At 45.7% G+C, this 72089-nt stretch overlaps 1 protein-coding gene across 1 annotated transcript; it reads left to right on the top strand.

The window, feature by feature from the left end:
• The first annotated feature begins 13501 nt into the window (after positions 1-13501).
• Positions 13502-63715, top strand: WBP2 (WW domain binding protein 2). The gene is made up of 8 exons (XM_082271496.1): positions 13502-13649; positions 29779-29887; positions 40830-40965; positions 41320-41412; positions 48717-48845; positions 50845-50970; positions 62826-62899; positions 63517-63715. Exons 1-8 carry the CDS (start codon positions 13591-13593, stop codon positions 63568-63570), a joined length of 780 nt encoding a protein of 259 aa, XP_082127622.1. The 5' UTR covers positions 13502-13590; the 3' UTR covers positions 63571-63715.
• The last annotated feature ends 8374 nt before the right edge of the window (positions 63716-72089 follow it).

The following is a 72089-nucleotide window of genomic DNA, read 5'->3' as shown; positions in this document are numbered from 1 at the left end:
TCCACACCTTGGCCTTGTGGGTCTTGTCATTGTATTTCAGATGAGAGAGGTCCCACAATTTGAGATGTACCCCCACTTCTGCAATGAAGTTTGAGCAACGTCTTGGACCGTGTTGCTTGCAGAGAGAGCAAAAGACATCCACACAGCTGAAAAAAAAGAAAAGGATACCGGGAACTTCCTGTACACACAGGAATGTCCTAGTTTCTCATTAACCACCTCAATACTGGGCACTTTCAACTCCTTTATGACCAGGCCAATTTCCAGCTTTCGGTGCTGTCACACTTTGATTGGCAATTGGGCGGTCATGCGAAACTGTACCCAAATGGATTTTTTATCATTTTCATCACACAAATTGAGCTTTCCTTTGGTGGTATTTAATCACCTCTGGGTTTTTCATTCTTTTGCTAAAACAAAGCAACAATACCAAGCATTTTGAAAAAAATAGGTTTTTTCTTAGTTTCTTTTAGAAAATGTTGTAAATACAGTAAGTCATTTTTCTCCTTCACTGATGTGCGCTGATGAGGCTGCACTGATAGGATGCACGGATGGGCACCGATGAGGCGGCACTGATGGCCACTAATGAGGTGGCACTGAAGGACACTGATGGGGTGGCACTGATGAGGAGGCACTAATTTGCAGCATTGATGGGCACTGATAGATGGCACTGATAGGCGGCACTAATGAGCTGTGATAGGCGGGACTGATAGGTGGCACTGATGGGCAATAATAGGTGACACTGATGGGCGGCACTGATGGACAGCACTGATGGGCACTAAAAGGCAGCACTGATTGGCATCACTGATAGGCACAGACTGGTGACTCTGATGGGCAGAGACTGGTGTTGAGCATGGTGATGAGCATAGAGTGGCATCACTGATGAGTACTATTGGGGCTGCATTGTAATCGGGGCACTGATAATCAGTGCCCCTGATTACCTTTACACATTTCTGGCACGCCCTGTCCCAGAGACACCGCACGTACAGCGATTGCGACTATACTGGGCCGACCCAACAAGAAAGGAGGGTTCACCCTGAGTGCAGGACTTTAATCATATCATCATATGACATCGTCCGAGAACAAGAGCCACCCCGCTCCGCCATCATTTGTCTATATGACGGACGGGAGGCGGTTAATATTCAATTTCATTTTGTTGCAGTGTCCTGTGAAATTCATTATTGCTTGTAAACACTGGATGCACCTGAATGCACATCAAGTGTTTTTTTCCCTTGGACGCTCCTCTCCTGAACGCTGACTCTGGGGGTTTTATTTTTGCCTCTAAACGCCCCTGCCTCTAAATAACTGTTAATGCCTATGTGTGGATGGACATAAATTAACATAGAGGGGTGTTTAGAGACAAAAGAAAAGAAGCTAAATGCCTCTAAAAGCAGCATTTTTAAAGCGGTAGTAAACCGCAGTAGTTGAAAAAAAAAATCCCTGCAATGCAATGTCATAATGAGCTAGTATTCATTGCATACTAGCACATTATGAGAAACTTACCTTAGAACGAAGCCCTCCAGTGCAGCGATGTCACCTCTGAGAGGGCTGCACCTTCCCCTGGTCTTCCTTCCGGGTGCGCAGCCTCCGGCTACATGAGTGGCTGGGGGCGCGATGACGTCAACCCCCCCCCCCCCGCATGCACGTGGGAGCCGCTGTGTATGGCACGGGCTCTGAAGATCCGACACTGTATGCCGCACCTTTAGAGCGCATGCACTGGTGATATCACCGGCTGCATGCACTCTGAATATCTCCTAAACACTGCAAGTTTAAGAGATATTCACAGTACCTACAAGTAAGCTTTGTGATAGGAATACCTGTAGGTATAAGCAGTGTAATAGAGTTTACTACCACTTTAACATCCTGTGTGCATGAGGCCTAAAGCTATATTTTATTGACACATCTCTGTGCCTACTTTGTTTTATCTTCTGTCAGCTGGATCCTCCCTGATCCCTTCTGAGGAACTGGAAGATATCGAACCCTTGATTAAATTTATACTTCTTCAAGAATCACTATTCTGTCTTCTGAACTGTGGCCAGATTCCTTCATTAATACAGATTTTTTTGCTTGGACTCGCTATTATTATGTTTTTCATTTTATTTCCATTAGTAAAAACTATATATAAATATCAATACGCCTGGTCCCTAATCGTCATGCAGGGCGCTGGACGCATGAATTCCAATGTTTTTTTTTTTTTTTTTGGAAGCACGTGATTAGAATCTGAGGCTCTAATTTGCTTTAAGGGTGGGCGCAGTGAGCCCACCCAGTTGCGTGACAATAGCGAATTAATATTCGCTACTGTCTTCCTGAATCTCCTGCCGGCCAATCAGGAAGCAGGTCCTGAGACCCGATTAGTCAGGGAGTCTTAGGACTCCTGGCCAATCAGGACCCATTTTCTGTTCGGCCGGGAGGGAGAAGCCTGTATGTTTGGCCGGGAGGAGAAGCCTTGGCTTTTCCTTTGGCTGAATCGAGGAGCAGCAGCCCTATCCCTCCTCATCTCCCAAGGTAAAGCCGTCTTCCAGTCTGTCACCCACGGTAGAGGGGGTGGTGGTGCAAGTGAGGGGGGGAGGATTGTTCCCCTCTCCCCCCCAAAATACTGAGCACCAGCCGCCACTGGACAAAATGTAGATTCAGACACAGTCTGCTAGACAGTATAACTACTACTATGCCAAGGTAACTTAGAATAGAATTCTGTACTAGACTGGGATTAACTCAGCAAAGTCAGTAATAAACAGTGCATTAAAGCATTAACTGCAATGTGGATAATAATACCATAACTAATCTAGCGTGCACTCTAGGAGAATGGCTAGGATATGGTGCAATGCCCCCTGAGAGGTACCTCTTAGCATAATCAGTAGGTGAAGGTCTCTGTGTAGCAGCTGTAAAAGGACAGTCTTTAGTCCTAACTCTTCAGCTGTCTAGTGTTGGGGCCCAGTTTTACCGTTGGTGCACATGAGAATAATCTCAGTGAAACCCGAAGGAAGCAATAAGGCTGCTAGATAGCTGTACTGCCAGTTCCTAAAAGGCTCAGTCTCTCTAGCAGCAGATAGTAAATCCCCACAGCAGTAGCTCACCAGTCTCAGCAATATTTTAGTTTACCATCTGGTCACTTCTGTGTTGCCTGGGGAGACTCCAGTCCTTAGCACAACAGAGACTTCCCAGTGGCTCAGTCTCTTTGTACTCTAGTGTGGGCGGAGATATCTCAGCAACAGGTCCTCACTCCCTGTCTCCCTGTCCTAGACTGCATGGGAAAACTCTGCTCTCTACTCTAATGCAGGGTTTTTTAGGCAATGTGGTCTGCAATCCCCATTCACAAATGCAGCCAAGAGTATCCACAAAACTACAACTCCCTGTGTTCCGTGTGGCCGCATCATCAGCCACAGTGCTGCCTCCCTGCCGCTGATTAGCTCAGGTCACTGCTGCCAAAATGGAGGGGGAGCAAGAGCGAGTAAGGGATTCTCACACACAGACATCCCAACCTGCAAAAACTCATTTCAGGGAGATGGCAAATTCATTTCAGGGAGGTGGCACTCTGCGCCCCCCCTCTCCCCACCCCCCACCAATTTAACACAACTAGAGGATGATCAAATGAAATCAAACCAGTATACAGAGGTTTACTTCTTCTGAGAGATATTAAAGGAACACTCTAACCACCATGACCTATTCAGTAGGAGTCAGAAACACTGCACATGCTGGGATGTTTACAATTACATGTATGAACAAGGACATGACATTTTATTATGACAGAACAAAACTAGTTATTAAAAAACATATTGCAACAATTTACACACGCTAATGCACAGACCGATCGCGTGAAAGGTGCCTAACGCTGCTTTCACACAGGTGCACTGCGGTTTACCTGCACCTCAACTGACCTCAATCTTTACTTCTTTGTCAGGATTCCTGCAAATATCGCTGGCTGCTGCTATCCCCGAGGTGGGCATAGCTGGTGGCTGCTGCTGGCTGTACCCCAGGGCTTGTACTGTACTGCTGGTGGGTACTGCTGGCAGGTACTGCTGGCGGGTACTGCTGGCTGGTACTGCTGGCGGGTACTGATGGTGGATACTGTTGGCTGGTACTGATGATGGTACTACTAGTACTGCTGGCTGGTACTGCTGGCGGGTACTGTTGGCTGGTACTGCTGATGGGTACTGCTGGCTGGTACTGCTGGTGGATAATGCTGGCTCCTCTGAGACACAAACTGAGTGTGACAGAAGTGGCGCTGGAGGAAGCATGCGGCTGCAGTAGAGAGCAGAGCCGATGCCTCTGTCACAAGCGGAGGCAGAGTGCCTTTCATATCACTCTGCCTGTGACAGGACCTGGAACTATACAGGAAGCATTGGCTCTGTTCTTCACAGTAATTCTCAGGTATAGGGCCTTGGGCTGCTGGGGCTGACAGCCGGGATATCGCGTGGCACTTGCAGGTATCAGGGAGCCGCAGCCCAAATGCGGGAGACTCCCGCACCTCATGGGAGACTTGGGATATCTGCACAGGGAGCCCGCAGCTGTGTCTCCCCCTGTCAGAGCACAGCTCCTCCAGCCACACACCCGGCAGGGGAGGCCAGGAAGGAATAAGGAGAGCAGGCACAAAAGTGCTCAGCCTACTCTCCCTGGTAGTTGCACAGATGGTGGCAGGGGGTTGACAGAGAGTGGCACACAGCCAGGATGGCACCCTACCATACCTCCCAACCGTCCCTGATTCACCGGGAGTGTCCCGGAAAATGGTCCATGTCCCCCGATCCCGGCAAATCAGGGTTAAGTCCCGGATTGCTCACAGGGGTGCGGGCAGCTTGGTTCCCGCACGCCGCGAGCAACACATGGCAGCCAGTCTCTCTCTCCGGCTGCCTGTGACAGAGCAGAGAGTGGAGTGCACTGAACCCGCCCCTCCTCCTGCCTGTGTTTTCATGTACACAGAGGAGGAGGCGGGGAGCAGCATACCACTCTGCAAGACGCGGCTGATCTGAGGTCTGTGATTGTAACTACTAACTTGCAGAGGAGGGTGGATGGAGCTGGGGGGGCATTTGGGGTAGATGGAGTTGGGGGGGGCATTTGGGGTAGATGGAGTTGGGGGGGCATTTGGGGTAGTTGGAGCTGGGGTGGGCATTTGGGGTAGTTGGAGCTGGGGGGGCATTTGGGGTGGATGGAGCTGGGATGGGCATTTGGGGTAGATAGAGCTGGGGTGGATGGAGCTGGGATGGGTGTTTGGGATGGATGGAGCTGGGGTTGGCATTTGGGGTGGATGGAACTGGGGGGGGGGCATTTGGGGTGGATGAAGCTGGGGTGGATGCAGCTGGGATTGGCATTTGGGATGGATGGAGCTGGGGTGGGTGTGGGGGATGGATGGAGCTGGGGGGGCATTTGGGGTGGATGGAGCTGGGGGGGCATTAGGGGTGGATGGAGCTGGGGTAGGCATTTGGGGTGGACGGAGCTGGGATGGGTGTTTGGGATGGATGGAGCTGGGGTGGGCATTTTGGGTGGATGAAGCTGGGATGGGGGTTTGGGATGGATGGAGCTGGGGTGGGTGTGGGGGGTGGATAGAGCTTGGGTGAGCATTTGGGGTGGATGAAGCTGGAGTGGATGGAGCTGGGGTGGGCATCTGGGGTGGCTGGAGCTGGGGGGGGGATTTGGGGTTGATGGAGCTGGAAGGGGTTTTTGGGATTGGAGGTTGGGATGGATGAAGCTGGGATGGGTGTGGGGGGGTGGATGGAGCTGGGATGGGTGTTTGGGATGGATGGAGCTGGGATCGGTGTTTGGGATGGATGGAGCTGGGATCGGTGTGGGGGATAGATGGTGCTGATATGGGATCAGGGGGAAGGATGGAGCTGGGATGGGTGTGGAGGAAGGAGCCAGGATGGGATTAGGGGGATGGATGGAGCCGGGATGGGTGTAGGGGATGGATGGAGCTGGTATGGGATCAGGGGGAAGGATGGAGACGGGATGGGATCAGGGGAAAGGATGGAGCTGGGATGAGATCAGGGCGATGGACAGAGCTGTGATGGGATTGGGGGGGGGGGGATAGAGCCGGGATGGGATCAGGGGATGAATGGAGCCTGAATGGGATCGGGGAGACGGAAGGAGCCGGGATGAGATCGGGGAACAAATAGAGTTGGGATGGGATCGGGGGATGGATGGAGCTGGGATTGGATCTGGGTGGTGGATGGAGCCAGAATGGAATTGTGGTGGTGGATGGAGCCCGGATGGGATTGGGGGTAATGGATAGAGCCGTCCCCTGCATTCTGTACATTACATACTCCTGTCCCCTGCATTCTGTACACTATGCAGGCCGCAGATATTTTAGTGTCCCTCATTTCAAAGTTCAAATGTTGGGAGGTATGCCCTACTACACTTGTGTCCCTGTTAGGTAGATTCATCATCCCTATTTGTACTGTTTACCATGATCACCGAAAATGAGAGTAAAAGAAAATCCCAAAATTTGGGTTGTCACTAGAACAGGAATAAAGTAGAAATCTACCAATGGGGACACTGATTTTAGTGACAACCAGGGATTCCCTCACTTTGGGGGGATTTCCTCTTACTTTCTGTTTTGGATATGGGACAGGAAGTGATGCATATGGACAAAAATGAAAATAATGCAAGTTATTACCCTCTCTTACTCTATCCAAAATAATAATAATAATAAAAAAAAGTTGCATTTAGTTCTTTAACTCCTTGGCTACTAAGGTACAGTATGATTATAAAAGACATGGTAAACAAGGGGTTAAAATCAATTGTATGTCTTCTACAGCAACCATGGGCTTGGTATTGATAGGCAAAAAGTATCCAAACTTTCTAAACAAGGGGCCAGTTTTACTGTCCTTCAGGATTCAGGGGGGGTGAACTGTGGCTATGGGGATTAGAAAAGGTCCCAACATCAGCAGCAAAAAACAGTGCCCCATCCTTGGTGTCAGTGGGAAGATTTGTGCCCCGTCGATGGTTCCAGTGGGAGGAATTATGCCCCATTGTTGGTGTCATTGGGAGGATTCATGCCCCATCATTGGTGTCATTGTGAGGATTAATGCCCCATCATTGATGTCATTGGGCCCAATCGTTGGTGTCATTAGGAAGAATTGTGCCCCAACGTTGGTGTCATTGGGCCCAATTGTTGGTGTCCTTGTCAGGAATTGTGCCCCATCATGGGTGTCACTGGGAGGAATTGTGCCCCATTGTTGGTGTCAGTGGGAGGAATCGTGCCTCATCTTCGGTGTCATTGGGCCCAATTGTTGGTGTTATTGGGAGGATTTTTGCCCTATTGTTGGTATCATTGGAAAGAATTGTGCCCCTTCCCTTGTGTAAGTGGGGGAAAATGATGCCCATTGTTGGTATCAGTGGCTAAAATAGTGCCCCGAGGGCTGAAAAAAAGCAAGCAAAGGGCCGCATCTGGCCCCCAGGCCGCAGTTTGGAGATCACTGATCTAGAACATCAGACAGAGAGCAATAATTCTAGAGCCACAATTCACAGTTAAAGAAGAACTATAGGTAAAATGTTTTTTTTCCTTTTTGGATAGAAAAAGGGAGGGTTATAACCCGTCAGATTTTTTTTAGCCATCTGCGTCCCATTGCTGGGATTTCCCTTCACTTCCTGTCCCATAGCTAAACAGGAAGTGAAAGAAAATCCCTGCAAACTAAGAGAATTCCTTGGGGACCCCCTGGTCACCAGAACTAGTGTCCCCATTGGAAGATTTCCCCTCTTACTTTTCTGGGGACAACTCAAAATTTGGTAAACAGGACAAATAGAGAGGGGAAATCTCCCCTAAGTGCCGGTTCACACTGCCGCGACCACTAAAGTCGCCTCATAAGGGGCGACTTCTAGCGCGACTTCAGCGCGACTTGTGAATTATTTTACGCGACTTATATGATAGACGACTTTGTACGACTTTGTATTTGGCCAATCAGAATATGATGTGTTGTGACCTAATTTCCCTTTCCTGTTTTTTTTTTGCTGGCATTTATCGGGCATTTTTTGGGCGTCTTTGGAGGCAGGCATGTCTTTAGTGTCTGGGGGGTCTAAAAAGTGTAACTGTGAAGTTTCATCTCTGTAGCATGTCCAGAACCAGAAAAAAAAGAACATTTTTCTTATAATTTTTATGAGCACATGAATATGGCTTCTCTCCACCTGGCCGTTTTTCTTGCAGGCATTTATGGGGCATTTTTGGAGGCAGGCATGACTTTTTTTGGATTTAGTGACTGGGGGGGGGTCTAAAAAGTGTCCCTGTGAAGTTTCAGCTCTGTAGCATGTCCAGAACCCAAAAAAATATATAAATTTTCTTATAATTATTAATACAGCAGTGTGGCGGCTTCTCTACACCTTGCATTTTTTTTTTTTGCTGGCATTTATCGGGCATTTTTTGGGCGTCTTTGGAGGCAGTGTACCTGTGAAGTTTCAGCTCTGTAGAATGTCCAGAACCAGAAAAAATAGAGCATTTTTCTTATACTTTTTATGAGCACATGAATATGGCTTCTCTCCACCTGGAGAGGCATTGATCGGGCATTTTTGGAGGCAGGCATGACTTTTTTTGGATTTAGTGTCTGGGGGGTCTAAAAAGTGTACCTGTGAAGTTTCAGCTCTGTAGCATGTCCAGAACCCCAAAAAATATATAATTTTTCTTATAATTATTAATACAGCAGTGTGGCGGCTTCTCTACACCTTGCATTTTTTTTTTGCTGGCATTTATCGGGCATTTTTTGGGCGTCTTTGGAATCATGCCTGCCTCCAAAAATGCCCGATAAATGCCTGCAAGAAAAACGGCCAGGTGTAGAGAAGCCATATTCATGTGCTACTAAAAATTATAAGAAAAATGCTCTTTTTTTCTTGTTCAGGACCATTTTTATGGAAAGTCGGATCACAATCGCCTCAAAGTAGTACAGGACCCTTTTCTGAAGTCGGAGCGACTTCAGTAGTGCCAATTAAGACGGCACTGATTGATTAACATTGCTTTTGTTATGTCAAGCGAATTGGGGCGACTTGAGGGCACACAAGTCGCCTCACAAGTCGCGCTAGTGTGAATGGGCTCTAACAATGCAACAATAAAAACACAGACAACAATAAAAACAATAATAAAAATACAACAATAAAACAAATAAAAATAAAATAATAACAATACAACAATAAAAAGCACAAACAACAATAAAAACTGACACGTATTCGAATCCCTCTCCACTCCATCCAAAACTAAAAAAAAAGTTTTGCCTTTAGGCTGGGTTCACACTATTTCGAATTGGATGTGGGTTTCACCGCATCCAATTAGCATGTCAGGAGATTGTGACCGGCTCTCTATGGAGCTGGTTCACATATCGCCGGAGAGGCTCCAGAGTGAATTACACAGCAGTCCTAGGCGTCTTTTGGTCCACTTCAGGTCCGAATTCAGCCAAAAATTCGGAATGAAATCCGAGCTGAAACGGTGAACAGGGACGCACCGGACCCCTGCTGTGAGCCGCTCCATGTGGCAGTGTGAACCCAGCGTTAGGCTGGCCATACATGTTCAATATCCTTGTACAATTTTCCTTTAGATTTACCAAAAACCATATAATATGAGGTCAAATAAACTAAACTTTCATTTGTATCCAATTAGGCAGGCCCTTGCACTGCATAGTTTAAAGCGGAGTTCCGGGCACAGAAATGATTTTTTGATGAACATACCCCCGGGACAGTCAGGGCTAGCACATTCCACAATGGCTAGCCTCTGATCTGTCCCAGTTCGCACTTACCTTTTAGAAGAAATACTTACTTAGAAAATTTCTTCCACAGCGTTTCCATCTCTGTTGTGGGCAGCTGAAGCCGGCGCGGTCCTCTTCTCTGTCTTCTTCCGCGTCTTCGTGTCCCAGAATGCACTGCACCGGCCCCTCTCGTCACTTCCGGTGAGGCGCCGCATTCCTAAACAGCTTCTGGGCTTGCCCAGAAGCTGTTTAGCAGGGGAATGCGGCGTCGCCCGGAAATGACGAGCGGGCCGGTGCCGTCGCATTGATTCCTGGGAGCTATGACGTTTAGCTCCCAGGAATCATCGCGAGGCAGGAAGTGACGGGGTGAGCCTCGGCGCTGGAGGAGGAAGCAGTCATAGGTGAGTATTTACGATCTTCAATAAAAAGGTGAGTAAACAAAAAAAAAAAAAAAATAACTATCCAATTCCTTTTCAGGTGAGCTCTAACTAGCGGAGGGGCACAAAAAAAAAAAACGTTTTTGTGCCCGGAACTCCGCTTTAAGGTTAATCTAACGGAAAATTGTACAAGAAAATCAAACATGTATGGCCAGCCTTAGTTATACTTTTCACAGTAAACTTGAGGATTTACAAAGGCTTTTTAAAGAGCTGCCTAAGGCTGGCCATACATGTTCAATTCTCTTGTACAATTTTCTGTTAGATTTACCAAAAAACACATATGAGGTCAAAACTAAACAACACTTTCAATTGTATCCTATAAGGCAGGCCTTTGTGCAACATATGTAACAGAGAGAGAGATGCGGCACATCCAGAGTAGTAAAGAAGTCTTTGGTTTACTGGTATTCCATACTCACAGGCTTAAAACATGACACACAGGAGAACCACAATGTTCAGCAGACGCGTTTCACACAAAGTGCTTATTCATTGCAACATAGTTGAAGGTAAATTTCAATAAAATTGTACAGAAAATTGTATTATGTATGGCCAGCCTTAAAGCGGAGTTCCGGGCACAAAAACATTTTTTCAATGAACATACCCCCGGGACAGTCAGGGCTAGTACATTCCACAATGGCTAGCCTCTGATCTGTCCCGGTTCGCACTTACCTGCAAGAAGAAATACTTACTTATAAAATTTCTTCCACAGCGTTGCCATCTCTGTTGTGGGCAGCTGAAGCCACCGCGATCCTCTTCTGCGTCCTCTTCCGTGTCTTCTTCTCCCAGAATTCGCTTTCACCGGCCCCTCTCGTCACTTCCGGTGCGGCGCCGCATTCCTCCACAGCTTCTGGGCATGCCCAGAAGCTGTTTAGCAGGGAATGCGGCGTCGCACCGGAAGTGACGAGCGGGGCCGGTGCCGTCGCATTGATTCCTGGGAGCGATGACGTTCAGCTCCCAGGAATCATTGCAAACCGGAAGTGACGGCGCGGGCCGCGGCCGCAGAGGGAGGAAGTGGAAAATAGGTGAGTATTTCTTTCTACAATTACAAGGTAAGAAAAAAAAAATAATCCTAACTATCCAATTCCTTTTCAGGTGAAGAAGAGCAAGTGGATGGCCACAAAATCGATTAGGTCGATTTTGTGCCCGGAACTCCGCTTTAATGACCAGGCCATTTTATGCGATTCGGCACTGCGTTACTTTAACAGACAATTGCACGGTCGTGCGACGATGTATCTAATTTATGTCCTTTTTTCACACAAATAGAGCTTTCTTTTAGTGGTATTTGATCACCTGTGCGATTTTTAGTTTTTGCGCTATAAACAAAAATAGAGCGACAATTCTGAAAAAAAAAAAAAACAAACAATATGTTTCACATTCTGCTATATGGCATCCCAAAAAAAATTTAAAAATCAAATTTTTTAAATATTTTAGGCCAATTTGTTGTCTGCTACATATTTTTGGTAAAAGAAAATGGCAATAAGCGTATTTTGATTGGTTTGCACAAAAGTTATCGTGTCTACAAACTACGGGAAAGATTTATGTCATTTTTATTGTTTTTTTTACTAGTAATGGCGGCAATCTGTGATTTTTAGCGGGACTGCGACATTGCAGCGGACAGATCGGACCCCTAACTGACATTTTTGACACTTTTGGGGGGACCAGTGACATTACTACAGTAATCAGTGCTAAAAAATATGCACTGTTACTGTAATAATGACACTGGCAGGGAAGGGGTTAACACTGTGGGTGATCAAGGGGTTAAATTTGTACCTAGAGACGTGTTTCTAACTGTATGGGGGGTGGGGCTTATGGAATGACCGTAGAGATCTGTGATCCTATATAGAAGGATCACAGGCACTCTATAATCGTTCCAGAGAGAAGAGCGGTCAGCTGTGTTTACAACAGCTGACTGTCCTTCTCTCTGAGTAGGGAACGATCGCAGGTGTCAGATGGCAATCGGGGCCACCTGCCCTGTGCATCGGAGTCCCCGCTGCCAAGTGGGGGCAGGAGCGTGCTGCCGGCGACGCATGCTCGTCCCCTAGCTGCAGGCGCGCAACCGACGTAGGTCTACGTTGGTTCGCGCAGGAGGGCCAGCCTGCCGCAGTAAATCGGCGGCGGGTGGTCTGGAAGCGGTTAATCTAACAGAAAATTGTACAAGAAAATTGAACATGTATGGCCAAGCCTTATGCCCAGTACACACGATCCGAAAATTAGGGCCCTTTCACACGGGCGTTCCGTGTGTCCGTATATCATCCTATTTTTTTGCGGATGATTTACGGACGTAATGAATGTCTATGGCAGGGGTCTTCAAACTATGGCCCTCCAGTTGTTCAGGAACTACAATTCCCATCAGGCCTAGTCAAGTCTGTGAATATCAGAGTTTTACAATGCCTCATGGGATATGTAGTTCTGCAACAGCTGGGGGGGCCTTAGTTTGAGGATCCCTGGTCTATGGCATTGCGGATGTCAGCGGATGACCATCCACTGACATCTGATTTTCGTCCTTTCAGTTCTGTTCTGTTTTTTGGAACGGAACAGAACCCTATTTTTCTTCCGTTTAAAAAACGGAACGGATGCAAAATCGGATGTCGGCGGTGTCATCCGCAATGCCCATAGACATACATTATGTCCATATATCATCCGCAAACGGATGGGATGATATGCGGACATACAGAGCGGGTGACACAAGTGTCATCCGCTCCGTGAAAAAAAAAAGTGGCGGAGCGGATCGCAATGCGGTCCGCTCCGTGTGAAAGAGCCCTTACAAGAATTTTGGGTGCTGTTTTTTCTAGTTTCACATATGCACACAATTTACGGGATTGACATTTTTGATATCTATTTATTTGTCACAGTCCCATCTTTTATATTTTATTAAAAAAAAAAAAGGTATTATGTTGTGTTTGTTTTCACTATAAATAATTCTAGTGTATTTTCTGAAAATAGACATTTGCTAAAAAGTACTGCAAATATTATAAAATTATGACAGCCACCATTTTATTCTCTATGGTCTCTGCTTTCAAATAATGTATAATGATTGGGGGTTTTAGGGTCATTTCCTGTAAAAAAAAAAAAAAAAAAAGCTGATATTAAAATGAAAACATTGCCTAGGTGGACAAGTAGTTAATGGATAAGCTGTGTCAGATGGCATCCTGCACAGAAACGTCCCAGCACTGACTTCCTATACAGAGTGTGATGTAGTGAAGGGACCCGCAGAGAAGTGATGGAAAACCTCCTGTGCCGATGACATTGCACTCTTTGGCATTGCCACTTATCGCCGGTCATCCCCGGTATCCGGTCACACGGAGGGCCCCGCCTCTATCAATCATTGATGGAATGACCGGGCATTGCCTGCACCTCTGGCTGTACGCTTGCTGCTGCAGCCAGCTACCAATCAGCACACAGCAGTGATGACAGGGGGGCGTGGCTGTCCGGTTGCTGTGAGACAGTATCAGTGGCTAGGCTCGCAGTTTCTGCGTGCGGAGGGAGGCGTGTCCCACAGCATCCGCAACATGGCGCTGAACAAGAACCACACGGACGGCGGGGGTGTCGTAGTTAATAATTGTGAGAGGTGAGCAGACATCCTGTGCGGACCCCGAGCTACACTTCATTTATCCCGACACCCGGACCGCTCAGACTCACTGCCCCGGCCTCTGACAGCAAATTATGTCATCGGGGCGGGGCTTGGCTAGATCGACGGGCGGGCGAACCAATCAGGAAGGCAGAAATGTATTTATTGTTTTATACTCGTGGGCTCACTAGTTCAGTTATGTAGTACAGCGTGTGTCACAGTTCCTTAGTATTCATGTAGTGCAGTATGTGTGAGGATCTAGTGCAGTATGTATGTAGCTCAGCATCCAAGCAATGCAATATGTACGTAGCTGTCATTCCTGCAGTGCAAAGTGCATCTCCGAAAATTGTAATATCATCAAAAAGTTCATTTATTTCAGTAATTCAATTAAAAAAGTGAAACTCCTATATTGTAAAGATGCGTTACACACAGAGTGATGTATTTCAAGCATTTCTTTTAATTTTGACGATTATGGATTACTGCTAGTGAAAACCCAAAATTCACTATCTCAGAAAAATAGAATATAACATAAGACCAATAAAAAAAAAAAAAAAGGATTTTTAACCACTTTACCACCGGAGGATTTTGCTGTCTTACGTCTGGGCCACTTTTTGCGATTCGGCGCTGTGCGACTTTAACTGACAATTGCGCAGTCATGCGACGCCGTACCCAAACAAAATTTACGTCCTTTTTTCCCCACAAACAGAGCTTTCTTTTGGTGGTATTTGATCACCTGTTCGATTTTTACTTTTTGCGCTGTAAACAAAAAAAGCGTAAATTTTGAAAAAATAACAATATTTTTCACATTTTTTATATGAAATTCCCCCCCAAAAAAATGTAAAAATCAAAATTTTTTTTAAATTTTTGGCCAATTTGTTTTCTGCTACCTATGTTTGGTAAAAAAAATCACAATAAGTGTATTTTGATTGGTTTGCGCAAAAGTTATTGCGTTTACTAACTAAGGGAAAGATTTCTGTCATTTTTGATGGTTTTTTTTTTTTAACGAGTAATGGCGGCGATCTGGTATTTTTTTTTTTTGTTGCGTGACTGCGACATTGCGGTGGACAGATCGGACCCTTGACTGACATTTTTGACACTTTTGGGAGTACCAGTGACATTACTACAGTAATCTGTGCTATACATATGCACTGTTACTGTAAAAATGACACTGGCAGGGAAGGGGTTAATTTTATTGGAGAGGGAGGGGTTAATGTATGCCTGGTGCTTACTAACGTGTGTGGGGGGGAGGTGACTGAGTGACACAGTGACAGATTGCAGGGTTCAGCATAGCTGAACATGCGATCTGTCCCTGTTTGTCACTTAGGAGATCCGCCCGCTTTGTTTACACAAGCGGGCGGATCTCCAGACTCGATTCCCCGACGATCGGGGAAGAGCGGCAGTAATCACCGCCGCTCCTCCCCTGGCCCGACTCCCGCTGTGACTGAAAACAGCGGGAGCGAGCCTCCGGCGGCGCGCGAGCGCCACCCGCAAGGGGAGGAGTCCAGCGACGTAGGTCTACGTCGCTGGACGGAATCGAGCCACTTTGCCGCAGTACAGTCAACGTGACCGGTCGGCAAGTGGTTAATACATAAATGTTGGCTTACTGAAAAGTATAAAAAATTGGTTTTGGGGCTGCACTATGTGCAATGAAATACTAGTATACCCGTATGCATACCATTCTCCAAAAAAACACAAAAAATGTATATAAATTATAGTGCAACATATGCCAAAAAATTACTAAAATGTGAATTATTGTGCAACATTTGCAAGAAATTATGTGAAAAACTTTTTTAAAGTGCCAGTGCTAAAATAATAGTGCCCAAATGGAGTGAGCTTCCAATTACATTCAGATCAAAATCACTCTATGTAATCACACATAAACCATAAATTGATGCAAAAGTGATCTGTTCTTAGTGAACAGTCCATGGATAATGTGCCGTGTCCTTTTAATTAGTCCACCGTTCCAGCTATCCCTGCTGGTCCTTATGGTAGAATCAATAAAGGGAATGCTACTTGATTATGTTACAACCAGGGGGTTGTGCAACAGCATGCAATGTGCCCGGTGTCTCCACTCATGCCCCCTTCCTGATAGTACACTCACCAGATGTCTCTCCCCTTGTAACAGGGGTGTCCAGCTTTAGCAGGTACACCTGGCTGTATGCATTATACACTGCCAACTAGGGATGCACCGAATAATCGGCGGCCGAACATTATTCGGCCGAAAATAGAAAAAATAGCACTTTCGGTGTTCGGCCGAATAAGTCAAAAGGCCGAATAATTTTGTGCCGAATAATAGGGCTGAACGATAGTCGATATGATATTGACTATCGTTCTGTGGCCGTAGGCGATATTCATATCGCAGAGGTCACGATATTTACAGGGGGAAGGGACTCGGAGGAGGACAGGAGGACTCACAGACTTCCGTGTTAGGCAGGGGAAGCCGGGACACTTCAGCGGTGAGCATACATACATTACTCACTCGTGCACTGCAGCCCGCCCCACACATTCAGTGAGTCTTACTCTCCTCCCTAGTTTTCTCTATCGCTCATTGACAGACGTAGTCTTCTTGATTCTCAAGAGCTGGGTTATGTTGTCTCCGCAGGAGTAGGACTAGGCAGAATGACAAAACGTTCTGGCTCCACCCTAGGGGGCAGTCCCTGAGGGTATATCCTCCCTCTCTCTGCTACAGGGAATCAGTTTTTTTCTGTCTAGTCAGGAGTAAGGACCTAAGTTCCTTGCTGGGATCTTTTGGTCCTGGCAAGACTTTTTTTCTTTAAGAAAAAGACATTTTTTAGGTAGTTTTCTCCAGTGTTTTTTTCCTGTGAGATCTTCAAGCAAAAATGCCGGACTGGGCGACACTTGTGGTCACCCCAGCCGGCCTACGAGCGCGTGCAGACCAGGCATTGCGCTTGGTCGGCCGCGACATATTCAAGTAAGTATGCGGGGCCGGGCGACGGGCTGGATGTGAGATCCAGTGGTCACCCCGGTTTCTGCCTAAAAGCGCGTGCAGACCAGTGCGCTGAGTCGGCCGCGACGGAGTCCCAGTAAAGGGACTGACTTTGCGAGTTAAAAGCTCGCTTGGACGCCAGGACCAGAGAGTCGAGGCGTCCACAAACCCCCACCTCGGTGGAGAGGGTATTATGAAGAGAGGGTGCCTGTCGGTTCGGTATGGTGAGTAAAACGTTCCCTTTTTTCCTCATTTATGAGGCAGTATATATTATGGGCCCCTCCATATATGGTCAGTATATATCTGACACTTACAAGTCCCCCTTGTAATACAGCATGTGTTTGTGGGAAGTGGACTTGGTTCAAGAGCTAACACTCTACCCAGCAGACTGTAACATTACAGCAAACATAGGAGGTATAATCCTACCTTATGTGCAGTGTATCTCTGTAGATCCATATGTCACCTCTCAGCAGAGTGCAGGTGGATGTGCTGGGAAGACGATATCGGCGGTCCGCCGCCATTTTGCCGTAGACCGAATGCATGTATGTCCTCAGGTCACGCCGGCCGCCATGTTTTTGGAGTCTTATGTCTCTTCTATGGGGGCGGCCATGTTTTGTGAGCCCAGCTTCCTCGTGGAGGGCTGGGAACGCCGGAAGGCGTACACAGGGGGCGGAGCCACGCCTTCTGCCCGGGAAAAAGCAAACAGCTCCTTCCAGTCTGTGTAAGACAGACGCTGGCTGCAGTTTGTTGGAAACTGCACTGCATCGGTTGGTGAGCCTTGGGGGTCCCTCTCTCTCTCTCTGGGATCGAGAAGCAGGTACTCTGAGGGGCGCTATTGCGGTAGGGGGAGACACACAAAAAAAAAAAAAAAAAAGGTTTTTTTGTTTATTGCTGGCAAAAGTGTCCTGTATTAACATGGACCCTGCCACTCATGTATCTCCTCCGGATCCCCTCGAGGGGTCTGCGGGATCCTCCAGCACCCCATTGACAATTGAATCTTTGTCAGCCATTATGGAAACTTTTGTGTCCCGGGTGGAAGTGGCTTGTCAGGGACAGGGCGCAAGAAAGCGACCCCCGCCTAACCCCTTATTATCTGAAACCTCGGATTCAGACTCTGAGCCTATTTCTGCAGCTGCAGGTACTTCATCTGGTATTGGTGTCTCGGGTCCTGTCTCTTCAGACAGTGAGGAGGATGTTTCGGCATCTGCCATAGCCCGAGAGGAAGCGTTGGTAAACGCACTCATTGTATCTGTTCAAGAGACTTTAAGGTTACAGGGTATTCCATCAGAAATAGCTGAAACTGAGATCCCTTTTGGGACTAAAAAGCGCATCAAAGTGGCAAAGGTTTTTCCATTGCCCAAATGTTTTGGCAATCCAATCGATGAAGAATGGCGTCTGCCAAAACGCACTTTTAATATTTCCAAACGCATTGACAGGCGTTATCCGTTTGAGGAAACCCTTATTAAGAAATGGACAGAACCACCTGTGGTGGATTCACCAATTGCTAGATTGAATAAAGCCACGGTTATTCCTTTAGAAGACGCTCCGTCTTTTAAAGATCCAGTGGATCGCAAGATAGAAGCTATGTCTCGCACCATGTTTTCCTTGATTGGATCAGCTTTCAGGCCAATAATTGCTATTGGTCTGGTTTCGCAGGCTGTAACTGAATGGACCAAGTGGTTACGCCGGGACTTAGAAGAAGTCCCTCAGGCGGTATCAGATTTGTTGGAACAAATGATACAGGGGTTACAGTTTGTATGTGATGCGGCATTAGACGCCACTCCATTAATGGCGCGAGCATCAGTCTCAGCAGTGGTTCTCAGGCGTACACTGTGGCTAAAAGGTTGGATAGCCGACCAAGGTTCCAAAAAAGCATTGGCTAATATCCCCTTTTCAGGAGAACGTCTATTTGGAGCCAACTTAGATGAGATCATTAAGGATCTCACCGGTGGAAAAAGCACCTTTTTACCGCAAAATTTTAAAGGTAGAGGAACTCGTCAAAGACGAGGGCCTTCTTTTTCTGCTCACAAGAGGTTTTTTCGTCCAGCGGGTGAAAAAACTAAGTCCTCCAAGGTTCCTACAGGAGGCGTCAGGGGTCGTTGGTCGGGCAAGCAAAAAGCCCGCCCCCTCCAGACCTGAAGATAAACCATCCAAAGCCTGAAGGTGCGCCCCCACCCATAACTGGGGTGGGGGGACGTCTTCGCCGGTTCCCGGATCCATGGCTTTCCAGAATCCCGGACAAATGGGTTTGCGAAGTCATAAAGTCAGGGTACAAGATCGAGTTTCGATCTCTCCCACCGGCGCGATTCTTCCCTTCCAATATCCGACTATCTCCGGATCGTCTAGAAGATCTGCGGAGAGCAGTCACAGATCTACTACAACAAGGAGTGGTAGTCCACGTTCCTGGGACAGAACGGTTTCAAGGGTTTTATTCAAACCTGTTTACAATACCCAGGAAAGAGGGCAAAGTGCGTCCAATTCTGGACTTAAGAGCACTCAATTCTTTCGTCAACATAAGAAGATTCAGAATGGAGTCCATTCGCACGGTAGCAGCCTTCCTGCATCCAGGGGATGTCCTAGCGTCCATAGACATCAAGGACGCCTATCTTCACATTCCCATTTTCGCAGGACATCAGCGTTTTCTACGCTTTTCCGTAGAGGAGAACCACTATCAGTTTGTGGCGTTACCTTTCGGTCTCGCCACGGCTCCGCGGGTCTTCACAAAAGTGTTGGCCCCAATGTTGGCACTTCTGCGCCAAAGAGGTATATCGATTCTAGGTTACCTAGACGATCTTCTGCTTCATGCAGAGTCTCCTCAGACCTTGCTACAAAACATAGAAATTACTATGATTTCTTTACAGGAATTCGGGTGGCTGGTGAACCAGCAAAAGTCTTTTCTGGTTCCCACCCAGAGGCTCGAATATCTGGGTCTAATTCTAGACACAGTCAGGACAAGAGTGTTTCTTCCGGTAGGGAAACTTCGAAAGATTCAATCAGCAGTCCAGTTGTTACTGTCCAACAGCTGGTCTTCCCTTCGGACTTGCATGAGGGTTCTGGGGTTGATGGTGGCTTCATTCGAAGCAGTCCCATTTGCCCAGTCCCATACCCGAATTCTTCAGCAAGAGATTCTCCTCAGATGGAATCGGAATCCGGAATCCCTGGACAATCAGATACGATTGAGCAAACAGACCAGAGAGTCTCTGGTTTGGTGGCTTCGGTCTCCTATGCTCAGCCAGGGAAAGTCATTTCTGCCAATATATTGGACGATAGTGACCACGGATGCCAGTCTATCCGGATGGGGAGGAATTCTCGGTCAATTATCTGCCCAGGGACTTTGGTCCCCGGAAGAATCCAGATTACCGATAAATGTATTGGAACTGAGAGCGATCAGACTTTGTCTGATTCACTGGACCGAGCAGCTCCAGGGCAGCCCGGTTCGGATCCAGTCGGACAATGCCACGGCTGTGGCTTATGTCAATCACCAGGGGGGCACCAAGAGTGTCCGAGCGGCCAAAGAAGTGGCTTGCATTCTTCGCTGGGCGGAACGATTTGTTCCAGCAATCTCTGCGGTGTTCATTCCGGGGGTGGAGAATTGGCAGGCAGATTATCTCAGCCGTCAGACCCTGGATCAGGGGGAATGGTCCCTCCATCCAGACGTTTTCCACCAGTTGTGCCTACGGTGGGGCACCCCGGATGTGGATCTGTTGGCATCACGATTCAACAGGAAAGTTCAGAGATTCGTGGCTCGCTCCCGCGATCCTCTAGCAGAAACCGCAGACGCACTGATCGCCCCGTGGGGGCAATACCAGCTAATATATGCCTTCCCTCCTCTCGCGTTACTGCCAAGACTTCTTCGCAGGGTAGAGGAGGAAGGAATCCCAGTAATCCTGGTAGCTCCGGACTGGCCTCGTCGAGCTTGGTACGCCGACATGGTCAGACTGGTGGCGGACGTCCCGTGGAGACTTCCTCTCAGAGAGGATCTACTGTCTCAGGGACCGATCTTCCATCCTGCTTTACGATCGCTGGCTTTAACGGCCTGGCTATTGAGACCCAGGTGCTGAAGGACAAAGGTTTGTCAGCTTCAGTTATTCCTACTCTAGTTGAAGCAAGGAAAGCGACTTCCAGAAAGATTTATCATCGCACATGGAAGTCCTACATTGCATGGTGTGAACCTTTGGGGTTCCGTCCTCGGTCTTATTCGATTAGTCGAATATTGGCTTTTCTGCAACAAGGGGTTGAGCAGAAACTGGCCTTGAGTACTATCAAGGGTCAGGTCTCAGCATTAGCCATCTTCTTTCAGAAGCCTTTGGCTACTCATTCCTTGGTGCGGAATTTCATCCAGGGGGTGCGACATCTGGCTCCGCCAGTGCACGCGCCGTTACCCCCCTGGGATCTTAATTTAGTGTTGTCGGTTCTTCAGAAACCTCCCTGTGAAGATATTAGGGAGATTCCTCTACCCACGTTGTCCCAGAAGGTGGCCTTCTTGGTGGCTATTACTTCTGCATGCAGGGTGTCAGAACTGGCCGCATTATCTTGTCGTTCACCATATCTGGTGGTTCATAGAGATAAGGTGGTTCTTCGTCCGAATCCATCCTTCCTACCAAAAGTGGTTTCAGAATTTCATCTGAATGAAGAAATTGTATTACCTTCCCTGTGTCCTAAGCCCAGTCATCCTCGGGAATTTGCTTTGCACTCCTTGGATGTGGTCCGGGCGATCAGGGTATACTTGAAAACGACAGACTCGTTTCGCAAGACGGATTCACTTTTTGTGATCCCAGATGGACCCAAAAAGGGGTTGCCTGCATCTGCCGCGACCATTTCCAGATGGATCAGACAGACAGTAGTGCAGGCTTATTCTATTAAGGGTCGGGAGCCCCCGTTCCCTGTTAAGGCGCACTCCACTCGGGCACTTAGTGCGTCATGGGCCTTTCGCCATCAGGCGTCAGTGGTCCAGGTGTGCAAGGCGGCTACCTGGTCGTCGGTGCATACCTTCTCTAAACATTATAAAGTTGATGTAATGGCATCGTCTGATGCCTCATTTGGCCGCAAGGTTTTGCAGGCCGCAATTTGAGGAGACCAGTGGTCTACCTCGAGGGTTTTTTCCGTTGGAAAATTTTTCTTTAGTCTCATTCTTTGTTTATAATGAGCCTTTAAAACTTCTAGTTTGGCACCGGTTGGGCCTACTAGATTGGATTTGATTTTGTCAATCCCACCCCTCATTTGTGGCACTGCTTCTGGATGTCCCAGCTCTTGAGAATCAAGAAGACTACGTCTGTCAATGAGCGATAGAGAAAAATGGATTTTTGTAAGAACTTACCGTAAAATCCTTTTCTCTTAAGCTCATTGACAGACGTAGTACCCGCCCCTCTATCATTGAGTTGGGTTGGGTTAATTTCTCTGTACTGCTTTAAACAGAACTGATTCCCTGTAGCAGAGAGAGGGAGGATATACCCTCAGGGACTGCCCCCTAGGGTGGAGCCAGAACGTTTTGTCATTCTGCCTAGTCCTACTCCTGCGGAGACAACATAACCCAGCTCTTGAGAATCAAGAAGACTACGTCTGTCAATGAGCTTAAGAGAAAAGGATTTTACGGTAAGTTCTTACAAAAATCCATTTTTTTCAATGGCACATTCAGGAAGCCAATCACGCCGTGATTAGCTGCACAGCGAACCAATCACGCGTGCCTGCACACCTGATTGGTTCCGCTGTGCCGCTACTCACGGCGTGATTGGCTTCCTGAATGTGCCATTGAAAAAACTAGGGAGGAGAGTAAGACTCACTGAATGTGTGGGGCGGGCTGCAGTGCACGAGTGAGTAATGTATGTATGCGGCTGTGCTCCTTTCCAGGCTCCTACTAGTCCACCTCCAGCCTCCTACTACCACCACTATGACTGACTCTGTCACTGTATAATCTGATCGAGTCCACACTGACACTGACTGACTGTCACTGAGTAATTGATGTTACCACATTAACCCTGATCTGCCCAGTGCCCTGTATCTGCAATTAAAATTTACAAGGCTGCCTGCATGCTTCCTGATTTCCATTCCCAGCATCCTTCCCAATCCCTACAGTGTCACTAACATTAACCCTATGGTACAAGGCTGCAGTGTGCACTGAATCCCATTCCCTACAGTAACATTTAGGGAGAGAGAGAGACATGAGAGGACAAGAGAGAGAGAGACATGAGAGGACAAGAGAGAGAGAGAGAGAGTGAGAGGGCAAGAGAGAGAGAGAGAGATACGAGAGGACAAGAGAGAGGACAAAAAATTGGCAAAATAAATGGAAAAAATGCAAAACACTGCGTTCGGTATTCGGCCTTCGGCCTTCGGCCAAACATTTTATTATTATTCGGCTTCGGCTTCGGCCAAGAATTTCATTTCGGTGCATCCCTACTGCCAACTCTCTGGCAAGACACTCCCCGCAATCCTCACACCCTCCATTTAGTCTATACTGGTGTCATAGTGGATTATCACTCAGAGTTGCTGGTCAGATTGTCTCTTCCAGAGGTGCCCACTCTTCTGATGGACTTTGTAGATGATCTACTCGGGTCCCGGGGCTCGGTGGTGGCAGTTGATGGCAGTGGCTGGTGATTGGCAGGCCAGGACGAGCAGGGCCCCCACAGCTCCTCACTGCCAATCACCGAGCCCCGGGACCCGAGGAGATCATCTACCAAGTCCATCAGAAGAGTAGTCCCCCCTGGAAGAGACACGCCGACCAGCAACTCCGAGTGAGCCACTATGATACCAGTAGAGAGACCAACTGGTGGTGGTGAAGAGACTGGTGAAGATTGCTGGGCATTGCAAGGAGTGGCCGTCAGAGAGTTGGTAGTAGATAATGCACACAGCCAGGTGTAGCTGCTAAAGCTGGACATCTGGTGAGTGTGGGGGACATCTGGAGAGTGTACTATCAGGAAGGAGACACCGGGCACATTGCATGCTGTTGCACAACCTCCTGGTTGTAGCATTCCCTTTATTGATGCTACCATAAGGACCAGCAAGGATAGCTGGAACCGTGGACTAATTAAAAGGACACTGCACATTATCCATGGACTGTTCACTAAGCACAGATGACTTTTGCATCAATTTATGGTTTATGTGTGATTACATAGAGTGTTTATGATTGGAATGTAATTGGAAGCTCACTCCATTTGGGAACAATTATTTCAGCACTGGCACTTTAGTAATTTTTTTGCACATAATTTCTTGCAAATGTTGCACAATAATTTACATTTTGCACTTTAGTAATTTTTGCACAAATTTTTTTGGCATATGTTGCACTATAATTTATATAAATTTTTTGGTGGTTTTTGGAGAATGATAGGCATACAGGTATACTAGTATTTCATTGCACATAGAGCAGTGCCAAAACCCATTTTTTATACATATGTTTTACAACAGGCACTACCTCGGTAGCAGTCTAATGGGGGCAGCAGCTCAAAGCACTTTTAGAACATTATCACAATTTTTGTTGATTATCCATAGCGCGGACTCCACTTTTATATATTTATTTTTACTGAAAAGTATGTACAGTATAGTATGCACTCAATACTTGGTTCGGGGCTCCCTTTGCATGAATTTCTAGATCAATGTGGCGTGGCATGGAGGCGATCAGCCTTTGGCACTGCTGAGGTGTTATGGAAGCCCAGGTTTCTTTGATAACGGCTTTCAGCTTGTCTACATTGTTGGGTCTGGTGTCTCTCATCTTCCTCTTGACAATACCCCACAGATTCTCTATGGGGTTTAGGTCAGGCGAGTTTGCTGGCCAATCAAGCACAGTGATACCATTATCAATAAACCAGGTATTGGTACTTTTGGCAGTGTGGGCAGGTGGCAAGTCCTGCTGGAAAATGAAATCAGCATCTCCATAAAGCTGGTCAGCAGAGGGAATCATGAAATGCTCTAGAATTTCCTGGTAGAGGGCTGCGTTGACTTTGGACTTGATAAAACACAGTGGACCAACACCAGCAGATGACTCCCCAAACCATCACTGACTGTGGGAACCTCACACTGGACCTCATGCAACTTAAATTCTGTGCCTCTCCACTCTTCCTCCCAACTCTGGGACCTTTATTTCCATATGAAATGCAAAATTTAGAGGACTTTGGACCACTGAGAAACAGTCCAGTCCTTTCTCTCCTTTGCCCAGGTCTGACATCTCTGGTTCAGGATTGGCTTGTGACAAGGAATGCGACAGTTGTAGCCCATGTCTTGGATATGTCTGTGTGCGGTGGCTCTTGAAGCACTGACATCAGCCGTTCCTCTCGAAACCTGCTCTCTAGCTCCCTCTTCGCCTCCAGGACTTTTCCAGAGCCTCTCCAATCCTACGGAACTCCTTACACCAATCTGTTGGATTATCTTCTACTCTTAACTTTTAGACGATCCCTGAAAACCGTCCTCTTCAGAGAAGCCTATCCTACCCACACCTAACAACTATACTTCAATTTTCTCCATCAGCTCATCCCCCACAGTTATTGCCTTTTGTTTCATTTGTCCCTCCCTTCTAGATTGTAAGCTCTAACGAGCAGGGTCGTCCAATTCCTCCTGTATTGAATTGTATTGTAACTGTATTGTCTTCCCTCATATTGTAAAGCACTGCGCAAACTGTTGGCGCTATATTAATCCATATAATTATATTATTATAATAATAATAGTCCATCCTGTGATTTTTTCCCCCACCCCCCCCCCCCCCAAATTTTTGAATGACCTTTGCTTCATAATTCTGTCAAGGTTGCAGATATCCCAGTTGCTTGTGCACCTTTTTCTACCATACTTTTTACTTCCACTCAACATTAATATGCTTGGATACAGCACTCTGTGAACAGCAAGCTTTGTTAGCAATTACCTTTTGTGACTTAAGCCCCGTACACACGTACCGATTGTCAGCCGTAAATATTCGGCTGACGACCGATCGGACGATTGTAGGCTTATTAGTATGATGCTTCCGACAGCTGACAGCGCACTTTCGGCCGAACAGAATCTGTTGTGCAGGCATTAAAATTTTTGTATGCCAACACCAGAACGGCCGATTGTTCGCCAGTCAGTACAGAATTCGGCCGACAAACAGCCGATTAGCAAGACTGGGCATGCTCAGAAAAGAAAAAACACACGGAAAGTTAACCATCACATGACATCACTTCTGCAGTCGGCTGTTGTTGGCCGACAAAATTCGTGTGCAGTCTTTTGCAGTTTTCAACCGACATGACAGCCCTGGACAAAAGACGGCCGATCGTTCGGCCGACGATCGGTACGTGTGTACGGGGCTTTACCCTCTGTGTGGAGGGTGTCAATGACTGTCTCTGGACAACTGTCAAGTTACAATGTTCCCAATGATTGTGTTACCTACTGATCCAGCCTGAGAGACCATTTAAAGGCTCAGCAAACCTTTACAGGTGTTTTGAGTTTATTAGCTGATTGGAGTGTGACGCCATGAGTCTACAATATTGAACTTTTTCAAAATATTCTAATTTTCTGAGATACAGAATTTAGGGTTTTCACTAGCTGTAAGCCTTATTCATCAAAATTAAAAGAAAAATGCTTGAAATATATCGCTCTGTGTGTAATGCATCTTTATAAAATAAATGAGTTTCACTTTTTGAATTGAATTACTGAAGTAAATGAACTTTTTGATGATATTCCAATTTTTGGAGATGCACCTGTATGTAGTTCAGCATTTATGTAGTGCATTGTACACTCTCCAGCCACTTTATTAGGTACACTTGTTCAGTTGCTTGGTAACACAAATTGCTAATCAGTCAATCACGTGGAAGCAACTCAATGCATTTAGGCATCTAGATGTGGTGGAGATGACTTGCTGAAGTTCAAACTGAGCATCAAAATTGGGAAGAAAGGGGATTTAAGTGACTTTGAACGTGGCATGGTTGTTGGTGCCAGACGCTGGTCTGAGTAGTTCAAAAACTTCTGATCATCTGGGATTTTCACGCACAACCATTTCTAGTGTTTACAGAGAATGGTACGAAAAAGAGAAAATATCCAGTGAGTGGCAGTTGTGTGGGCAAAAATCCCTTGTTGATGTCAGAGGTCAGAAGAGAATGGGCACACTGGTTTGAGATGATAGAAAGGCAACAGTAACTCTAATAACCACCCATTACAACCAAGGTATGCAGAATACCATCTCTGAATGCACAACACATCGAACCTTGAAGCAGATGGGCTATAGCAGCAGAAGACCACATCGAGTGCCACTCCTGTCAGCTAAGAAAAGGAAACTGAGGCTACAATTCACACATGCTTACCAAAATTGGACAATAGAAGATTGGAAAAACGTTGCCTGGTCTGATGAGTCTCGATTTCAGCTGCAGCATTTAGATGGTAGGGTCAGAATTTGGCGTAAACAACATGAAAGCGTGGATCCGTCCTGCCTTGTATCAACGGTTCAGGCTGGTGGTCGTGATGTAATGGAGTGGGAGATACTTTCTTGGCACACTTTGGGCCCCTTAGTACCAATTGAGCATCGTTTAAACGCCATGGCCTACCTGAGTATTGTTGCTGACCATGTCCACCCCTTTATGACCACAGTGTACCCATCTTCTGATGGCTCCTTCCAGCAGGATAATGCACCATGTCACAAAGACTCAAATCATCTCAAACTGGTTTATTGAACATGATAATGAGGTCACTGTACTCCAATGGCTTCTACAGTCACCAGATCTCAATACAATAGAGCAACTTTGGGATGGGGTGGAACAGGAGATTTACATCATGGATGTGCAGCCGACTAATCTGCAGCAACTGCGTGATGCAATCATGTCAATACGGACCAAAATCTCTGCAGAAAATTTCCAACACCTTGTTGAATCTATGCCAGGAAGAATGAAGGCAGGTACTTAATAAAGTGGCCATTGAGTGTATATGTAGCTCAGCATTCGTGTAATGCAGTATATGTATATCTAGTTTAAATAGGAAGTCCCAAGTTCTAGAGATTGGTCTTTCTTTCTTTCTTTCTTTCTTTCTTTCTTTCTTTCTTTCTTTCTTTCTTTCTTTCTTTCTTTCTTTCTTTCTTTCTTTCTTTCCTCTTTGTTCTTTGTTCTTTCTTTCTTTCCTCTTTGTTCTTTGTTCTTTCTTTCTTTCCTCTTTGTTCTTTGTTCGTTCTTTCTTTCTTTCCTCTTTGTTCTTTGTTCGTTCTTTCTTTCTTTCCTCTTTGTTCTTTGTTCGTTCTTTCTTTCTTTCCTCTTTGTTCTTTGTTCTTTCTTCTTTGTTTGTTCTTTCTTTCTTTCCTCTTTCTTCTTCCTTTCTTTCCTCTTTCTTCTTCCTTTCTTTCTTTCCTCTTTGTTCTTTGTTCTTCTTTCTTTTTTCTTATTTGTTCTTCTTCCCTGGGCCTGCACATTGGGCACTCTTATTTCTACATGTACATATGCTTTTTAATGAAAATTTAAATATCGAGGTTGTCATCCCTGACCTTCTATATATGCTGTATGCCTGGCTGCCTCTTGCTTTAGTAAGTTCTCAATCACTGATATATTTGTACTAAATCATGGTACATATTAATGGCAAACCACAGAGCCCTACAATCACTAGAAAATTGTCATACACACTAAGAAGCTGGAAGACAGTGTGTGAGGTCAGGCACTTTACAGGAAACAGATGTCAGACTTCATGTGACTTTTGCCTCAAGCTGAAAAGTCAGGTTCATGCAAAACCTACGTCTATGATCTATGGAGGTGTCAGCAATGCTTGCTGGGACCTGTAGCTCTACAGATAGAGGATATAAAGCGCCTTGTAGAACTTGGGGAGATGCCAGCAGGGACAGCTTTGTGTAGCCAGGTGATATGGCGGGGGACATGACACGGCCTGTACATAGGTGATGTGATGGGGTGCACTAGGATTTTGAGAGATGAGATGCCATGAGGGGTTGTACAGATCCCAGGAAATGTCAGGTACATAGACCTATGCTCGTGCTTCTGCCTGAAAGGTCCATAACTACTCTGTTGAAAGATATCCATTGATTTAAGATTAAAGGTCGGGTGACTCACCACCTTCATGCGTGAGCGCAAGACCTGCAAATCCCTGCTTTAAAAAAAAAAATCCTGTAATTGAACTCTGCCTAAACATTGGAGAGCTATGTTGGCAGAAGAATCTTTAGAACCCAACACCCTTTGGCTTCTTTCACGCAGACAGCAGGCTCTGAAAATTGATCCGTGGTGGATCACTTTTCAGATAGCAGTATACAAGAGTTCAGGAGGCAATACTGAATGCCTTTTTTTTTTTTTTTTTAATCCCATTTAAATGCCATGCCACAACAAGTTTGTCGCACAGTTGTGCTGTGGTCCCATTGACTTTCTAGTAGCTCGCCAAACGTGACATGCCAAATTAAAACTAGCATGTCGCAAAGTGATGCAAACTGCCCCATATGCAGTAAGATAAACAGTCATGGGGTCATGGGTGTCACTGCTGTGACGCAGAATTGCTTTTTGTTTTTCCTGCAGCCCCCTGCCTGTGTGAATGTCTTCCTGGTTTATTGGATACATGGTCCCCCTGCTACATGCTCTGGTTTGATCTTTCAGTGCCTATGTTATTACTGTGTCTTGTAGTGTTTTAGGCTTGATTCACATCTACGCATGTTGCTTTTGAGCATTTTTGCTGTGCTTTTCACATTTTCGGACACACACTTTAGACACGTTTTTATTGCTTGTTGTGTTTTTGATTTTTTTTTTTTTATTTGGCCAATTTGTTGCCGGGCAGATTAAATAATGCGGCAGAACACATCAAAAACGCGCTAAAACTGCACTGCATGCTTTTCTGCTACTTTTCCATTGAAGTCTATTGAAACAAACAATAAAAAAAAAAAGCAGCGTTTTGCATTTAACAAAAAGTCCCCGACCCTTTTCAAAAACGCAGAGGCACAAAAATGCATAGATGTGAATGTGTTCTATAGGAACCCATGTTAAAAATGATGTCCAGCATTTCTGCAGAAAGCAGGAAAAAATGCATTCGTGTGAACCAAGCCTTAGGGAGCAGCAGATGAACCACAGAGTGCAGAGGGAGGCAAGATAGAGAGAGCGGCACGGGCAGCAGGTTGGGTAAGGAATAATAATTGCAGGCAGGACTTTTAAGTTTAATGCCATATGACTATAAGAATTAAGTTATGTTTTATGAAAAGCGTTATTTTGAATACAAATCTTGTATTTTTATAAAATCACACTTCACTATTCTCTTTTTTTTTAGTGTTCTAATGTCCTATGACCATGTGGAGCTTACATTTAGCGACATGGCGGGCACTTCAGATGCTTTTCGAGGGACTAAGAAAGGCACGATAATGCTGACGCCATACAGGGTAAGATCCTATGATTCCTCTTTGTCACCTGTGATAGAAAATAGAGAAAATACAACATAGACCTATAGATAGTAATGATAGATTTGCTTTTTTTTTTTTTTTCAAATTCAGTAATGAGATCCAGGTATTGTATATAGGTGTAGTGTTTAGCTGGTGTTCACTTTTAGTTTTACTTAAAGTGATATTAAAGGCCAAGTGTTTTCTTTATTAAAATAAAAAGATATTATACTTACCTGCTCTGTGCAACAATATTGCACAGAGCTGTCCTTTACCTCTTCTTTGGTGGTCCTCCACCGGTGCTGTCCACTTCTTCTTCCGAGTGTCCCTATAACGAGCCATGTGTTATGGGGGCACCCATGCGGGCTCTCTCCCCAGGCTGGGCTCACACAGTGCAGCTCGGCCAAACCCCCCACCCCTTCCTTGCAGGATTTGACTGACAGCAGCAGGAACCTTTGGCTCCCACTGCTCTCAGTGTAACCCAGGAAGAGAGGGCAGCGCTGCTGCAACCAGGGACAGCGCTGGAGTGGTGAGAGTTGTCAGGTAAGTGTTTGGGGGGGGGGGTTCAAAAAAGTAGTGAGACGTTTTTTACCTTAATGCAGGGAATGCATTAAGGTTAAAAACATTTCGACTTTATAACCACTTTTAACAATAGTACATATTCTATATCATGCGTATAAATCTGGTGGGTGATTGCCCCCTTTTTCTCTTCTTCATCTTACACCTGCTTTTTATGCTTTGGCTAAGGCTGGCTTTACACTAGTAGATTTTCAAATAAACGTTTTTAAAAACATTTGTGCAGAAATTCTTTGTGCCTTCAATGACTGGACAAATGTCATTCAAAAGTACGTTAATTTGCTTATAACGTTTGATTTTGTACAAATGTAATTTCTTTTTTTTTTTTTAATTATTTTTTATTAAGAAATTAAGTCAAACAAAATAAAACACGTGACATTTCAATGTAACAAATACATGGCAGTACAACAAGTACATGGCAATCATCAAAGGCAGTTACACGCAATAAGAAATGGTTAAACTTCAATCATTAATCTTCAATCTTTGGACCAAAAGTCCCAATACTTAGTGAATTTTTGTAGCTGCGAATTATTAATGGCTAGAGATTTTTCAAACTGATAGTTAGTACGTAGCAGTGAGATCACTTCAGTTATGTTAGGCACATCTGTGGACTTCCACCTCCTCAAAATTAGGGTTCTCGTGGCTAATAGGACATGTGAGGTCCATGGTCTGTACATTTGAGGGAGGGTATCAATACCTAGGTTCAGGATGGCTAACGCTGGATTGGGTGTGATTATACATCCCGTATGTTTCGCTATGTAGCTGAACACTTGGTTCCACAGGCTGGTAAGAGACGGGCAGGACCACATCACATGAAATATTGTACCTACACAGGAGCATTCTCTCCAGCAGAGTTGAGAGTATTTGTTGGAGAAGCCCGCTAACCGGTATGGTGTGTAGTACCATCTATGGGTGATTTTAAGGGTCATCTCCCAATGATTAGCACAGTGAGTGTATCTATTTGCTTCTGACATTGCACGACTCTCCCTGAGATCTCTGTCCCACTTAAACATGGTCATTGTTTTGAAGAAATTATCAGTATCTAGAATGGCATGGTAAAAGGTGGACAGTTTTGGTATAGTCATGGGGGCCGCCGTAAGCAGCTCCCATATTTTCCCCTCCACTAATGTGCTGTACAGGGTGTTGTCGCATGAAGTGGTGTATACGGTAAATTTGGAAGAACCTGGAACGCGGTATTTGGTATAGAGTCTGAATCTGGTCAGGGGACATGAGGGAGGATTGTCTGTATAGGTGCTGTATAGTAGTAATATTCCCCTGGGCAGTGACGCTTACAGGGAGGTCAGGCAGGTATATGTGTAGAATTGAAGATGTAATAGCTTCGGCAGGGAGAAGGGCACGGTCCTTATCAGGCCCGATGACCTTGCGCCAGGCCTTTATGGAGGCCTGCATGGTGGGAGAGAAAGAGGAGAGGTTCCACGGGAGCCACGCATCTCCCAGAAGTAAATCCCTAAGGGTCGCGGTGGGGGCTATGTTCGTTTCCAGGTCTACCCAAAGGGGGGCGTCTACTGTGTGGAACCAGTTGCGGGTTTGAGCTAGCACAGTGGCCCAATAGTATCCTTGAATATCAGGAACTGCAGCTCCCCCATAACATCGTTTGGTGGTCAGGATGGAAGAACAACGAGCCCTTTTTCCCTCCCATATATACTTTTTCATATGAGTTGTGAATTTGGCTAAGCATGTTGCCGGGTAATGTATAGGGAGGGCCCTAAACAGATACAAAAGTTGGGGGAGCAAAAACATCTTGTATGCAGTCACTCTTTCATGCCATGATAAGTACAAAGGTTGCATACGTGTGGTTTCCGTGTCCAATTTGTGGAGAAGTCTATTTACATTAACTGTCAGGAGTTTTGTAGGGTCGGCTGGGAGGTCAATACCCAAGTAGTGGATTTTGTCCGTGGACCAGGGGATGGGAACCAAGGATTCGAGCAGTGTTTGTGCCTGACGCGCAACTCCAAGGTTTAGGACTGTGGACTTGGACGCGTTGAGCTTGTAGTAGGATATACGGTGAAATTGTTGTAAAATTGTGTACGCAGCAGGGAGGGATTTAGATGGTTCTGTCAGCATGAGGATAATGTCATCCGCGAATAATGTGATTTTGTGGTGGTATGTGGGATAGAGAAAGCCAATGATTTGAGGATGTGAGCGGATAGTTTCGGCGAGGGGTTCTATTAGTAAATTAAAAATCGTGGGGGAGAGGGGACACCCTTGCCTCGTACCATTAGTGAGGGGGAAGCTTTTGGACAGTATCCCAGACGTGTACACGTGGGCTGAGGGAGAGGGGTATAGGGCTAGGATGGCGGAAAGGATAGGGCCAGAAAAACCAAATTTTTGTAACGTGTGTTGCATGTAGCCCCAGTGTACCCTATCAAACGCCTTTTCGGCATCTAGTGTTAGGAGGACTGCTGGTGTCTTACGTTGGTGTGCTAGGTGGAGAATGTTCACCATTCGTCTCGTGGCATCAGACGTCTGGCGACCAGGAGTAAAGCCCATTTGGTCCTTGGCTATTAATGTGGGGAGAAACTGTTGAATGCGTTTGGATAGGATTCTCGCGTAAATTTTGGCGTCCGAGTTCAGCAGTGAAATGGGGCGAAAATTCGCTGGGGTGGTTGGGTCCTTGCCGGGCTTCGGGAGGGTGACTACATGTGCACTCAAAATGTCAGGGGGGAGATTGGCATCAGTCATAGCTTTGTTATAGACTTCTGTCAGCGTGGGGCCTATGTGTGGTAGAAATAGTTGGTAATATTCATTGGGGAGGCCATCAGGACCTGGTGACTTGCCTTTCCGTAGGGTTTTTATGCTAGATTGGACCTCCTCAAGCGAAATGGGTGCATTGAGAGTGGCCAGTTGGGATGAGGAAAGTGACGGTAGGTTAATGTCGCTTAGAAATTTCTCTATATCTGCCACCGAGGGTTGGTGTTCCGAGTGGTCATCTTTTAGGTTGTACAGGGAGCCGTAGAAAGACGCAAAGGCATCTGCAATAGCTTGCGGGTGTGTAATTTTGGCCTTAGTGACGGGGTCTATCAAAAACGGGATTCTAGACTTGGCTTGCTTTTGTTTAACCACTTGCCGACCGCCGCACGACTATCTACGTCGGCGGTCAGCCCCTCACAGGCAAACTAACGTAGGGCTACGTTGCTTGCTTGTGAGGGTCTAGGGAGCGAGCGCGCGCCCCCGGAGGCGCGCTCCCGCTCCCGCGTGGTCACGGACCCCCCCGCGCGTGTGACCAGCGGACCCGATGTCCGCCGACCACTCGGCGATCGGCGGGGGAGAGGGAGAATGTCAGGCAGCTTGTGTAAACAAGCTGCCTGTCATTCTCCTCGCTGCAAAGACACTGATCACATGGATCTACTATGTAGATCCGTTTATCAGTGTCCTTACAGCTGAAGCCACAGCCAATCACAGTAGAAAGCACGCCCCTAGGGACACACACAGCCCCTCCCTCCCAATTAAAGTTATCCCCTTCACTACCAGTGTATTTTTACAGTAACAGTGCATATATATAGCACAGATTACTGTAGAAATGTCACTGGTAACCCCAAAAGTGTCAAAAATGTCAGTCAAGGGTCCGATCTGTCCGCCGCAATGTCGCAGTACCGCAAAAAAAATCGCAGATCGCCGCCATTACGCGTTAAAAAAAAAAACAACAAAAATGACAAAAATCTTTCCCTTTGTTAGTAAACGCGATAACTTTTGCGCAAACCAATCAAAATACGCTTTTTGCGATTTTTTTTACCAAACATAGGTAGCATAAAACAAATTGGCCGAAAATGTTAAAAAATTTTGATTTTTACATTTTTTTTGGGGGGAATTTCATATAAAAAAATTTGAAAAATATTGTTATTTTTGCAAAATTGACGCTCTTTTTTTGTTTATAGCGCGTGATCAAAAAATCGCACAGGTGATCAAATACCACCAAAAGAAAGCTCTGTTTGTGGGAAAAAAAGGACGCCAAATTCGTTTAGGTACAGCGTCGCACGACCGCGCAATTGTCCGTTAAAGTCACGCAGTGCCGAATCGCAAAATACCCCCTGGTCGGAATGGGGGTAAAATCTTCCGGGGCTTAAGTGGTTAACTCTATCCGCCAGAAATTTACCAGCCTTATTTGCCTGTGAATAGGATTTTTGCTTTAAGTAGTTGAGGTGTTTATCCGAAGCCTCCAGTAGGAGGATGCGAAGTTCTAGCCTAAGTTGAGTTAAGCGATCTGACATAGCAACTGTGGGGCCCCTCTTATTACTCTCCTCCATTACATGTATCTCATTCAACAAGGAAGACATTTTCTGGTTTCGCAGTCTCTTCCTCCTGGCCTGCTGCTGAATGCACACCCCCCTTACGAAGGCCTTGTGTGCACCCCACAGCATCCAGGAGATGCCGACGATTTGTTAATCAGGAAAAACTCCTGTAAGCTGCCCGAGATCCGGGTAGAACAGCCCGAGTCCTGCAGCATTCCAGTATCGCATCTCCAAACACGAGACGACGCTACCCGAGTGTTCTCCTCGACGATCAGTTCAACTGCTGCGTGATCTGACCAAGTAATGTCCTGGATCGTCGAGGAGGACACTTTTGATAGGAGATCTCCATCAACCACAAATAAATCTATTCGGGAGTAGGACCTGTGTCTAGGTGAGAAGTAGGAGTAATCCCTCTCGGTGGCATGTTGACACTGCCATACATCGTACAGTTTTTCGGAATGTAACAGCCCCCCCATCGATTGTTGCCAGCCCCGGGGGGACGAAGAGGTATCCAACCCGGGGTCTGCAACAACATTAAAATCTCCACACAAAAGCAATCGTCCCTGTCGGACTTTGTATACCTGCTTGAGTAGACGTCTCAGAAATCGCAACTGATGTGAGTTCGGAGCGTACAAATTAACTATGGTAAATGGAGAGCCGTTCAGTTCACAAACCACTATTATAAATCGTCCTTGTGGGTCCTGGACAGAGTGGTGAATCTTGACCGACAGCGACGATCGGAAAGCCAGAAGAATTCCCCTCTTTTTTTCATCTGCAGAAGCAAGAAAGATCTGGGAGAAGTCCTTGTGATTGCAAGGCGGGTGAGCCCGTTTTTGAAGTGGGTCTCCTGGACCGCTAAAACGTCCACATTGTGATCCAAGGCCTCTTTCCATAATGTACACCTCTTAGTGGGATGGTTTAAGCCATTGGCATTGACAGATAAGAGTTTAATGGTCATGGGGCATCCGGATGATCAAGCGAGGTCGAGCACAGTCTGTTACTGTAGATGAGAGGAAAGTCTTTGTTCCTCAGGTGTCCACGAAGATGTAGCCTAGGTTTGTGGGACATTCGTAGGAGATCATTAAACGCAGCGATGATGCCATGTAGAACAAAAGTTAACTGATGAAAAACAAAAGGACAAAAAACAAACAGGGTGTAAGGGTAAGAAAAGGACCGTCTCAGCAGTCCGTGATCGGTCATACCTATACAAAGTGAGAGGGCCAAGGGCTCGTGCTCCTATGGACTGGGGCATTCGTCGGAGTTATGTAGATGACATGTTAGAGCTCGGAAAGATGTCATCATGCTTGGGGGGTCTCTTACGGGAGACCAGTTGCCAGTCCGCTTCCAGCGACCTGAGGGGAGGTGATGCAGGGGGATCAAAGGGTTGCTGAGGCAAAATGTTCCATCTCCGCAGTGCCTGAATTCCTTCATCCAGGGTTTTTATCAGGACAGTGGAGCCGCCATGAGTGACAGATAGAGTTGCTGGGTACTTCCACTTGTGTGGCACATTGTGATTGCGTAAGGCTTTGGTTATGGTGGCCAAATTACGCCTGGCTTGCAGAGTATGCCTGGAGAGGTCTGGGAGTAGTTGTAAGTTGGCATATCTCTCCGGTAGGGGCATGTTTTGCCTTGTTGCCATCATAAGTTGCTCTTTCACATGGTAAAAGTGTACCCTGAGGAGCACATCCCTGGGTACATCTCCTGACAGGAATGATGGTTTTGGCAGTCTGTGTATCCTGTCTATAATGAGGTCAGATGCGGATGCGTTAGGGAGCAATGCTTGGAAGAGTGCAGTGACATGCTGAAGGAGCTGGTTAGGCAGGATCGTCTCAGGGATTCCTCTAATTTTTATATTGTTCCGCCGGTAGCGGTCTTCCAAATCTGCCACTTTACTTTTGAGCCAGTGGATTTCATCCTTTTGGGCATTAAGTGTTGTAATGACAGAATTAAGAGTGGTGGCGTGCGTGTCACCCGTGCGTTCCAGGGAATCAACCCAAGTGCCCAGGGAGCCCATGTCAGTCCTGAGTTGTTGCATACAAGACAGCATGTCAGCCTGCATAGTGTTGCGCAGGGTATACATCATATCTCTCATGGTGCCTTCGGAGAAAGGGGTCAGGGCCATGAGAGGGAGAAGCATGTGTGTGCTGCACAGGGAGGGGAAGGCGACCCAGATGACTGGCCGCTATCCGGATTGGCGATCCGCCTGTGGATCGGTGGGTGAGTGGAGAGCGGCTGCAGTTTGTGCAGCACAGCGGCTCCCTGTCCTCCTCGTGGTCCCGGGGTGCGGCCATTTTGCTGTAGCCCGGAGCTCTGCGAGATGAGGAAACCGGACAGTTTGTTGGACTGCTCCGGTCCCTTCTTCCTGCGGGTCATGTCGGCGGGTGTTTGCGGATGCTGCTGGAGCAATTTGCGGGTGTTTGCTGGGTCCGAGCTCTTCGTAGCAGCGTTTGTCCCGGATGGCTCGGCGGAGCAGGATCAGCAAGCTGCCAACTTCCACGCCGCGGCCACGCCCTCTACAAATGTAATTTCTCAACTGAGAATCAAATAAGTTTGTTCATTTGAGAATTTTTCCACCCCACTCGTTCAAATTTCCTCATCATTGTAGTTGAAAACAATTGTTGGACAAGCTAATGATTAGAGAATCTAACAAATGCCCTTAAAACAAAAATGGCAAATTAAAGTCTACTAGTGTATATCCAGCTTTACTTTCATTCTAATTATCTTCACACCTTATTGTCTTCTCTTCAAAGATGTAGACCCTTCACCTCCTGAAATGCTCTTTTGATACCCCTCTAAATGCACTCTCAGTCCCGGAACTATTAGCCTAATATACAAATATATTATATAAATAAATATTAAAAATAATTATTACATGCTTTAGGCTGGGTTCACACTCGCCTGGCCGCAGCTCACAGCAGGGTGTACGGTGCGTCCCTCTTCACTGATTCAGGTGCGAATCGGGTCCAAATTTCTGCCTAAATTCGCACATGATTCGGAGCCAAAGACGCTCAGGACCCTTTCCAAATGCAGACCTTGGCCACCCTAGAGGTGTGTGAACTGGCTCCATTTAGAGCTGGACACACTCTTCTGTCATGCGATTTGGATGTGGGCAAACCTGTGTCCAGTTCACATAGGTTTGAACCCAGCCACATTCCAGGTATGGCTGGAAATACGTAGGATAGCACTGCTACTATGATGATTGCCTCTGGCTTCCAGTTCCCATGCCAAGCAGCTGCCCTGCTGTAGGAGGTCACTCACTTAGCATGGGTGCCATTGAGAAAATGCAAAGTGTTCCTTGAATTGCACCCATGCCCAGTGAGTGACCTCCTGTGTTTACTAAGCAGCCCAGCATGGGACCAGAAAGCCAGGGGCAATCGCTTTACTAGCGGTGCCATCTACAGTGATTTCACTTCCATGGGGATCCCATAGTTATGGCATGCATACTTAGGTTGGTCCAGGCTTGACCCATGTAACAGTGCTAAAGTCGCCATACCCGGAACTCCACTTTATTACTCTTGGAAGGTATCAGATCCCATTCTTACACTAAATCAACATGTTCTATGTTTTTTACCTATAATATTTGTTTTTATCTTATCTTTGGAAAATCAATGAAGTCCTTTTAAAGAAAATCTGGTAGGTGGTAAAAATAGCTTTCCACAATCCATGCTGTGATTTTATATACACCAATTAACTAAAATTATAACCACCCACTATAACCCTGTCAAGCCATCCACTAGACCTCTAGAAGGTATCCTGTGGTTTCTTGCCCCAAGCTGTCAGCAGCAGATCATTCAAGTCAAGTTGCAAGGTGGGGCCTCCATGGATTGGGCTTGTTTTTCCAGTACATATCACAAATGTTTAATTGGATTCAGATCTGGAGAATTTAAAGGCCATATCAAAACCTTGAACTCATGTTTTTCAAACCATTCTTGAATTAATCAGCCCAAACAAACTTCTTCCATTGCTCTTTGGTCCAGTTCTGATGTTCACATGCCCATTTTAGGCGCTGTTGGCTGTAGACACGGGTCAGCACCGGTCTGTGGCTATGCAGCTCTGTAAGCAACAAACTGAAATGCACTGGGGTTGATTTACTGGAAAACTGGAGAGTGCAATATCTGGTGCAGCTCTGCAATGAAACCAATCAGCTTCCAGGTTTTTTGCCAAAGCTTAATTGAACAAGTTAGAAGCTGATTGGCTACCGTGCACAGCTGCACCAGAATTTGAACACTCCAGTTTTAGTAAATCAACCTCAGGGTGTGCTGTGGAACCTTTCTGTTTGAACCAGCAATAACTTTTTCAGAAATTTGAAAAAAGGAGGGGAGGAGTACGTAGGGAGTCTCCCCCACTACAGCAAACCGGTAAGGCAACCTCCTATTGCCACTGAATGTCAATTCAACCCAACAGGGATGAATACTCAGCAGGGAAAGTAAAGTCGTGCCAGTGGAACCGCTTTTTGAGGCATTTTCTCGAAGGCCCCTCCCTGTGACCTCCAGATCTTCCATTTAGTTAATTTCAGTAACCTTTTTCAACCAAACAGAGATAGAAGGTGGTTGTGTCTGTTTCCAGAAAAGCAGGATGCAGCTTATTACTGCAGTAAGCAGTAATGGCAAAATTGAACGTCTGTTAGTCTTCCCCGAGATCTGGTGATGGGGCAGAAGAAAGAACGCCACGTAGGACATGATCAGCGAATTTCTGGGCAATGAAACATACAGTATTTCACAAAAGTGAGCACACCCCTCTCATTTTTGTAAATATTTTATTATATCTTTTCATGTGACAACACTGAAGGTAATGACACTTTGCTACATTGTAAAGTAGTGAGTGTACAGCTTGGATAACAGTGTAAATTTGCTGTCCCCTTAAAATATCTCAACACAAAGCTATTATTGTATAAACTGCTGGCAACAAAAGTGAGTACACCCCTAAGTGAAAATGTACAAATTGGGCCCAAAGTGTCAATATTTTGTGTGGCCACCATTATTTCCAAGCATTGCCTAATCCTCTTGGGCATGGAGTTCACCAGGGCTTTACAGGTTGCCACTGGAGTCCTCTTCCACTCCTCCATGATGACATCACAGAGTTGGTGGATGTTAGAGACCTTGCGCTCCTCCACCTTCCATTTTACGATGCCCCACCGATGTTTGATAGGGTTTAGGTTTGGAGACATGCTTGGCCAGTCCATCACCTTTACCCTCAGCTTCTTTAGCAAGGCAGTGGTCATCTTGGAGGTGTGTTTGGGGTCGTTATCATGTTGGAATACTGCCCTGCGGTCCAGTCTCTGAAGGGAGGGGATCATGCTCATACTTCAGGATGTCATACATGTTGGCATTCATGGTTCCCTCAATGAACTGTAGCTCCCTAGTTGCGGCAGCACTCATGCAGCCCCAAACCATGATACTCCCACCACCATGATTGACTGTAGGCAAGACACACTTGTCTTTGTACTCCTCACCTGGTTGACACATGCTTGACACCATCTGAACCAAATACGTTTATCTTGGTCTCATCAGACCACAGGACATGGTTCCAGTAATCCATGTCCTTAGTCTGCTTGTCTTCAGCAAACTGTCTGTGGGCTTTCTTGTGCATCATCTTTAGAAGAGACTTCCTTCTGGGATGACAGCCATGCAGACCAATTTGATAGACATTTTTACTTAGGGGTTTACTTACTTTTGTTTCTAGGGGTTTAGACACTAATAGCTGTGTTTTTGAGTTATTTTGAGGGGACAGCAAATGTACACTGTTATACAAGCTGTACACTCACTACTTTACATTGTAGCAAAGTGTCATTTCTTCAGTGTTGTCACATGAAAAGATATAATAAAATATTTACAAAAATGTGAGGGGTGCACTCACTTTTGGGAGATACTGTACCTCTGACCAAAAGGAGTACAACCTATGGACTTTTATAATGTGAATCTAGATAGTTAACCTGATGTTACCCTATGCTAGGGAATTGAGTCTGCTGGGAGAAGTCACATTTTCTAGTTCAAAGGTGTATTGCAAGTGAATAAAAAATAATGTATGAAAGGAAAAACACTGCAAGTAAGCATTTACAATACTTGATTGTCTGTGCTTTTCACTGCAAGTTGGTTGACAGGGTCTCTTTAAATCCACAGGTGATATTTGTATCCAAAGGAAGGGATCCAATGCAGTCATTTATGATGCCTTTCTACATGATGAAGGATTGTGAAATCAAGCAACCAGTTTTTGGGGCTAACTTCATCAAAGGCACTGTGAAAGCAGAACCTAGTGGTAAGAACCACATTCACAGTCCTTATACTTAAACCAGGGGTCTCCAAACTTTCCAAAAATGAGGGGCCAGTTTACTGTCCTTCAGACTTTAGGGGAGCCAGATTGTGGCCCGTGAGAGTAAATTATGCCCCATCATTTGTGTCAGTGGGTGAATTCGAATTGGCTTTAGCTTGAGGAATAGTGGTCCACCAGTGGTTTCAGTTGGGGAATGAAGTCCCATCATAGTTGTCAGCTGGAGGACTGGTGTGCCAAGAGCCAGATAAAGGCAAAAAAAAGGGCTGCAGTTTGGAGACCACTGACTTATAGAAAATTGTTCAAATGGTCACATTGTGTATTCTGGTTCTTCATCTGCAGGTGGCTGGGAAGGCACTGCCACATTTAAACTCAGTTTTCCAGCTGGGGGAGCCATAGAGTTTGGACAGTACATGTTACAGGTGGCCTCTCAAGGTAAGTAGCATTTAATTACTCCAATACATGATTATTTACCCATGTTTTTGTTTAAAAAGGTTGCAAACCTACTAGTTGATCTGCTAGAAATCCAGTGAGCCTCTTCTGCATTGAATTTCTCTTATCAGTCACAGTACTTTCTGTTGACTACAGAACAAGTCTCCCTGTATTATGGAGAAGAAGAGAGAAGAGGTGTTCTACAGTTCCACACACCTATTGTCCTTAGGGGGAATGGTTGTTCCTTCATACAGTACAGACAGATGGTAACAGCTGTCCGCCGAGGACAGGGAGTGTGTTAGGGCTCTTTCACACGGGTGGTCCGATCAGATCCGCCTGTCAGTTTTTTAGGCGGATCTGATCAGGTGCCCCATTCAGCCCTATGGAGCAGCGGATGTCATCGCTGCCATCCGCATCCGATCCTGTCCGTGAAATCCGGACGGATGGAAACCCTATTTTCCATCCGTCCTGGGGATCGGATCGGATGAGAGCGGACAGGCGGTCCGCTCTCATCCGATTCCCCATAAAGAGCAGCGGGGGCTGTGACACTTCCCTCTCCGCACTGCAAGCAGAGACGGAGCTGTCATCCGCCGGCTCAGCGGGGATCGCGGATCGATCCCCGCTGAGCAGCACGGATCCGCCTACAGAGGCGGACCGTGTGAAAGAGCCCTAACTGGCATTTCTACCACGTAAAAATAGAAGAAAAAAGCCTAAAAAGTGGATTTAGAAAAGAATCGCCCGCTTTAAAATTAAAATAATCACATTTTGTTGCTTTGCAGCCTGAAATGACACATTTTTTGTTTTATCCAGCTGTATTTACTAGTGCGACTTATAACATCCAAGTGAAAAATTTAACATCAACATGTCAGAAAAAAATAAAAAAATATTCAAAAACACAATAATTGAATTGGAAAAAAGATCACCTCCTCCTAAAAATTACTTGTAAACAGAATCAGGTTTAGCTAATCACCTTCTCAATGGAACACAGAGCCATTTCACTTTCTGCTGTGATCAGCTGTGGTCATTTTTTTTTTAGTTAAGCATGGAGAGCTTTCCTGAAGCATTTCAATCCCCGGTAGTGCAACTGAAGCAAAGAATCAACTATGGGTGGCAAGGCACTGTCCCCAGAAACCCTTGGATAACGTTGAAGGCAGATAGGCACAATTCAGTAGATGGCTACAAAAATATTTTAAATGCTTTATCAATGTCTAGAAGCACAGTGAAGTTGATTATTAAGAAGTGGAAGGTATTTGGTACAACACAGACCCTCCCTGGATCAGGACGTCGCTCCAAACTGGTTGAAAGAGCCAGGAGGAAACTGATCAGAGAGGCGACTAAGAGGCCTACAGCAACTCTGAAGCAGTTGCAGGAATTTATGACAAAGAGTGGTCATTGTGTGTATGTGACAATAATATCACAAATTCTCCACAAATGTGTCTTGTATGGGAGGGTTGCAAGAAAAAAGCCACTTCTTAAGAAAGGCCACATGGAGATTCTGAGGCCACATAAAAAAAGGGGTTATGGTCCGATGAGACAAAAATTGAATTACTTGGCCTCAACAATAAACTATATGTCTAAAAGAAATCCAATTCAGCTCGCCATCCAAATAACATCATTCCTACAGTAAAGCATGGAGGTTGTAATATCCTGTTATTGGGGTGTTTCTCTGCAGCTGGGAAAGGAGCAGAGCACTTGTCAGGATAGAAGGAAAAATGGATGGGGTGAAATACCATAAAATTCTTTGCTGCCCTCTTGCAGAAAGTTGTCAATGGGAAGAAGGTTTACCTTCCAACATGACAATGACCCAAAGCACAAAGCAAAAATTACTACACAGTGGCTGAAGGAGAAAAATGTGAATGTCCTTGCATGGCCTATTCAACGCCCAGACTTGTCTTAAACCCTATTGAAAATCTGTGGAATGACTTGAAGACTGCAGTCCACACATGGTCACCATCAAATTTAACTGAATTTGAGCAGTTCTGCAAGGAAGAGTGGGCAAATATTGCAAAGTCTAAATGTGCAAAGTTTGGAGAGACATATCCCAACAGATCAAAGGCTGGAGTTAAAGCACAAGGTGGTTCAACAAAATACTGACACAGGGGTGTGATCCTTTTTCCAACTCAGTGATTTTGTTTTTGATTTTTTTTTTTTTTTTTGTTATGGTATGTTGGTGTTCTATTTTTCAATTGGATGTTATAAGTTGCACTGAGTAAATAGAGTTGCATAAAATAAAAACTGTGTCTCTTCATTTCAGGCTGCAAGCTAAATTTGATTATTTTTAAAGTGGAGTTCCACCCATTTTTGGAACTTTAGATCTTTGTAATCCCCTTTAAAATGGCTTTTACCAATGGAAACTTTTTTTTTTTTTTTTGCTAGTAAATACCTTAATTTTGGCTTTATTCCTCCTCTCCTCACTTCCTGGTCCGATCGGCGATGACGTCATTCGGCGATCCGCAGTGTCTGCTGGGATGTATTCTACTTGCAGTAGCTGTATCTGTACTGAGCCGTGCCTGCCCCGCCTCCGCCCCGCCTCCTCTCATTGAATTGCATTGTATGAATGTATTAAGGCTGTTCTCTGCCCAGCCTCCGCCCCGCCTCCTCTCATTGAGTTGTATTGAGAGGAGGCGGGGCGGAGGCTGGGCAGAGAACAGCCTTAATACATTCATACAATGCAATTCAATGAGAGGAGGCGGGGCGGAGGCTGGGCAGAGAACGGCCTTAATACATTCATACAATGCAATTCAATGAGAGGAGGCGGGGCGGAGGCGGGGCAGGCACGGCTCAGTACAGATACAGCTACTGCAAGTAGAATACATCCCAGCAGACACTGCGGATCGCCGAATGACGTCATCGCCGATCGGACCAGGAAGTGAGGAGAGGAGGAATAAAGCCAAAATTAAGGTATTTACTAGCAAAAAAAAAAAAAAAAAGTTTCCATTGGTAAAAGCCATTTTAAAGGGGATTACAAAGATCTATGTATTCCAACCTATTAAAAATGGGTGGAACTCCGCTTTAAGGAGGGTTGTTCTTTTCTATACCCACTGTATAAGGACTGGTAAGATGTGATATTTATTCTTGAGTTTAGATCCAGTTTTCAATTAGATACATGCAGGATCCACTGTTTTGCCTTTCCCTTGCTGAATTGCTTAAAATAGTTATAAAAAATTGTTTAGGAGAAAAAAAAAATATTTTACCATCTTTCCTCAGGAATATGTTTTGCAGGGGGTGATGTCAACATCCTCCAACAAGGTCCTGAGGAATGCTGAGCACTCCAAATCTTGCAAGCAGCCACTGGGAGATTCCTATCAGCGAGATTTGAAATAATATACATTCTGTAGATATTGCTGGAAGGTGGATGACAACATCACTCTTGCCTAGGCAATTCATTCCCTCTAACCTGTGATATTTTTTTTTGTTTAATTTTTTAAGATAGTTCAGCAAGGTGGGGGTCATATGTAAACCATAGATATTCATTGATTCATATCATTGGGCCATTATTGGTGAGATTCCCCTTCTCTTCCTTTTGGGTTGTGATATTTTCCCAGTGAGGACACATCAAAGTGACATTTGATTTTAGGATTAGTATTGTAAGTGTTCATATAAGTTTTGACTTTGTTTCTTTTAAAATGTTACTAAACCCACAACAGTAAAATCTGTCTGTATATACAGAATTGCATGTTTGTTAGCCCCCGTTCACACTGGGGTGACCTGTGAGGCGACCTGGTCGCCTCACAGGTCGCCGTAGGTCGCCTGCCATACAGAAGCTATGGACCCGTTCTAATAGGAGCGACACAAGACGCTCCGACTTAGAAAAAGGGTCCGGAGCTTCTTTGGGACGACCCGGAGCGACCTGCATAGACTTCAATGTTATGAAGTCCGTGCCGGCCGCTCCGAGGTCGTGGTGCGAGCAGCGCGCCGCGACCTGTGTGGTCGCCTGGGGAAGTTGGATCGCCCCAGTGTGAACGGGGCCTTATACTCCCCGTGTAACTTAAGTGATTATTCCTCTGCATTGTGTAAAAAGGCTGTGTGATCCTGTATGCACAGATCCTCCCCCTCCTGCAAGTCTACTCTGGGCAAGTCCAGATAAGACACAGTAAGTGTAGTTCTGCTGCACATGCTCAGTTTGGCATCTATTGCTGGAGAGAACACTTGTGTATACAGATCCTAAATGACAGCCCAGTTCCCCCCCCCCCCCCCTCCTCCATGCCCAGTAACTAGAAAAGAACACTGTGGGTGGTGGGATGTCACATCTTGATTGATGGCTGATCCTCCTTCCATAAAAGCATGAGGACACAGGCTATACAGGATTTCAAGAGGCAGTGGAATCTCCGACATGAACTCCTACATGAACTCTGGTCGACCCTGCAGAGTATAACGTGACCATGGTATACATATCAGCTAACAAGGTATATAGCTGCACTATTTTCATGTAAAAAAAAAATGCAGCATGTTCTGCTTTTTTTTTTCTGGAACTGGTAAGCTCTGGAACTGACTCCACTGATGTGAACTATGCCATTTAAAACCATATAACCTACTTTCGGTGTGTTTTTGATGCAGGAAAAAAAATGACTGGGCTGCATGTGGTGTGAACTGGCCCTAATACCGATCTCATCAGCTGCTTATCCTCAGCTCTCCTTTTTCTTCCCTGGATATACCCCTTCTCCCCTATACCTTCACTATCCCAATTCATTTGACTACCCCCTTCTACTCCCATTCCTTCAATACTGCTTCTAGAATTTTTTTAAAAAAATTGAATGTTAGTAAAAAGGGAAGCCTTATATGAGCATAATATCAGGAAACATACAGATGAATGCTGAAGTGACTAACTGTGCATTTTTGAACAGATGCTTTTTTGCACTAGTGCAGCTAAAATTATTCTAGTTTCTAGTATTCTAGTTTCCATACAGTTGTCTCTTTCTCTTTGTAGCACTCTTCAGTGCAAGATAATGAAATAGTGGCTTCTAAGGTCTTAAAGTTGCAGTTTAGGTATAAATTTCATTGCATAGTTACAACTTACAGATCTCTTACCTGACAAAGTTACCATTACTATAGTGATGGTAGCAGTATTCCAGGTCCAGTGCAAAGTGGCTGCAAGTCTTCATAGTAACAACAGGGGGGTACTTACATGGCACTGCCACCATTCAGAGAATGCCTTGTTTTTTTATTAAATTCAAAGGTTGATTTACTAAAACTGGAGAGCACAAAATATGGTGCAGTTGTGCATGGTAGCCAATCAGCTTCTAACTTCAGCTTGTTCAATTAGGCTTTGACAAAAATAAACAAAAAACTGAAAGCTAAACATTTAGAAATGTAGAACCTTTAGAGTCCATTCACACTGCCGCGACTTGTGAGGCGACTTGTGTGCCCTCAAGTCGCCCCAAGTCGCTTGACATAACAAAAGCAATGTTAATCAATGAGTGCCGTCTTAATTGGCACTACTGAAGTTGCTCCGACTTCTGAAAAGGATCCTGTACTACTTTGAGGCGACTTGTATCCGACTTGTCCCATAGACTTCAATGGGAGTCGCCTCCTTATCTTATTTGAAGTGACTTGTGTTCCGACTTTCCATTAAAATGGTCCTGAACCAGAAAAAAAGATAATTTTTCTTAGAATTTTTAGTAGCACAGGCATATGGCTCCTCTCCACCTGGGCGTTTTTGTTGCAGGCATTTATCAGGCATTTTTGGAGGCAGGCGTGACTTTTTTTGGATTTAGTGTCTGGGAGGTCTAAAAAGTGTATCTGTGAAGTTTCAGCTCTGTAGCATGTCCAGAACCAGAAAAAAAAATAATTTTTCATATAATTTTTAGTAGCACAGGCATATGGCTCCTCTCCACCTGGGCGTTTTTGTTGCAGGCATTTATCAGGCATTTTTGGAGGCAGGCATTACTTTTTTTGGATTTAGTGTCTGGGGGGTCTAAAACATGTACCTGTGAAGTTTCAGCTCTGTAACATGTCCAGAACCAGAAAAAAAAAGTTCATTTTTCTTATAATTTTTAGTAGCACAGGCATATGGCTCCTCTCCACCTGTGCGTTTTTGTTGCAGGCATTTATCGGGAATTTTTGGAGGCAGGCATGACATTTTTTGAATTTAGTGTCTGGGGGGTCTAAAAAGTGTACCTGTGAAGTTTTAGCTCTGTAGCATGTCCAGAACCAGAAAAAAAGATCATTTTTCTTAGAATTTTAAGTAGCACAGGCATATGGCTCCGCTCCACCTGGGCGTTTTTGTTGCAGGCATTTATCGGGCATTTTTTGGGTGTCTTTGGAGGCAGGCATGCATTTTTTTTTTTCAATAATTTCAATTTCAATAATTGGCTCTATCAAAAACGACAATTTTTAAGAACTTTTTTTTGTGTGATTGAGCATGACCCAGAACCATCATATTCTGATTGGCCAAATACAAAGTCGTGCAAAGTCGTCTATCATACAAGTCGTGCTGAATACGTGCAAAGTCGCGCTAACAAGTCGCCCCTTATGAGGCGACTTAGAGGTCGCGGCAGTGTGAACCGGCTCTTAAATTATAAGGGGTCACAAGCACACTACAATTACCAGGGATATCACAGGGTTGTGATCACTATCTTAATAAAACCTCTTCTCCAAACCACAGCTTGTATAAGGGACATCGAAAATGTTTCCCTCGAGTGCAGGTAAGATAAAGAAGAACAAACCCAGTCTAGTTGTATGCGTATTATTTACTTACCATATTAAAATAAAAACTAATAGCAAAAAACGCTGACAGGTTCGGCATGCAAACAGACTGTATCAAGATTTGGAACAAGCTTTCCCGGACAAGTGTGGTGATGTTAAAACCGGTTGGGAGTATCCACACATCTTACGCGTTACGTCACCGGTCCTGTTGTACGTGAGTGAAACACATATTGGTGTCAGCTGCTTTGTGTTGGGAAGGAAGAAGCTGTGGAAACACTTTTTCTATTTCTGGTAAAGAACTATGAATTGATTGAAAAAAATACAAGGCTTTCTCAGAATGGTAGCAATGCATAGCAAGTGACCCCCTGTGGTTAATAGCTGGAACTGCAACCACTTGGCACTGGACCCCAATGATTGCTGCTATCACTGGATGTCTGAAACTAGGCAACTATGCAAAAAAAAAAATTAAAACTTACATAAGTTTTAGCTTAAAGGGGCAAAAAAATCTGTGACAAATGATGTGATGGTTCAGAAGCAAACAAAAAAAAATCTATGAAGCACATAATTTGCTCACAAATTTAACAGGGTCATGATCTACATTACTCACGAAAATAAATTACTGAGAATGTTGAAACTTCTAATCAATATTCTGTGTTGTGCAGCTTCAAGAGGAGGACCTCCAGGAGGTGGATTTCCTTATATGCCTAATGGAAGCTATGCCTACCCACCTCCAGCAGCCAATGGCATCTATCCTGCCGCTGCTGGGTACCCTTTTCCACCACCACCTACAGGTAAGTATTTAGTGTACCTGTATGACTTGCTACATTGCTTGACATTGTATGACTTGCTCACACGTCCTAGACACTTATACCATTACACTATTGTCAAATAAATAAAAAAAAAAGACCAGGCCCTTATATGCTAAATTTCAACCTCAGCATATACTGTATAAGCATGTAATGGGCCATACACACTATACAATTGTCTTTAGATTTTTTTCCTTTAGATTTACCAAAACCATATAACATGAGGTCAAATCTAAAAACTTTCAATTTGTATGCAATCAAGCAGGCCTTTGCACTACATAGTTGAAGGTAAAGCCCCGTACACACGTACCGATTGTCGGCCGTAAATATTCGGCCGCCGACCGATCGGCCGATTGTAGGCTTGTTGGTATGATGCTTCCGACAGCCGACAGCGCATTTTCGGCCGAACAGAATCGGGTGTGCAGGCATTAAAATTTTTGTTGGCCAACACCAGAACGGCCGATTGTTCGCCAGTCAGTACAGATTTCGGCCAACAGACAGCAGATTAGCAAGACTGGGCATGCTCAGAAAAGAAAAAAGACAAGGAAAGTTAACCATCACATGACATCACTTCTGCAGTCGGCTGTTGTTGTCTGACAAAATTCGTGTGCAGTCTTTTGCAGTTTTCAACAGACACGACAGCCCTGGACAAAAGACGGCCGATCGTTCGGCCGACGATCAGTACGTGTGTACGGGGCTTAAATCTAAAGTAAATCTAACAACAAAAGTTGTATAGTGTGTATCCAGCTTAAGTCTAGGTGATTACACCCAAATCAGTTTAGGAAATTATTCCCCCAACCCTCCAACAAAAAAAAATATGTTTAAACTTTAAAAAATATTTAAACTCAAGTCCAAACTTTTTTTTTTTTTTTTTCTAATTTTCAGCAGAGCCATGAATAGTAAGCACCTATTTCTGTCTGTGCCCCTTCTAGAAAAAGAAGAACAAATGAGAGGAAAAGGAAATCTTTATGCCCCAGTGTCTAGATATATTAGGGAAGGGTTAAACCCCCGGGCAGGTTTTTTTGCTGTCTGTGTCCCTGCTTTGGATATTCACCCTCTCTTTTGCATATTGACCATTTTCAACAGTACAGAATGTGATTCTCAATCCAAAACTTCACAGTTGTCACTACAGCAGGAGTAGAAGTCTTCCAATATGGACACAGGTTTCAGCTGGAGCTCCCTACAAAATGATTTCCTTCACTTTTTAGAGATTTACAACTTTCTGTTATGTCTCCAGATGGGTAGTGGAAGGAAGCCTCTCCAAAGGGGCATTTTAGTGGAAGGAAGCCTCTCCAAAGGGGCATTTTAGGGCTATACTTGACACCCAAACAGAAAGGTACAGGCAGCTAATTTTCCCTGTTCTTTGGGGGTCCTGGTATCCGTCAACTATCTAGCTGTAAGCTCCACCACTGGCCAAGGTGTGCAAGCTCTATATATGTGGAGGTGTCACTGACAAGCACTTTTCACTGAAGTTTGTATTGTGTATTTAATTATATTCTGTACTGTAAACCCTCTAACTCAGGGGTCTTCAAACTATGGCCCTCCAGTTGTTCAGGAACTACAATTCCCATTAGGCCTAGTCATGCCTGTCCATGTCAGAGTTTTACAATGCCTCATGGGATGTGTAGTTCCGCAACAGCTGGAGGGCCGTAGTTTGAGGATCCCTGCTCTAACTAATGTATATAAGGTTTGTGCTCTCCTTATACATTGTGCTGTTAGATCTTCCAGTTTATTGCACCAAAAAAAAAAACTGACAGGTTCTGTAACTGTTCTTTGCTCCTTGCTCCTATCCAAAACGAAATATATGTTGGCTGGAATTGGGCTTTTATTATCCAGTCATCTTTTATGGTTGAGACTGGGCTAACCTATATAAGGCAATGTGATTCATTTATACTATGTTCACAAATGTACAATTAAAATGATAAAATATTAATCTTAAATGCTCTGTGTTCTGACTTCTCTGCTTGTTGGTGTTCTCTTTTAGAATTCTACCCAGGACCTCCAATGCAAGACGGTTCGATGTCATACCCACCTCCTCCTCCTTACCCAGGCCCCATGCAACCCCCCTCAGCCTCAGCTTCTGCTCCTGACCTGGCTTCTACTACAGCAGGTATGTTGTCACAGCCAATGAAGACATACAGAAAATGAGAGTGTTATATTCGGTTCCTTTTCTCCTAGGTCACATGTGTGTTCCCAAGCACTGATGGTGGTAGGCGATTGAAAACATAAGCTTGGAATTGTGGTTCTGACCTGGTCTTCCATCCATCAGTGACATTAGCTCTAGTTTCCGTTGCTAAACACACAGAGAAACCTGGCGCTAAGAGATGACAAAAATAGACACCTAAAAAATACTTGAAATAGTAAAAAAGGTGTTTGATGAAGGATGACCATAAATCTCGTCAGGGGTGCAGCTGACCCATACTCAGTCCCAATGAGATAACAACAAAAATGGGATAGAAAGTGCTCCCCTAGACTCAGGACAAACCTTGCTTGAAGATACGAGGTGCAAAAGTCTCCTTTTATTGAAAACATCATAGGAACAAATCCAATTTATAGCATGAAAAATGCTGGCCACCATGTGGAATGGTGTAAATGAAAGTAAGCAGTACCTTGGTGGGAGCCAATGCCGGTGATGGTATGTTGTAAATGAGATAACACCCCCAACAGGGGTTGTTGGACCTGAATAAGGGGGTTCCCCCAAAACATGTCCTATTTGGCGTTCTTCTCCTCCTTTACAGCTGGCTGCCTCACCTACACATCTTTGCGGCTTACTGTGGACACTGCTATCACCCTCACCAGTCTCCGCCTGCCCGGTGACGTCATCTCCCGGCCTAGCGGCGGGACGACGAGAGCAGGAGACGCCGGTGCTCTCTGGAGATACTGTCGGCTGCCTCACAGAAGTGCCTGCAATTTCGCCTCCCAAGTGTAGGTCGACACTTGCGGGTTCCCTTCATTTATGTGGCATCCTTCTGGTGGATTCTTCCTCCATCTCTGCCAGACATAGTTTCCATCTCCTTTACAACATACCATCAGCGGCATTGGCTCCCACTAAGGTACTGCTTACTTTCATTTACACCATTCCACATGGTGGCCAGCATTTTTCATGCTATAAATTGGATTTGTTCCTATGATGTTTTCAATAAAAGGAGACTTTTGCACCTCATATCTTCAAGCAAGGTTTGTCCTGAGTCTGGAGGAGCGCTTTCTATCCCATTTTTGTTTTTGTAGTTTCCTTTGCTGCCTGCCTGTTGGCAACATTCCTCCTTTGTTACTGGGGTTCTTCTGCTATATACAGAGAAAGTGGTGGGAGGGTGTGGTAGGGTGGTCTGTGCAAAGAGCAGACTGGTTTGAAGTGAACCTATGGCCAGCCAATGAACATATAAATACAGTATTAACATATTCTGAGCTTTCACTGAGCTGTGTAGCTGCAAAAATTGTAAAGCAATTAATTCTCAAAATTCACAGAAGAAGCACTAAAGTCCTTAATGTCCTTTAGTTCTCCCTGTTTTCCCTCCGAGCAGTGACTCAGACTGTAGTCTTCAATGTAAGCAAAGAGAAGCAGCTATGGGAGGGCAGCAGGGTCAACTGAACTGCTGAGAAAACAACCTGAATGACTTCAGTGGTTTTGCTGTAAAATTTGAGAATTAATTGTTCCACAGTGCCCCCAGCTACAAAGATCAGTGAGGGCTTGTTGTGAAGTTCAGAAAACTGCTTGTTAACCACTTTTGGACCAGAAGGATTTGTCCCCTAATGACCAGGCCATTTTTTGCGATTTGGCACTGCGTTACTTTAACGGACAATTGCGCGGTCGTGCCACGCTGTACCTAAATAAATTAATGTGCTTTTTTCCCCACAAATAGAGCTTTCTTTTGGTGGTATTTGATCACCTGTATGATTTTTATTTTTTGTGCTGTAAACAAAAAGTGTGACATTTCTGAAAAACAAAAAAAAACAATATTTTTCACATTCTGCTATATAACATCCCCCCCCCCCCCCCAAAAATTTAAAAATCTAATTTTTTTCATCCTTTAAAGACAATTTGTATTCTGCTACATATTTTTGGTAAAAAAAAATCGCAATAAGCGTATTTTGATTGGTTTGCGCAAAAGCTATTGTGTCTACTAACTACGGGAAAGATATTTATGTCATATTTTTATTTGCTTATTTATTTTTACTAGCAATGGCAGACTGATTTTTAGCTGGACAGCGACATTGTGGCGGACAGATCGGACCCCTAACTGATATTTTTGACACTTTTGGGAGGACCAGTGACATTATTACAGTAATCAGTGCTAAAAATATGCACTGTTACTGTAATATTGACATTGGCATGGAAGGGGTTAACTGTGAGCCTAGAGGAGTGTTTACTAACTGTATGGGGGGATGGACTTGTGACATGAGCATAGAGACCTGTGATCCTATGTAGAAGGATCACAGGCCCTCTGTGATCATTTCAGAGAGAAGAACGGTCTGCTGTGTTTACAATAGCAGACCGTCCTTCTCTCTCAGCAGGGAGCGATTGCGGGTGCCCGGCAGCAATTGTGGCCACCGACCCTGTGAATTGGCATCCCCCAGCACCCTGCAAGCGACCGACATAGAGCTACGTCAGTTTGCGCAGGAGAGCCATCCTGCCGCAGTAAAACTGTGGTGGGTGGGCAGGCAGGAAGCAGTTAAGAACATTAATTAAAGAGCAACTTCGAGCAAATTTAGAAATGGTCCCTTGCACTGCAGGGGTTAACTGTTTATTTTTTTGGGGGTAGAGGAGAAACAGTTTTACTTATCTGATCCTCCACTCCACCGGCAGGCGATGCTCCTCCATAATCCGGCGGTGGCATCCTCCTGTTCATGGACCCTGCTCTGGTTTGATGACATCAGCAAAGTTGCGGGGACCAGTTGCAGGGGACCAGTCTAGCTGCAGGGAGGATCGGTTAGGTAAATCCTTTTTTTTAATTTATATTATTTTTTTTGCCCCCGGACCAGGGTTTCCCAATTCATTTTTCCCGTTGAACCCTTTGACATGGTATAGAAAAAATTTGTAACCCCAACAAAAAATTGTGTGCTGTAGAGTGGTGCAGGGCGGCACGGCGCAAACCTTTTAATGAGCAGAGTGTAATGTTCTGTTTTGCTGGCAAATTCTTTTTATGTCGGGTTTTATATTTGGTTTATATCTGGTAAGCACTGCCCCCTTCACATCCAAACAGCGTGATCAGTGGCGATACATTAACCCCCTCATGCTGCACAATACAAATACCATTGGCAATTAACCACTTGCTGACCCGTCACAGTACATATACTGCGACGGGGTGGCAGCTACAGGTGTACGTCACTGCCTGTTTCTGGTGTATGCCCCTGTTCTATCATAATAGCGCTACCTATCAAATGATGCAACCGGAAGTGACGTTCGGCCGAGAACAACTTGCTGTGCATGCGCCAGGCATTCCAACATGGCCACTATGTGTTCCAATAGGTTTCCTAATGTGACAGAACATGAAGCAACGGCGGACATCTTCTTACACCCACGCAAGTCTTGAATTTTACATTGCACGATTGCAGAATCTGATAGGTAGCGCTATTCTGATAGAACAGGGGCATACACCAGAAACAGGCAGTGACGTACACCTGTAGCTTCCACCCTGTCGCAGTATATGTACTGTGACGGGTCGGCAAGTGGTTAATTTCTAATGGTATTTGTATTATGCTGCATGAGGGCGCTAATGTATTGCCACTGATCACTGATGCATTAGTGACCGACCAGTGGCAGTTAATTAACCCCTTTGAGCTGCATTAGGGCAACCAGTGTCTGTGTTAATTAAACCCTTTTTGCTGCATTAGTGGCACCAGTGTCTGTGTTAATTAACATGAGTTGCACTAACACTGACACTGGTTGCACTAATGCAGCAAAAAGGGTTTAATTAACACAGACACTGATTGCACTAATGCAGCTCTGCCACTGGTCGGTCACTAATGCATCAGTGACCAGTAGCAATACATTAACCCCCTCATGCTGCATAATACAAATACCATTGGTATTTAACCTCCCCTCAGCCTCAGCTTGGTTCTTCCTTGGCACGGCGGCTCCTCCAGGTCACAGCTTCGGCAGGCAAACTCTCTGCTCCTTTCCTCTTGGTCCTTTCAAATCCTGCAGCCGAACTCAGTGACGTCACTACGTGACTACGAAGCCCCTGTCAGGTGGGTATCTCCGCTGACAGGGAAAAGGTTCCGCCCCTCCCCCCGTACCGGCCCTGCTCTGCTTTTTCCGACCTTCCGTAAACAGCAGGTAGCGTCAGCCATCTTTGATGTGGCAATTTTGTGGGGTCCATGGAACACCAATTGGGAAACGCTGCCCTAGACAAAAACTAGCAATTAAACATTGCAGTGGACTTTAAATGTTCACATCCTGGCCACAGGTTCACTTTAAGTTAGCCAGTGACTTTTGCGTATGTCCCCAAGAGCAGTGGCTGAGGTAGAAATCTTCCCATCCTTGCATGACTTGCATTGACTTCAAGCCACAAGACCTGCGATCCTTCTCGGCTTTACCAGAAGGACCGGCACTAACGCTAGGCAAACTAGGCTTCCCTACTCTGCACCGGATGAAGGGAGCTTTGGGGGCTTGTCAGTGCCTTGTTCTCTACCACACTGTGTGACAGTAGTGATGCCGCTGTCAATCCATTCAGGCGCCATGCAGTACTGTGGAGGAGGAGGCACTGGGAGCTTGTCCGTTCCTCGCTCTCTATCCCGCTGTTTGACAGGAGTGGCGCCGCCGTCACTTCTTTGATTTGAGTAGCTGGAGAACGTGGCACAGAGCCAGAACATCAGCAGCTGCTGGAGGGAGCCGCTGTGGAAAACATCAGTGTCTTATGCCTGGGATAGAAAAAGTAAAGGTGGGCGGAACCCAATATCACACGTCATCATGGATATCAGACACCACCCACACCTGTTCCAATGGGGAGGCGGAAGATTTGAGAAAGGGAGCTATTCCACTTTCTCTAGATAGATGGAGAACCTGAGGGCTCAACAAATGGGGGACACACATTCAGGCAGCAGTAACAAGGTAAGAAGCTTGAGATCTTTTTCTCTATACCACTTCCAAAACTGCTGAGATTGCTGTTTAGAAATACCCAGTGTGGATTACCCTGTTGGGACACAGTGTAGTGACATTAATGTGATTATAAATGCATTTTTTTTTTTAAACAATTGGGTTTTTATTTACTTGCTCTGTGCAATGGACTTGCACAGAGCAGCCCAAATGTCTAAATGCCAAGTAGCAGAGGTGGGCTTTCAGATGTTGTGACCAATTTGACTGGATGTCACACCAGACACATGTTCAGAATCTCCTGGTCACTATCCTGCATCAGGAGCTGCCTGTGACATCCTATTCACTGTGCTGAGAGCGCACGTGGAGCGCACTCTCAGCACAGAAAAGCCATTTGTCCTTCCAGTGACACCTTCAATGGAGGGGCATTTTTTCCTTTAGTGACACCAAGAATGCAGGGACATTATTTTTTTCCAGTGACCCAACGAATGCAGGTGCATTTCTTTTTTTTTAATTAAACATTTTTATTAGAATAAAAACATACAAAAAGTACAGTTTACAAGCATACGTACAGATGCATAGTTCAGAACAATCAGTAACCAGGTAATACACACAGAAGATAACAGGAGATCAAAACACGGCACAAAGAAAGAACGTAGGAAAGCAGTTACATCTAGGTTTGCAAGGAATATAATCATGTCACATATACACAGGTGGGGGTGAAGAAAACACGACCTGCGTAAGTCAGGCTGAGGCAAGAATCACTCAGGAGGGGGACGTAAGGTCATCATCACTGCACACATGTGTCAGATACATTGAGCCAGTGGTCCCAAACTTTGTTGTATTTCATAGGACATCCCCTATTGATATAAATTTATTTTTTATAGCGTAGGGTGTCATTTACGTCAGCCTTCCAGTCGGGAAATCTGGGGTGGGGGGGGGGGGGTCTGCCTCATCCAGAATTTAGATCTCAATTTACGATTTTGTGTGTTTATCGATATTGGCATCCGGAAAGATGCCCAGTAGGCATGATTTGGGGTCCAGGGTCAGAAATCTACCACTTGCTTCCAATAGCTCTGCACGTAGGGGCAGGACCACAGAAGTTGGTAGAATGTGCTTGGTGCCAACTGGCACATTAGGCAGGTAGAGGACCGGCTCTGATTGAATTTAGCTAGGCGCACAGGCGGGAGGTACGTGCGATGGAGAATATACATTTGAGTCAATCTATCCGACAATTTGGGCGAGACCGCTTTACATGTGTCCAGTGCCTTACCCCAGTCACCATCCTCCAGGCTCCCCAGGTCCCCCTCCCATTGCGTTTTAACTTCATAGGCTAGTTTAGTCGAGGAAGGGGTATGCAGCGTGTCATAAAATATAGATATTAATTTCTGGGGATCTTCGCTTTTGACCATCTCCATGATAGGATTGCGAGAGAGATGAGGCACAGAGTCTGGGAATTGAGCGTGTAGAGCATGATGGACCTTTAGGAACCGGAAGAGCATATGATTGGGAGGGTAAACCCCACTTTCAGGGCATCAAATGTTTTCAGTGAGTCTGCAGATATCAGGTGTGAAAGGCAATAAACTCCCCCATGACACCAAACCTCTGAGTCAGGCACTGTCAGAAATTCTGGAAGCGTTTTGTTATACCAAAGGGGTGTGTAGTTGTTATGTGCAGGTATGTCTAATTTGACAGAGGCCAGTCTCCAAATCTGTCTGTAGTGATGTAAGAGGGAACCACGTCCACCCATCCCGGAGCCATCATCCATTCCCGCAGCTATAGCACAGATGGGGTCAGTTGAGCCCATCTGGGACACAGAAGTAGGAGGAAGCGTTGCTTGTCAGTCTTATCTATATGAAATAATTGGTATACTTGGGATGCTAAATAATACAGACTGAAATCCGGCAGAGCTGTGCCAGCCAAGTCAGTGGGATTTTTAAGCAGACGCCATGCCAATTTATGTCTATCCTTACCCCATACAAACGGCTTGAGAATTACGTCTATAATTTTAAAGTATTTTAGTGGTATATACACTGGATACACAATACATATAGAATTTTGGGGAGGAGTATCATTTTGACAAGGTTAATATGACCTAGCACGCCGAGTGGGAGACAGGCCCATATTTGCGTTTTGGATTTTTAATCAGCGAAAAGAGAGGTTCTATGTTGAGAGAGACATAATCTGTGGGTCCCCTAGTCACCTGCACCCCAAGGTATTTGATACTGCTGACCCTCTGGAGTGGCAACTGGGTCTGTAATTCAGTTTGGGGGGCAAGATCAAGCGGGAGAATCTGTGATTTCCCCAAGTTGATCCTGAGCCCAGAAAATGAGCCAAAGTGTTCAATTTTACGCAGTGCCTCAGCCAGAGAGGAACGTGAGTCTGCTAAATATAGCAGGGAGTCGTCCGCATACATACTCAACTTTTCTTCTAGATCGCCCACACGCAGGCCCAGTATCAACGGGTTGTCCCTAATAGAAATTGCAAGGGGCTCTGTGGCCAGTGCATATAGAAGGGGGGGGCAGGGGGCAGCCCTGTCTAGTGCCTCTAGTAAGTTCAAAAGTGTCTGAGAGCCAACCATTAGCCACAACACAACCCTGGCAAGAGGAGCCTGGTAAAGCAAACGGACCCACCTAAGAAAGTTGGAGCCAAAGCCATATTGTGCCAAACACTTCCACTAGTAGCTCCACTCCACCAAATCGAACGCCTTGGCAGTGTCAAGCGTCCCCAGTGTTGTCATGATGGGCTTGTATGTTCATGAATAACTTCCTTAGATTAAATGACATGTTCCTGCCCGGCATAAATCCGGCTTGGTCCGCATGCACCAGGTTAAGGACAACTTGATTAAAGCGCATCGCCAATATTTTCGCCTGTATTTTGATGTCCACCTGGAGCAGGGAGATAGGCCGGTATGATTCAAGGAAGCTCAGGTCCTAATAAAAACATGGTAAAAGAAGTAATGCTCAGAATATTGATCCCGATAAATGCCACTTATTGACTCATCCATGTGTAAAGTTTACTTTTAGTTAATAATCAAGCTAATGCTCTGTATTCCTCCCTCCTAGCTTACTGAACAAATTGTGTTATGTGCTTTATATTTTGTGTGTAAAAATGTGTTATTTGTGTACAATAGTTCCCTATTCCCTAGATCTTTTCAGGAAAACATAGATTTCCTCAGTACTCCTGTCTGCTCTGATTAGCAGGGTTAGGTGGGCTAGGCTTAAAGCAGAACTACTCAAAACAGTTGACAAAAAATGATGTTCTTCAGCAAGGAATACACATTCCACATTTAATAATTATGCTACCAAAATTAGTGTGTGCTGTAAATTGCCTCCAGCATTGCTCCTATTTCTTCTTGCTGCAGGCTGCCCAGAACAGCAGTTAAAGCAGAACTAAACCCTCCTATCCTTTTCAGCCAAGCCACCAGCTATTTTTCCTCATTCAACCCTGCTAGTATTAATGAGGTTACTGGACTTTTATCTAACACCCATCTAACCATCTGCCCCCTGAAACCTGCTCTCTCGCAAATGCAACGCTCACTCTCTGACTCTATTCTTCGCTCTCTAACTCACATCTTCAACCTTTCCCTCTCTTCTGGCATCTTCCCCAACTCTCTAAAACATGCGTTAGTCACTCCCGTCCATAAAAAGCCTTCACTGGACCCCACCAATCTTCACAATCTACGCCCCATCTCCTTACTCAACTTCTCCAAACTCCTTGAACGATTGGTCTACAACCAACTGAGCGACCATCTAAGAACAAACTTCTTGATTCCCTCTAGTCTGGATTTGGCCCTCAACATTCCACTGAAACTGCTCTCCTTAAACCCACAAACGACCTACTAATAGCAAACACCAATGGCCAGTTGGCCACTATTCTGTACTACTCCTCCTGGATCTCTTTGCTGCCTTTGACATAGAGGACCACCCCCTCCTCCTCAAAAAAAATCTACACCCTTGGTCTCCGTGACTGTACTCTTCACTGTTTCTCATCCTACCTTTTGCAACGCACCTTCGGTGCTACTTAAAACTCTACTACCTCCTCTCCTCTTCTTTTCTCCGTCGGGTCCCCCAAGGTTCTGTTCTTGGACCGCTCCTTTTCTCAATCTACACCTCCTCCCTGGGTCAGCTGATAGTTTCCCATTGCTTTCAATATCATCTCAACGCTGATGAAACCCAAAAAGCTCACTCCCATCAGTCTCCCCACGCATCACCAACTTACTAACAGACGTATCAGCCTGGATGTCACATCACTTCCTCAAATTCAACCTATCCAAAACTGAGCTCATGATATTTCCTCCCCACGTTCCTCTTCCTCTGATTTCTCTGTCAAAATCAACGGCTCAACAATCAACCTGTCCCCCCATGCCAAGGTCCTACGTGTAATACTGGACACTGAACTATCCTTTCAGCCACACATCCAGTCCCTGTCCAAAGCTTGCTGCCTCAACCTCCACAACATCTCAAAGATACGCCCCTTCCTAACCAACAACACCACAAAGCTTCTAATCCATTCCCTGGTCATCTCTCGTCTCAATTACTGCAACTCCCTTCTCATTGGCCTACCTTTAAATAGGCTATCCCCCTTCAATCCATCATGAACACTGCGGCCAGGCTCATTCACCTTACAATCCGCTCTGTGTCTGCTACCCCTCTTTGCCAATCCTTCCATTGGCTGCCACTCAACCTACAAATTAAATTCAAATTACTAACCATAACTTACAAAGCCATCCATAACTTGGCACCCAGCTACATCACTAACCTGGCCTCAAAATACCAACCAAATTGCTCTCTTCGTTCCTCCCAGGACCTCCTACTCTCTAGCTCCCTTGTCACTTCTTCCCTTGCCCGCCTCCAGGACTACTCCCATCCTCTGGAATGCTCTACCCCATCTGTCCAACTATCACCTACTTTGTCCACTTTCAGACGATCCCTGAAAACACATCTCTTCAGAGAAGACTATCTGGCAACCACCTAACAACTGTATTTTTATTTTCTCCATCTGCCTATCCCCCACATTTATTACCTCTTGTATCTCTTGACCCTCCCTCTTAGATTGTAAGCTCTAACGAGCAGGGCCCTCTGATTCCTACTGTATTAAAGTGTATTGTATTTTACTGTCTACCCCTTGTAAAGCGCTGCGTAAACTGTCGGTGCTATAATTATCCTATATAATAATAATAATTATAATTTCATGGTTTTACAGTTTGCTTGAGAGCATAAGCAAATGTGACAGTTAGCATTCCTTGTAAGCCAGGAATGTCACTGTTTTTTGAAACTGTTAAATCAATGGGTTTAGTTCGACTTTCATCTTTAGATTGTCAGCAGATCGCCCCTCTACAAAGTTGGCACAGTGCAGAAAAAAAAGAGAGCAACTGAGCATGTGCAGAGCAGGGCGAGAGTGTATTACTGGATTTTAAATCGTATAGGCACCTATTTTTAATGTTTTACATAACTATACCTGCAAAAGGGGCCACAATGAAGTGATCTAGCTAGACTTCACTTTCTGACCAACATTCTTGCAGTTATTTGATTTTTTTCTATTATACATAGTATGTCTGTTTAGATTTCCTCTTAGGAATCTGTTTTCTCTGGGACTTGGAAACATTTTTTTTACCACATTATTTGTTGGTCTTGCTTTCTACTGTTTGAATATTATGTTGTTCCACCTGTCTTTTAGTGAATGGTCAGTTGGTCTTCCACTTGTTATTGAGGTCGATTGTTCATTCATCTAGCAGTTTCCCTATAGAGTTGATTATCTATCCTTGTCCAAGATTGATCCTCAGGGTGCCATCTACTTGGTAATGGCAATTTCCATATTTGGTTTAGCTTTTCTTAATCTAGATTTGAGTTCTCCACACCATTTCTCAGTGAATGTTGCTCACCCCTCAGCTGGACAGCTTTTGGGCATCCTGACTGTAATGGCACTTTTCCACTGCAAGTACCGGCTAGTACCGGCTCGGCTCTACTCGGCCCTGCTTGGCCCGGTTTGCTTTTCCACTGCGGTACCGCATGGTATAGTGTCGGAACGGTTCGGTACGGTACGGTATAGGTTTGCTTTTCCACTAAAGTAGTACTAAAGTTAAGTGGGTGGGATAACAATGGGGTGGGTGTGATTCTCTGACCAATCAGTGGCTAGTAGTGACTGCATGCAAAGGATTGTGGGATATGGTACCAGTTTGGTACCTGTTGGAACCACAATCGAGTAGGTACTGTTTTTTCAGAGCCGTACCGTACCGTACCGTTCGGTTCCATGCAGTGGAAAAGCAAACCTATACCGTACCGTACCGAACCGTTCCGACCCTATACCATGCGGTACCGCAGTGGAAAAGCACAAAAGCGTGCCGAGCCGGTACGGTTCTATGCAGTGAAAAAGCGCCATAAGCAAGTTATGTGTTCTGTCCATAAATCTAAACAGAGTAAATATTTGTTCTCTACTTTGCAAAAATAAGTTGTCTGTTTAATTTTATTGAAGTAAAGCTGTCATGGGAGAAATATGGGCATTGCCATTGCTGAGCAGGCTGATGACAGGTCAGTGTCTGCTCCGCTATGCAGAGCTGACACGGACACAGCCTGCTCTCATCTATGGGGCAATCGGATAGAAACAGACCGCCTGTCCATTTTCATTCAATGCCATCTGATCCGCCAGGCGGAAGGGGAATAGGTACCCCATCAGTCTGTTTTTGGCGGTCAGGATTGGATCAGATGGCGATGGTGGGAGTCAGCGGCCACTGGTTTCTGTACTTTCTGGTTACTGACTTCGAACGAGTATGCATCATCCGAAAAAAGTAAGTAAATTAGACGTCCTCATTTACTTTACTTTAATCTGCTTTAATTTTTTTTCTGTTGAATAATGGTTCTTCTTTCTGACAGGAATTCTTGAATATTTTTACATTTTTCTTACACATTTTATGTTTTTTTTTTTTTCTGTAGCTGAGGCCAAAGCTGCAGAGGCAGCTGCCAGTGGATACAGCAGTACCAACCCTCCCAATGTTTTCATGCCAATGGTAAGCCTACTAGGTTAACACTAATTCTGTGTTATGGTGGCCTCAATTTGATCAGTTAATCAAGTGTTTGATGGGATCTGATTGAATCGAATACAAATGATAAACTAGGCATTCTCTTTAATTGATTAGTGAGTTTTTGTCGCTATAACTGGCTGATTTGGTTTCAACCTTTTACATTTATGACTGATCAGATTTTAAACCGTACACAAGTGTTGAGTCAGTTGATGTTTTTATCCAGTGGTGGTCAACAGTATGGGGGCCTCACGTGTGGCCCCTGATGTTACCAAAGGGGCACGCGTAATATTCAGTGAATGTAATGCTGCAAAAAGATGTCAAAGACTGCAAACATACAACAGGAGATACAGTAGCCAGACAATACAATCATGCTACAAGGGATTGTTAGACTCCAAACTTGCTGTAGGAGTTGATGGAGACTAAGGGCATGTTTAAGAAGACATTCATAGACTAGACGCAGGTTGGGAACTAGGGTTTTGATTGATGTGGAATCGCCTATTAGCAAATGGTGATACCTAGATTGATGACAATTTGCTATGTGTATGGTTACCTTAAGCCTTAAAATTCCCCTATAGTCTAATCCATATTTTCTTTTTCTTCAGGATTATCCTCCACCACCTCCTTACTTTCCACCGGATGAAAAGAAAAACCAGTAAAACACATTCAACTAAGAACCAAGGACCTTTGTAGCTTCCTAACTTGAAGCCGGATCTTCCAAAGACACTAATTCTCTATCATTCCTGAAGATAGTCTTTCTGTTAGTAAGGCCCCATAGCTCATTAAAGCCTAACTCCTGGCCTAGCCCCCAGTGGCCCTTGCACTGTATGTTTTTACTTTTTCTTTTTTCTTTAAAAATGTTTTTAAGTATTTTTATTTTAGCATTTCCCTATGTCTTCGGACCAGTCACGTGACACAATGGGCGCTCTACAAGTGTTCTCCAGTGGTGGGTGGCCCTCAATGGTGCAGAGAGCAAGGCTTATGTGATGACATTAGCACCACTCTGTACATCATTATACTGTGAATGAAGGGGGCTGTGGTAATACCCCCTCAGGGGTAGGCCCATGTCCTTTGTCATAGGGGTTGAAGGACTCTGGGTGGCATTTAACCTAGAAGGCTGAGGAGGTCTTGTAGTGAAAAAGTACTGCAGGGGATAGCTCCAGGTCAAAGGTAAGAATGCAATCTGGGATGCTTTTTTGTTTTAAGCTGCTGGGAGAATTTTGTAAATTACAAAATTGGCCCAGAATTGGCCTTAACATTTCTGATCAGCATATGGCAGGCTCCTTTTGGCAGGATAGTTTCTAGTCACCTCTAGATCTCATCAGAAAGACCACTCTATGACCGCTCTGTCTTGCACATCTAAATCATAGCAGACTAGACTGTACTGCATCCTGCTATATTAAGCATGCACTAATCTTCATTTCTGTTATTTGATTGCTGTGTTTATGCAAATAATAATTTAAATTATTTTGAAGGAGTCAAATTGAAAATACACTGTACATAATATATTAAACCAAGATAAAAATTTACTAAGCTGGCATGTCTGTTTATTTTGTTAAATGAGATACGAAAATGTATTATATACATTATATGTCCAAAAATTTGTGGACTTGACCATTGACTACCCCTCCAAATTATGTGCAAGCGTTTGCATTAAAGGGTACTGTTGGACCTCATTTAAACGACTTAATGAGGGCAGATAGGGTACTGCACAGTTAGCTGCAACCAGTATGTGTTTGGCCAAAAACGCTATCCTGGATGCAAGCTGTCTGTGCCCATGGCCCTGCAGAAGCTTTGTTCACATTTACCCCAAATAGAATGCAGTAAGGTAAAAAAATAAAAAACCTGCCTTTACAACCAGTTTAATATTTAGGGAATATATAGAAATTTTAGTATATCTTGTTAAGAGACCACAGATGGCAACTATTCTTGGAGCAGGAATCATTTAATATTTACCGTATTCAGTTTTAGTAAAATGTTACATTTTTAATCACATGCATTAGGGCGTATTTATAAAATATTCACATAGCAATTCACTCAGTGAAAGTGCATGTACATTCATTCTGTGTGAATAGGGCAAAAAAAAGAAAGTTGTTACAAAAAGGGAGTCCAATTGAGTTAAGAAATACGTATGACTAGACTTTATATATGGTTATGTTTAGGGAATAGGAAATATGCATACTGAAGGATTTTTGCACTCTCCCTTTTATATTTCACTGCCTTTTCTGTTTTTGTACTTTTTTTTCTTTGTCAATGAAAAATGTAAAAAAAAGTGCATTCACTATATTTGGTCTCCCACAGTGGAAATGCAATTATTTTAGTAACTATAAACTGCCAAATATCTTTTCTCATCAGCATTATATAGCAATTCTGTGACTTCTATCGGTGTCAGCCGAGCACTAGTTAAAGCTTGTAAGAGGATTTTTCATACTGCACTGAGCTGTTCTATCAGGATGAAGGACCCCTGACCCTCTGTCTGGAGATTGCTGATTGGCCCTGTTCTGATCACATGCACTCTCCCAAGAAAAAAAAAAACCTCTAGCGATACAAAACAAACTGAGCATGTGCAGCCTGACTTCAAAGGCTATGTCTTATCTGGACATGTTCTGGAGTCATTGGAAGAAGAGGATCTGTGCATAGAGGATCAAACAGCCTGTATACACAATGCAGAGGATTAACCCCTTAGATTCCACAGTGAGTATAACAAGCATGCTTTACTGCATATACAGACTGATTTTACTGCTGTGGGTTTAGTAACACTTTAAAAAAAAAAGAATGTTTTCACACTTCTTCCTGTGCTGGACAAAGGTTTTTTATTGATTTTAAAATGGAAAATACTGCATTTGACCAAAAGATGTCTCTAACTATATTAAAAAAAATCAGTATTTTCCACATTTTCATTGTGAAATAAAAAACATTTGTCCAGCACAGGAAATAGCCTAATAACATCGCTTGATAATGTTCATAAAAATCAGTGCCACTTTCTACCGGTAGACTTTGACACCATGTTGCTTGAACCTTAGTATTAGGTTCTTACACAGCGCCGTGAACCCCAGGTACCCCCCTACCTTTCTTCCCTACCTCCCTTCCTTCCTCTCTTCATGCACTTGTCTCTTTACTCCTGCTCTGTTTTTACAATCGCTACCTTCTAGCTGCCTACAATGCCAGAATCTCATTCATTTTTATCTGTCTAGTGTAACTGCACCACTCAGCTGTAGAAGGCTGGACTGCTTATGTAAATATTTGACCTCCAGCCCCTTGTACCCATGCTATTTTATGTTTCCCTGCATCTCAATGGGTTCTGTGTTGGCTGCTATACCTGTAAAACTCCACTAAATCTTTTTGAACAAGAAAAAAAAAACATTGCCTCTACTTTTGGCATTATGCAGGTTGACACTCCTCTTTGGATACGAAGAGACCCTCTAAATTCTAGCCCAGCCCTGCAACCAGTGCTTGCTGTCATTTCAGTATATCAAACTGCAGCTAAGCTGAGCAATCAAAACCCTGTTTCTCTTACGTCCTCCGACAGTCGCCGCCTCTTCATATTCGTCACATATGGGGTATTAGACTTTGCTCCGAAGGAGTAGCTAGGCAACAGAATATGTTAACATTAAAGCTTTTAACATATCCCACCCTCAAGGGGTGGTCCCCTCAGTCAATACCCTCCTACTTCCTGCAACCATATCTCAGTTTTAATGTCTAGCTTGTCAGGAGTGGCTGGCTCTCTCTGTGCTGGGGCTTTGTGCCCCAGACTCTTTCTTCTTTTTTGATTTTTTGTTTGAGTTTTCTCTCTACCTTTACTTAGCTGTTCTTTTTGTCAGCATTAGTTAGTTCTTCGGATGAAGAGGATCATGCGGGCTGGGTCTCGGGCTGATCCCCCTGGTCGCAGGTCGTGGGTCAGTGGCTTCCCAGCCTGCCATCGAGCGTTCAGCCAGGTAACGCTCCTGGCACAGTGAACGACCCATCCCTGTTCGGTGCAGGGATGATTGGTGAGGTGGCTACCTCACTGGACGCTGTGCGGTTTCTTAACCCCCATTCTGTGCGTCTTGTATGCGACTCTCCCTGCCTCATGTGCAGCGGCTTGTTCACCTGTGCGGGTCCCCCACGCCACTGTGAGGTAAGTGTATTTATGTGGGGACCTGTCTGTCTGGGGGGGTGTCAGTCTGGGACTGTGTAACCTGCCTCTATTCACACTGTTTGTCTCCCTATCTCTCGGCTGCATGCTGTGGGCTGCAAGGGGGGGGGGGAGCTGTGTGACACTGTGTGTGTCAGCCTTGTCAGTGTGAGAAGCTGTGTGCTGTGGGGCATGTTTTGTGGCATGTTTGGGCATTATACAGCGATCGCTGCGGCGATCTGACATGTTTTTTTATATACAGACATGTGTGCATTACTGTACTGTGGAGCGGCGGTTTCGGCGCCAAACGGCGCCATTTTGCCTACACTCGCTCCGGCCGCATGTTCTACATGCATGGCGGCCATTTTCTTGTAGCCTCCCATAGGCTTTCATAGAGCGCCCTGGCAGCATCACTTCCTCTTCTCCAGGAACACCGATCGAGGCAGCAGCAGCGGCGAGGGTCTCCTCAGGTTATATCCTTCCTATCCATTGCCTGTGTCAGTTTTATTGTCCCTGTGGGGGTCTCATTGTGCTTGTGTGTGGTGCGGTGGGCTGCGCTCGCCGCGCTTGTTAAAGGGGCAGTTAACCCTTTATTATCCGGCATTTGTTATAGGGGCAATGGATTCTCAGGAGGGCAAATTTCCTACCGCCTTGGTGGAAAGCCAGGGGACCGCTGTTTCCCCCCCAGGGGGGGATTTAGCCACTATTGTGGCTGGCCTTGCTGCTCAGGTGCAGATGCTGGTGGCTGCTCAATCTACTAAAAGACCCAGAGTTGCTCTTTCCTCTGATTCTGAGGGTGAAGGTGATGGGGTTGTTATGGCGGGGGCCTCCTTATCGGGGTCCCGCTCCTCCCTGGATCTAGTGGGGTCCAAGGTGGAGGCTGAAGTTGAAGGGGTTGATAATTCTCCCCCTGGCTCGCCTGAAGAGCTTGCAATCATGGATGAATTGATTGCTTCCATAAAACAAACGCTGCGTTTGCAGGATGAAGTGTGTCCCCCCGCTGCCTTGGCGGCTTATGGGACGCAGAGAAAACGCAGGACGCCACAGGTTTTTCCCTGCAATGATGATTTTCAGCGCGCTGTTAAGGAACAATGGCGCAATATACGCAAACCTTTTGCTGTACCAAGTAGGTTCAAGCTGCGTTATCCTTTCTCGCCTTCCACTGATGAAAGGTGGTGTGTGCCACCCCCAGTGGATCACGCAATTGCGGTTTTAAACAAATCCACTGCGATTCCTGCAGAGGATTCCCCTGTGTTCCGTGATGCCACGGATAGGAGATTGGAGTCTCTTGCCCGTCATACTTATTCTGTTACGGGTTCTATGCTTAAGGCTCTGTTTGCCTCTCTCATGGCGGCCCAGGCGGTCGCAAGTTGGACGCAGATGCTTAGGCGCGTCCTAGTGGCCGATTCGGCCTCACCGGCGACCCTGGATATGGTGGATCAAATCCACCAGGGTGTCATGTATCTGTGTGATGCGGACTTGGACCTAGTCCCGTTGGCTACACGTGTGCACAGCGTGGCGGTGTTGTCTCGCCGCCTGGTTTGGTTGAAATGTTGGTCGGTGGACCAGTCTTCACGTAAGACCTTAGCCAATCTGCCTTATGATGGGTCTCGCCTTTTTGGGGAGTCCTTGGATGTGTTGATTAAGGGGATCACCGGAGGTAAGAGCACTCTCTTGCCCCATTTCCCCAAGGCTAAGGGGGCTTCTGGGAAGAAGCATGCTAATTTTCGGCCCCCTCAGGGGTCCTTTCGTGCCTTTCGGTCGCACTACAAGGGCAAACCGTTCAAAGGTCAAGGCTCTCAGAAGAAGCCCTGGTCTGGAAAACAAAAGTCCGGTCAATCCGGATCCGCAGCCCATAAGTGCGGCCTGAAGGGGCGCCCTCACCCAGTTTTGGGGTGGGGGGACGCTTGCTCGGTTTTCTTCAGCCCTGGTTGACCCGCGTGCGGGACAGATGGGTTCAGGAGATCGTTCGGTCTGGTTACAAGATCGAGTTTCTCTCTCGGCCGGAGAGCAGATTTTTTCCCTCAAATCTTCAACTGTCTCCAGAGCGTTTACGGGACCTGCACCTGGCGGTGCGGGACCTGAGGGCTCAGGGAGTGGTAGTTCCGGTGCCTCATCGGGACAGGTTTCGGGGGTTTTATTCCAATCTGTTCACCGTGCCCAGAAAGGAGGGCAAGGTTTGTCCAATTCTGGACTTGAAGGCTCTGAACCGCTCTGTGCGGGTTCGCAAGTTCCGCATGAAATCCCTGCGGTCGGTGGTGGCTGCCCTGGTTCCGGGGGAATTCATGGCCTCCATCGATTTGAAGGATGCGTATCTTCACATCCCCATTTTCGAGGGTCACCAGAGGTTCCTTCGATTTGCCATTGCGGAGGATCACTACCAGTTCGTGGCGTTGCCTTTTGGTCTCGCCTCGGCTCCGCGGGTCTTCACCAAGGTGCTTGCACCGGTTCTGGCATTATTGAGGGCCCAGGGCATTTCTGTCCTGGGGTATCTGGACGACATTCTGGTTCGGTCTGCGACCAGCCAGCGTCTGGAGAAGGACCTGTCTGTCACAATGCAAACTCTACAGGAGTTTGGTTGGACGATAAATTTTCCAAAGTCGACACTGAGTCCGTCGGTTCGTCTTCCCTACCTGGGAATGATTCTGGACTCGGTGCAGGCGAAGGTCTTCCTGCCGGAAGACAAACTCAGAACTCTTCAGGAGGAAGTCAGGTCCCTCAGGGACGTTCCGCACTCGTCTCTGCGGACGTGCATGAGATGTCTGGGATTGATGGTCTCGGCCTTCGAGGCGATTCCCTTCGCCCAGTTTCACACGCGGGGTCTCCAAGCGGAGATCCTGTCCATGTGGGACGGGCGACCTCAATCTCTGGATCTTCAAATCTCGTTGAGTCATCGCACCAGAAGAGACCTTCTGTGGTGGCTCCAGTCCCCGATGGTGTCCGGGGGGCAAGTCGTTTCGTCCTATCTCGTGGACGGTGATCACCACGGATGCCAGCCTGTCGGGCTGGGGTGGTGTTCTGGGCGTTCTGTCCGCCCAGGGAACTTGGTCGGAGGGGGAGTCTTCCCTTCCGATCAACATTCTGGAATTGCGTGCGATAAATCTCTGTCTTCATCGCTGGACGGACCGGCTGCAGGGCTGCCCGGTTCGGGTGCAGACGGACAATGCCACGGCGGTGGCCTACATCAACCACCAAGGGGGCACCAGGAGTGCCCGAGCGGCTCGAGAAGTGGCCGACATTCTGTCTTGGGCCGAGACTCATGTCCCGGCGATAACGGCGGTTCACATTCCGGGGGTGGAGAACTGGCAGGCGGACTATCTGAGTCGCCAGACCCTGGATCAGGGGGAATGGTCTCTCCACCCGGCTGTCTTCCAGATGTTGTGCGCGAAGTGGGGTCTTCCAGATGTGGACCTGTTCGCGTCTCGTCTCAACAACAAGGTGAGAAGGTTCGTGGCAAGGACGCGCGACCCTCGGGCAGACGCGTCGGACGCGTTAGTGGCCCCGTGGCATCAGTACAGGCTGATGTACGCGTTTCCACCGATTCAGATGCTGTCCAGGTTCCTTTGCAGGTTACACTCGGAACGCAGCACGGTGATTCTTGTGGCACCGGACTGGCCTCGCCGGTCCTGGTACGCAGACCTCGTGAATCTGGCGGTCGACCCGTGGCGTCCCGTGGCGTCTGCCTCTTCGAGACGATCTCCTGTCTCAAGGGCCGATTTACCATCCTGCTTTACAGTTGCTGGCTTTGACGGCCTGGCTGTTGAGACCAAGGTCCTGAAGGAGAAGGGTCTCTCCCCAGAGGTCGTTCATACTTTGATCAACGCGAGGAAGTCTTCCTCGGGGAAGGTTTATTACCGTACTTGGAAGGCCTATTTTGCCTGGTGTGAGTCCAGGGGGTTTTCACCCCGCACGTACTCGGTTTCCCGAGTGCTGTCCTTCCTTCAAACGGGTGTCGATCAGCGTTTGGCGCTGGCTACGATAAAGGGTCAGGTGTCTGCGCTGGCCGTTCTGTTTCAACGTCCCGTAACTTCCAACTCCTAGGTTGGCACTTTTGTTCAGGGTGTGCGGCATCTGGTTCCTCCTAGGAGGGATCCTTTGTCCCCTTGGGACTTGAATCTCGTTCTGTCTGTGTTGCAACGTGCTCCTTTTGAACAGATCAGGGAGATCTCGTTGTCTATGTTGTCCAAAAAGGTCGCCTTTTTGGTGGCGATCACTTCGGCTCGCAGAGTGTCGGAGCTGGCAGCTTTGTCCTGCAAGTCTCCTTATCTGGTTGTTCATTTGGATAAGGTGGTCTTGCGACCTAATCCTTTTCTTCCGAAACGAGTTTCGTAATTCCATCTTAATGAGGATATTGTCTTGCCTTCGCTGTGCGCGAAGCCTAAACATCCAAAGGAGGTGAGATTACATTCTCTGGATGTTGTTCGGGCGATAAGGGTTTACCTTAAATCGACTTGAGTCTTTTCTAAAGACGGACTCCTTGTTTGTTCTTCCAGAGGGTCCTCGGAAGGGCATGGCGGCGTCGGCCTCTACCATCGCCAAATGGATCAGGCAGACCATTGAACAGGCCTATGCCTCGCAGGGGAAGGTTACCCCTGTGCCTGTGAAGGCGCACTCTACTAGCTCTCTGAGTACGTCTTGGGCCTGTCGTCATGGGGCTTCTGTAGCCCAGGTGTGTAAGGCGGCGACTTGGTCGACCGTGCACACTTTCACAAAATTCTACAAAGTAGATGTTCAGGCATCGGCGGATGCTTCCTTTGGCCGCAAGGTTCTTAGTGCGGCAATTCCCTAGGGTCCCTTGTTGGGGACCTCTGGCTGTTGGGATAAGTTTTTTATCCCCTGGTTATTTGTGTTTTCCTGGGTTGTTGCTCCTGTTGAGCACTTGTTTTTTCCTGTTGCCCAGCTGGTTTCCTTCCTTTGGTAAGGTTCCTTTCTTTGATGCGGAGACTGCGTTGCCTTTTCGGCGCGGATGCGTTTCCCACCCCTCATGTTTGCACTGCTTTGGGACGTCCCCATATGTGACGAATATGAAGAGACGGCGACTGTCGGAGGACGTAAGAGAAAACG

The sequence above is a fragment of the Pelophylax lessonae genome, assembly GCF_965119305.1.
Source record: "Pelophylax lessonae genome assembly, chromosome: 11".
Lineage (NCBI taxonomy): Eukaryota > Metazoa > Chordata > Amphibia > Anura > Ranidae > Pelophylax > Pelophylax lessonae.
This window is presented reverse-complemented; position numbering and strand designations above follow the sequence as displayed.

Bases quoted from the DNA above. Each gene is read 5' to 3' on its own strand.
- WBP2 (XM_082271496.1), top strand. From the start codon at position 13,591: ATGGCGCTGAACAAGAACCACACGGACGGCGGGGGTGTCGTAGTTAAT. The intron at 29,888-40,829 runs GTAAGATCCTAT...TTAAATCCACAG, and splicing joins TAATGCTGACGCCATACAGG to GTGATATTTGTATCCAAAGG. The intron at 48,846-50,844 runs GTAAGTATTTAG...GTTCTCTTTTAG, and splicing joins TTTTCCACCACCACCTACAG to AATTCTACCCAGGACCTCCA.